General features: G+C 33.4%; 2 protein-coding genes, 1 long non-coding RNA gene and 1 pseudogene across 3 annotated transcripts; 2 read left to right on the top strand and 2 right to left on the bottom strand.

The window, feature by feature from the left end:
* Positions 1-38,987: 38,987 nt before the first annotated feature.
* Positions 38,988-41,658, bottom strand: LOC121174889 (uncharacterized). Its single transcript, XR_005891476.1, has 6 exons — positions 41,495-41,658; positions 41,329-41,384; positions 40,512-41,205; positions 40,189-40,273; positions 40,062-40,091; positions 38,988-39,399 (listed from the first exon to the last, which is right to left on the bottom strand). It is a non-coding gene; the product is annotated as an uncharacterized lncRNA (long non-coding RNA).
* A 6,518-nt stretch (positions 41,659-48,176) lies between these two features.
* On the bottom strand, positions 48,177-49,082 carry LOC121174858 (peptidyl-prolyl cis-trans isomerase A-like). Its single transcript, XM_041015283.1, has 3 exons — positions 48,903-49,082; positions 48,509-48,695; positions 48,177-48,328 (listed from the first exon to the last, which is right to left on the bottom strand). Exons 1-3 carry the CDS (start codon positions 49,080-49,082, stop codon positions 48,177-48,179), a joined length of 519 nt encoding a protein of 172 aa, XP_040871217.1.
* Positions 49,083-49,741: 659 nt separating this feature from the next.
* On the top strand, positions 49,742-50,827 carry LOC121174857 (lysosomal Pro-X carboxypeptidase-like; the record flags this gene model as incomplete). Its single annotated transcript, XM_041015282.1, has 2 exons — positions 49,742-50,368; positions 50,630-50,827. Coding segments are annotated over 2 exons (825 nt in total), but the record flags the coding sequence as incomplete, so codon positions are not given.
* A 188-nt stretch (positions 50,828-51,015) lies between these two features.
* LOC100792903 (lysosomal Pro-X carboxypeptidase-like) lies at positions 51,016-70,096 on the top strand (annotated as a pseudogene).
* The last annotated feature ends 1,993 nt before the right edge of the window (positions 70,097-72,089 follow it).

Here is a 72,089-nt window from a genome sequence, read left to right as displayed (position 1 = left end):
TTTCAAAAGACAAATTTTCAATCAATGAATATATCTTGTTTTGTTGATAGCTCAATAAATACACTCACTTTCATAGGATAAAAAAGAGTAATCATTAGGAGTAAAAGGGAAATATAGAAATAAAATAGTCTTATGTTTCTTATAATTATAATTAAGAACAAGAAAATGTTATCTTTTATTTCTTACATATAAGGCCAAAAATAGTATTTAACACAACTACAAATCCAGAATTTTGCTGAAATAATTCACGACAATTGATCCACGTACTTGGTGGTAATATATATTTATGGGTTAATTATTTTTAGTCCCTCAACTTTTTCATATTATAAATTTTAGTCCCTCAATATTTTTTTGGTAATTTTTAGTCCTTTATTAATTTCTCCTTATCATCAATTTTAGTCCCTCTAATTTTATTTTATTTTCATTTTTAGTCCTTTATTTGTTTTTATTGCTCAAAAGTAACCTCAAGTACAAAATAAATAAGGGACTAAAAATTGACAAAATAAGGTGTAATTTTGAATAATAAAAATAAAAAGGGACTAAAAATAGATTAAAACAATATAAATGGACTAAAATTATTGACAAAAAATTAACAAATAACTAAAAATTATATAAAATTTCTTGAAGGACTAAAAACTTAATTAATCCAATATTTATCTATACTCATCAATTAATATATGCTAGTTTTTAATTATTATTCATTCAGGCTATTGAGATATATATAATTAATTTATTCATCTAATTTTAAATTTGTCGTGAATATGTGCATTGATGCATGACTGCTGCTCAGCTAGCGGCTCTCTTCAATGCCAATAGGTTCAAATTAATTTCGTAGGATCGTGTTAGAATTTTTCACCACAAATAAATAAATAAATATTTATCCAAATAATAAATGGGAAAAGATATTTACATGGATGATACAAAATAGTGTATAAGGTGAGAAATTGATTCCCAAAAACTGATTTCTCACTTATACAACTTTTTTTTTAAATACACTTTAGAAATCGATTCCCAAGACCTCATTTCTAACGTGTGCTTTTTTTTTTTTTTTACTAATTTAGAAATCAGTTCCTAGGAACTTGATTTGGGAACTGATTTCTAAATTAGGTTTTTTTAAAATAAAATTCAGTTCAAAAAAAGAATTGAGTTTTTTTTTTCTTTCTGGTTTTTTATTTTTTAGTTATTTCTCTTAGTTTTTTTTGTTTTTTTTTTTAAAAAATTTTTTCCTTTTTAACCATCTATATGCCGGAATTGGAAAAAAACTCTCATAAGTTGTTAAATGAAATTTTGTATAATTTTTACATTTTTTTCTTAAGACTACACTATTATTTTATTACATTAAGATAATTCAAATCACATTTTTATTTTCACTAAATAAATCTAATTATTTTCATTAAATAACTTTTTTTTTACTATATTGTAATTATTCATTATATATAAAATTTAATTAGTTCTCTTTTTTTTTGTTTCATTTTGATCTTTTTATTATTTTTAGATTTACTTAATTTTAATATCATAGACATATATAGACACAAAAGATCAATAGAAATAAAAAAAAAAAGAAGTTAAAACAATATCACTCACCAAGTTTCTTTTAAGGAAAAAAGTGTAAGATTTATGAATTAAAAATATTAATTTCATTGTTATATTCATTCTATATAAAATAATGAGACTAAAGTTATCATATCCATATGGATAAAAAAAAAGTTATAATATGCATATTATACTAACAAAATATTTTTATATAATTAATTAAATATAAAATAAAACACACACACGATTTTTTTATATATAATTAAATATAAAATATATTATGATTATTTATTTTAAATATTAATTAAGGATATAAAATAATAGGTAAAGTATTTGAAACATTTACATAAATTATGCTGAACACATCAGTTTCATATATTTTATTTTAAAATATTTTACTAAAATAAAATAAAGTTGATTTAAAAACCATTTTAGTTAAAAAATAATAATATTTAGTGTTCAATTACTTTTAAATTTTTAAAATAAGAAAGATTGCACAACAGCTCACCTTAAGTACATTTCAATTCCTTTGTATTTTTATTTTATTTGATTATTAAAATACATATTTAAAACTTAAACCAAAAAAAAATATGAAACCAACAAGTTCAATTAAACATGTTTTATTTATTTAATTTGTTTAGGAGAAAAAAATAGATCACTTAAATATATGCATTTTTTTATAAATATTTAACTAAATTATATTTATACTGAGTATGTAAATATATACATTTTTCTTAAATAATATTTTAGATAAGATATGCATTTTTTATAAATATTTAACTAAATTATATTTATTTGAGTATTTAAATATATGTATTTTTTAAATAATATTCTAGATAAATTATATTTTTTATAAATTAATATATAAAAAATATTAAAATAAAAAAAATAAAACAAAAAACCAGTTAAATTTTTTTAAAAAAAATGTACAAAAACAAAAAAAAACTAAAAGAAATAAAAAAAAGAACTCATTTCATTTCTAAACTGATTTTAAAAAAAAAACTAATTTAGTAATTGGTTTCTCATAAATCAATTCCTAAGATGCGTTTTAAAAAAACTAAACACATTACACAGTATGTTGTATCATCGTAAATATTTTTTCACATGTATTATTTGAATAAATATTTTTTTGTTTTTTGGGTGATAAACTATCGTGTGTTATTCATCAGAGTAGCGCCAACTTATAGCGCTGCTACTTGACGTCAAAGTTAAAAGGCGAATTAGGTGTTCAAGGTTGAATTAGAAGTGATGGAAGTTTGAATAGATTTTCTTTTCTTTTTTCACACCAAATGTGTTTTTAGGTAAATTGGTTACAGATCACTCGAACAATGACGGTCTCTAGCAATATGACTAACCCACTGGGGTTATTGATATATTTTTCTTTAGTATAAAATTTACATCGTAACAATTGAAAAATTGGTTTGTGAATTTGAGGGAAGAAAAAACCCTCAAATTAATCTTTTAAAGATTATTAAGATGTTGATTTGGTTTCCCAAAGATTGTAAACACTAATTGTGTTTCTCAATTTTTCAAAATAGATATCAATTCAATCTTTCAATATATTTTTAAATACTTATTTATAGCCCATAAATTAATAGATTTTTCATAATACAGAGGACTAAAATAACATTTAAAATATTTGGAAATATATTTAATATCACATGAGCTTTTAGAGTATATATATTCAATAATTTTTCATCAAAATCAAATAAATATTTTTGAAAAGAAGAGAAACTGTAATTAAACTAATCAAATTTATTTATTTACTTTTGTTTATATCATCATATTCTTATTGAAGTTGATTTTGTTTTCTACAATTCAAAGATAATTTTGTATGAAACATAGTAGAATTAGTTTATTTCATTGTAAGAGACTAATGGTCCATTTGATAGAAGAAAAAGCGAAATGTAAGAAAATAAAAAAGAAAATAAAATATGACTTACAAACTATTTTCTTTTGCTTGGTTGGAGAAAAAAAATGAAAGGAAAAGTTGACTTTTAAAAACAAAAATTTAAATTTTTCATTCTTTTTTTTTTTCAATTCAAATTTTAAACTTTTCATTCTTTCCTTATTTTCCCTCCCTCCAAACCAAACGGACCATAAATGTGTGTTTGTAAAATAGTTGAATCTAACATCAACAAATTTGTCAAATGAAAAATACAATATATAGCTGCTTTGAAATTTTTATTTTAAATAAATAATTTTTCAGTTCAATGCGGATCCAACGCATATTCAAACCCTAACTCCTTCCGTTCTGAATTTGGTTTAAACAATATTATTATTCATTCATACCGACACATAACCTGAGTCAGCTTACATCAACGGAATAAGAATGTATAAAGTATTAACTAAGCAGTATAAGTACACGAAGGAACATCTTTTGTCTAACTTTAATGGGATGCATCGTTGATTATTTATACCTGAATTAAATTTCAATCTCATCATGGATCATATGGTCAAAAAGAAAGAGAAATACTATCTTTAAAATAATAATAACCATTTCTTTTTTTGTTGGGCTGAAACAAAATTGTATCTCACGCGTGTTTAGTGATTTTTGTACATAAACTCATTTATCTCGACATAGGTAGATACTTATGACATAAGATACTTCTAAATTTTTGTTTTTAAAAAATACATACTTTTTTTCTAGGTATATAAAATTTTAAGAAGAAAAAATAATTCCGATCTTAAAGTTATGTCACCCCTAATTTAAATTTTTAAATAAATAAATTAACTGAAAATGAATAAATGTTTTAAGAGTATAAAAAATTTATTCTTAAAAAGATATTCTAAATTGTGAAAATCCTCATAAAAAATACAGTTATCTCACCCAAAAAGACAAATACAAATAAAATTCGACTTTACGTCTTTTATTTATTCTTAAAAAGATATTCTAAATTGTGAAAATCCTCATAAAAAATACAGTTATCTCACCCAAAAAGACAAATACAAATAAAATTCGACTTTACGTCTTTTATTTATTTGCTACGCTAATAGATATATTCCACATATTAAAATACTATTAACGTCATGAATTACAATTTATATAATGATTGAGCAAATAAGATCAGATGTCATGTACCAAATACTTTAGAAGAGGATTATTCAGGGATTTTGTCAGTGAGTGGCTGAATACCAAAAAGAAAAACACACCATCAACCGTTGTTTTGTTTTGTTTTGTTTTGCGACTCCAACCCACCCAAAGTGAATGGAATTTGACGTTGACACAGTGAATTAATTGATAATTAAGGCCTAAAACCCAGAATTAAGCATGATATCATCAAGATTGGTATTGTTATTATAAGATTATGTGTCTACATGAGGTATTTATTCTCCCAATTTTCACCTTTATGGGATGATTGGCTATAATCATAATATTCATGCGAAATATACTATTGATCGAAGTGTTGGCTTTAATCAAATCAGTAAACAATCTGATTCCACGTCACATCCCCACAACAGAGTGACATGAAACCCAACAAAATCAGTGGCGGTGGTTATCATGTCATCTTCACTAAACAAATTTGTTTTGTTTACATATAAAAAGTTAAAAATGATCGACTAATATTAATATAATTTTAAATTATCTATATTATTTATTTTATAACTATATTATATTATATTTTTCATTAAAATTTTATATTAATATAAATTTATTTAATTATTAATATGCATAAAAAATAGTTTATTATATATTTTAAAATATATAAATAAAATATGTCATTATATTTTTATTGTTATTTAGTTTATAACATCTAACACAAATAATTATTTATTATAATTTAATATTTAAATTGATAAAAACAGATTCTTAAACACCACTCTTTCCATTCCAGATTATATGGACAAAATCATTCCAAAATAGATATCGTTTTATAAAATTAAAGTTACATTAAATACTTTTTCAAGACTATTATTAATCAATATTTAGTGAGAGTAGTATATATGAAGACTAAACGAGTCATTAATTAATTAGATAGATATATTAGAAAGTTATGTAATATTTTATTTAAAATTTTAAAAACTAGTATGTACATTAGTGCATTGTCCGGAAATTAGTTTATTATTATTATTTTTATTGATATGTAATATTAATATTTTAAAGGTAAATCAATCTTTTAATAATATGTAAATTTTAAAATGTATTTAATTTAATACTTATTATAAAAAATTATAATTTTTGATAATATTAATAGAATTAAGTATGATAATTGTTATTTTTTTAAAAAATAATTATGACTCTTTAATTTCATGTTAATATTGTAGTAATATTTGTATTTTTTTTAAAATGTATGTAATAATATTGAAGATCTCTGAACATCCCTATAGAAAATTCTATGAGTTGCTCATGAGTTAAAGGTTGGATTATGCTTGGTTAAATCTATTATCAACCTAATAAAAAATTCTATGAGTTGGATTGGATCGAATTTGGGTAATTTCATTTTCAAACTCAACCCAAACGAACCTCTTAAAAAATGGGTTATACCGGATTGGTCAATTGGTTAGAATTTTTTAGAACAATAATTTATTTGTATTTAAAACTTTGTAAATATATAATATATGACTAAATGTCCTCTAAAGAGATGAATTGTAATAATATTTCATTAATAAAATAAGTGATTTCAAAACTAATACAATATTTTATTTTAGATAACTACTATATTAACATAAGATCAAGACAAAAATTAAAAAAAAATAGAAAAAAAGTCGTGTGTGTTATAAATTAGCAAAAATTATAGTGTTTTGTATTTTTTAATTTAATAATAATAATAATAATAATAATTAAAAAATAATTACATGTCATGGGTAAATCACAGGTTCAACATCAACAAATTTGTCAAATGAAAAATACAATATATAGCTGCTTTGAAATTTTTATTTTAAATAAATAATTTTTCAGTTCAATGCGGATCCAACGCATATTCAAACCCTAACTCCTTCCGTTCTGAATTTGGTTTAAACAATATTATTATTCATTCATACCGACACATAACCTGAGTCAGCTTACATCAACGGAATAAGAATGTATAAAGTATTAACTAAGCAGTATAAGTACACGAAGGAACATCTTTTGTCTAACTTTAATGGGATGCATCGTTGATTATTTATACCTGAATTAAATTTCAATCTCATCATGGATCATATGGTCAAAAAGAAAGAGAAATACTATCTTTAAAATAATAATAACCATTTCTTTTTTTGTTGGGCTGAAACAAAATTGTATCTCACGCGTGTTTAGTGATTTTTGTACATAAACTCATTTATCTCGACATAGGTAGATACTTATGACATAAGATACTTCTAAATTTTTGTTTTTAAAAAATACATACTTTTTTTCTAGGTATATAAAATTTTAAGAAGAAAAAATAATTCCGATCTTAAAGTTATGTCACCCCTAATTTAAATTTTTAAATAAATAAATTAACTGAAAATGAATAAATGTTTTAAGAGTATAAAAATTTATTCTTAAAAAGATATTCTAAATTGTGAAAATCCTCATAAAAAATACAGTTATCTCACCCAAAAAGACAAATACAAATAAAATTCGACTTTACGTCTTTTATTTATTCTTAAAAAGATATTCTAAATTGTGAAAATCCTCATAAAAAATACAGTTATCTCACCCAAAAAGACAAATACAAATAAAATTCGACTTTACGTCTTTTATTTATTTGCTACGCTAATAGATATATTCCACATATTAAAATACTATTAACGTCATGAATTACAATTTATATAATGATTGAGCAAATAAGATCAGATGTCATGTACCAAATACTTTAGAAGAGGATTATTCAGGGATTTTGTCAGTGAGTGGCTGAATACCAAAAAGAAAAACACACCATCAACCGTTGTTTTGTTTTGTTTTGTTTTGCGACTCCAACCCACCCAAAGTGAATGGAATTTGACGTTGACACAGTGAATTAATTGATAATTAAGGCCTAAAACCCAGAATTAAGCATGATATCATCAAGATTGGTATTGTTATTATAAGATTATGTGTCTACATGAGGTATTTATTCTCCCAATTTTCACCTTTATGGGATGATTGGCTATAATCATAATATTCATGCGAAATATACTATTGATCGAAGTGTTGGCTTTAATCAAATCAGTAAACAATCTGATTCCACGTCACATCCCCACAACAGAGTGACATGAAACCCAACAAAATCAGTGGCGGTGGTTATCATGTCATCTTCACTAAACAAATTTGTTTTGTTTACATATAAAAAGTTAAAAATGATCGACTAATATTAATATAATTTTAAATTATCTATATTATTTATTTTATAACTATATTATATTATATTTTTCATTAAAATTTTATATTAATATAAATTTATTTAATTATTAATATGCATAAAAAATAGTTTATTATATATTTTAAAATATATAAATAAAATATGTCATTATATTTTTATTGTTATTTAGTTTATAACATCTAACACAAATAATTATTTATTATAATTTAATATTTAAATTGATAAAAACAGATTCTTAAACACCACTCTTTCCATTCCAGATTATATGGACAAAATCATTCCAAAATAGATATCGTTTTATAAAATTAAAGTTACATTAAATACTTTTTCAAGACTATTATTAATCAATATTTAGTGAGAGTAGTATATATGAAGACTAAACGAGTCATTAATTAATTAGATAGATATATTAGAAAGTTATGTAATATTTTATTTAAAATTTTAAAAACTAGTATGTACATTAGTGCATTGTCCGGAAATTAGTTATTATTATTATTTTTATTGATATGTAATATTAATATTTTAAAGGTAAATCAATCTTTTAATAATATGTAAATTTTAAAATGTATTTAATTTAATACTTATTATAAAAAATTATAATTTTTGATAATATTAATAGAATTAAGTATGATAATTGTTATTTTTTTAAAAAATAATTATGACTCTTTAATTTCATGTTAATATTGTAGTAATATTTGTATTTTTTTAAAATGTATGTAATAATATTGAAGATCTCTGAACATCCCTATAGAAAATTCTATGAGTTGCTCATGAGTTAAAGGTTGGATTATGCTTGGTTAAATCTATTATCAACCTAATAAAAAATTCTATGAGTTGGATTGGATCGAATTTGGGTAATTTCATTTTCAAACTCAACCCAAACGAACCTCTTAAAAAATGGGTTATACCGGATTGGTCAATTGGTTAGAATTTTTTAGAACAATAATTTATTTGTATTTAAAACTTTGTAAATATATAATATATGACTAAATGTCCTCTAAAGAGATGAATTGTAATAATATTTCATTAATAAAATAAGTGATTTCAAAACTAATACAATATTTTATTTTAGATAACTACTATATTAACATAAGATCAAGACAAAAATTAAAAAAAATAGAAAAAAAGTCGTGTGTGTTATAAATTAGCAAAAATTATAGTGTTTTGTATTTTTTAATTTAATAATAATAATAATAATAATAATTAAAAAATAATTACATGTCATGGGTAAATCACAGGTTCAAAAACATAAAACTTATTACTTGATATATATATATATATATATATATATATATATATATATATATATATATATATATATATATATATATATAAACCAATTTGAATGATCGGATTTAATCCAGACCCTCAAAAAATTCAAAGCAAAGTAATTGGGTGAATTTAGGTTGGTTAGGTTCACAAATTACCTGCACCTCAACACTCCTTATAATGATAATTATTTGTAATATATTATATCAAAACTTCATTTTAGCTTTACAATTTAATAAAAGAATCTTGTTATATTTTGCTTTTAGTAGTACTGGTGCAAATCTAATAAACTTTAACTATTGGAACTAAAGAATTTTTTTTTTCTGACTGATAATGGTAATAAAGAGATAAAAAAATAAAGAAAATTCCTATTATAAATCTCACAGTAAATAAGATTAATGTATTCATTTTTTTCTATAAATTTTACTTTTAACATACGATCATATTGTTTTTGTTAAATAATTATCATAAAATTATAATAGAAAAAGTAAAATAATATCTTACAATTGATGTAATTACTTTTTTCTTATAATTTAATATAACTATTGAGCAATAACGTGTATTTATACCTAATAATACGCAACGAATTTAATGATGTAATTAGAAAGCATAGAAATAATATACTCCAAATGAAATAAGGTTAAATCTTCTCATTCAATAAAAATAAATATTTTAAAATTAATTTTTCTTAAATTTTAATTATCAATACAATTCCAGTACATGTAAATTTAGGTAATAAATTTTAAGTTTAAAAATAATTAATTTTATTTTTAATTGATAAAAAGTAAAAGTAAAATTATTTAGAATAACAATCATTACTAAGTGGAATTTTAATTTAATATAGATGTAATAACTATTAATGCTTTGATAGGAAAATGATACACTATACTGCATTAACTTAAAATTAAATGCTTTTAATTGGTTTATTTAGATAATAAGTTTATTTTATTCAAACCAATAATAATAGCAGGCTCTTGATACTCAGGCCCCAAAAAAGACAAAGATAATTATAATTATAATCATAATAAATTTATTTTTAGGTCATATATTTCAATTGTAAAATTGTGAAGAAATAAAATAATATGAGCATGAAAATAGAAAAAAGATAAAAAAAAAAAAAAGAAATGAAACTATAAAACAAAACACAAATGAATTTAATAAAAAGATTATCTGCGTAAAATAAAATAAAAATGTCTAAAATTTTGAATATTATATATAGATGAATATCCTCAACATTAATATTTACAGTGGAATCAAAATTGGTAAACACGTTGGAGACTTGAATGCCATATTTACAATGAAATCAAAATTGATAAACACATTGGTATGCACATAAATATTTACATGAATCAAAATTAGTGATTTTGTTTCCAGGCACTATAGAATTGCACGCTCTCCGTTTCAACGTTCATTATCTAGAAACACATGAACAAAACTATTTTAAGGCTCGTTCTAGGCTCAAGGCTTTTGGCACAAATCAATTGTCGCCTGTACATTGCCTAATGAGTCCATGAAAACCACGCCTAAACCAATTTAGAGAGCATGCAAATGTCAAATATTAGTAAAAAATAAAAAATGGAATAGTTTTCCAAGAGAATTAAGAAAAAGTTAGGAACTTACCTTAAAGTTAGGAACAAATAAATTCAATAACAATAAAAAAAAATATATACGGTGAAAAGATTACGCGTGTAAAATGACAAAAAAAAAAAAAGTTGAAAGATCTAAAGTTTTAAAGATTACATACATGAATAACCCTCAACATTATGCAATGAAGTTAAAATGGAAGACACGTTGCAACAAAAATTAAAGGGCTACTTGTAAGTATAGTGGATTTCCAGTTGAATTTGACAGAAATTGTTGGCTTCTGCACAAAACGAAGATAAGAAATGATATAAAAGCAAGACTAAATTTAGTGTTAGAAGGCAGAAACAAGAACTTTCTTGGATGCTCTATGATAAGTAGCACATAGTCTTCCTGGAAATTGTGAATATTGAGCTTTACGCTGAGGAGAGAGAGATAGAGAGTGAGTTTGTGGAATTATTATATAAAATAATTGATCCAAAAATTTGAACTGATTTACTTATGATTGATTTAATTTTAATTTCAAAATTAATTAAAACCAATTATAATTTTTGTTGCAAATATATTATTTAATGAGACATAAATATATTGATTTTTTAAATTTGAATTTAGTTTATATTTGAACAGAACTATTCCAAAGCATGAAATAGTGCCATGTGTTATGCAAATCTCATTTTAGATTCTCAAATTTTATATTATATAGATTAATTACATTTTTAATACATGTATTAAACCCTTAAAACATCATATAATATGAAAATAAGAGAGTATCACACATTATATCTGTGTATTATTTTGTGTGTGTAGTTTTTTATAAAAAAAATGCAATAGGTGGGGAATGTAGACACGTGGGGAGATGAGAGCATGGACAATGATTTGGTATTGATGCATTTGATTCCGTGAGAAAAAGATGATTATCATGGAGGAGCGTACAAGTTGAAAGAAAATAGAGGAATGATAATTTGAGATAAGATTTCGGTGATGTTTGTCTGTTCCTCCCTTGCCCCTAAGATGGTGTGTCACCCGACCATGCTGTTTTCCCCGTGTTCTCCTCTTTCTTTTCTCACTCATTTCACTCTTCCTTTTTATTTGAGATTAATTAATTCTCATGCAATATGATAATTTTTATACTACTGAATAGTTTATAAAAAATATTTAAATCTAATTTTAAAATAATTAATCTAATTTTTTTATTTTTAATTATATAATTATTTATTTTAAAACATGATATTAAAGATGGTGATGGTATAATTGATTAAAATAATAATCATTAACAAAATTACCTCAAAACACGGAAATATGTGAGGAAAAAACAATAATTTTGACCACCGTATTTTAATCAATTAAATCGTGTATAGACTAATATCATATGTACTATGTAATAATTTTAAATGTATAATTAATTAATTCTTGTACGAACAATTATTTCTCATGAAAAGTGTGTTTATTTATATAAAGTATTGCAACACTCCATTGTGTATTGCTTATAAGAATATTCTTGGTGAATAGTCAAATTTCATGTTGATTAAAATTTGGTTGGTAGTTGTGTATGTAAAAAAAAATTAAAGAATCACAAAAAACAGAGCACAGATGACCACTCACCCTGAAAAATCTCAGTGAGCAAAGTTTCTCTTCTCCAAATAAATAACATCGTTGTTGTACATTAGCCAAAGAAGAAAAAAGCACATACACACACCCTTTCACAGGTGACATTACGTCACTTTTTCTGTTTGCCCTTTATTTTAACTTAATTTAAAGGCAAGACCTGCTGAGCTAACACTTGAGTAGAAAAAAAAAAGTTCCATAATTTTTTTCTTAGGCTTTGTTGGGAAAACTACTTCAACTAGTTTTTAATTTTTTTACTAATTAAAAAATTTGTTTGACTATTTAATAAATAAATTTTTTTAAATAGCTTCTAAAATTTTTCTCAGTAACTTTTAGTATTTTTTAAAATGTTACTTGAAGTAACATTTTCAAAATGTTAACTTTTAACTTCTACCTTTTTATATTTTATTTTATTTTTATCTTTAAAATACTTATTCAATTTCCTTATTATATATTTTAAATATATCATTTTATATTTTTCACCTACTTCAACAACTAATTTTATTTAATAATTATGATTTAATAAGATAGCTTAAAAGTTTTCAACTAACTTTTCAACTAGTTTTATTGAACATAGTCTTAGAATCGAGTGAAGACACAAACCAATTGTGCAATTAAGTAAAAGGACACAAACTATGTATGGAATTTTGATAGAAGATATTTTTTACAGTAGAAGAAATTTTTTTTATCAAAGTTGAACAACTTTTGTTAATGTTAGCCTCTAACAATTGATTTAACATTGCATTGTGAAATTAAAAAAAAAAAAAGTCAACAATCTTCATCTTGTGAACCAGTGCAAGAGCAGCATTGTGTGGGATAGTTGTTATGAGAGTAGTTTTCAAGAGCTTCAGAATTGGTTTAACATTAGCATGTATGTTAATCTTGTCTAATCTAGGTAAGCCCTTTGTAGTGTCTTGTGAAGTGTCTAAGATGATTTTAGGAGGAGTGTTTATGCAAAAAGGTCAGGTAATAGTCTGTGCATTTAAATGACTTAAGACGCATGAGAGGAATTGTCCCAGTTATGATTGGAGTTGCTAGCCATAGTATTTGTCCGTAAGCTTTGGAGGCATTACTTGAGCGATGTGTGTGTGTGTGTGTGTGTGTGTGTGTGTGTGTGTGTGTGTAACCAAATGGCCTAATCTTTAACGAGACATCCCCGTCAACCTTCCTCTATACGTGGATATTGGAGCTTTTCCACATAAATGCATTTATATCCCTAATACCCCGAAAGCCACTGACTTGAAATCAAAGTATCTTAACAAAAGTCTCGAAACCTAGGTAGCTAGGCATTAATGACATCAAGAGATGTTCCCTACATGTAGACCATGCTAAATAGAGCCATGCGTATTTCCTTCCACATGTATGGGTCACTACATTACCTTTCCAACATAGCTGCTAGGCTTACTTTGGGATTAATCTGTCATTGAGAAAATGTACTAGTATCATACCCCGATAGGTTCTTAAGCCAAAACCAAGTAAAAAGGATAATTTCTTGGATTGTATTCCACAAATCAAATTGGCTTTCCTTGAACAAACATTTGTTTCACGATTTCTAGATATTCCAAGTGATAGATGCCCACAAAGTCATTCTTATGATGCTCCATTTTTAGATGACAGAGCACCTCTGTGTTGCTGAAAGTGCATATGAGTTGTGCCTAGTATGCCAGTGCTCTCATTCGACCACTCCCACAAGAACTCCAGATTTGATGGTTGTAAGAACAATTAGAAATAACATGATCATTTAATTCTTCAACCAAATTACACCAGGGACATAGATTTGATGACAGTACTGTAGAAGCAAAGCTTCATGATGAATCAAGATTGATTCAAAGATGTTTTGATGATAACAAAGATGATGACAAAGGTGATGACAAAAAGCTCAAAGGTCAATCAAAGAATAAGTTCAAGATAGAATCAAGAACACTTCAAGATTCAAGAGGAAAGTTGATTTCAAGAATCAAGAATCAAGATTCAAGGATCAAGCTTCCAAGAATCAAGATCAAGATCCAAGAATCAAGATCAAGATTCAAGACTCAAGATTCAAGAATCAAGAGAAGACTTAATCAAGATAAGTATGAAAAGGTTTTTTCAAAAACTGAGTAGCACATGGATTTTTCTCAAAACATATTTACCAAAGAGTTTTTACTCTCTGGTAATCGATTACCAGATTGTTGTAATCGATTGCCAGTAGCAAAATGAATTTGAAAAGGTTTTCAAATGAATTTACAACGTTTCAATTGATTTCAAAAAGCTGTAATCGATTACAATGTTTTGGTAATCGATTACCAGTGCCTTTGAACGTTGAAATTCAAATTTAAATGTGAAGAGTCACATCCTTTCACATAAAAGCTTTGTGTAATTGATTACACTGATTTGGTAATCGATTACCAGTGATTGTTTCTGAGTAAATCAAAAGATGTAACTCTTCAAATGGTTTTTGACTTTTTCAAATTGGTTTTAAGTTTTTCTAAAAGTCATAACTCTTCTAAATGGTTCTCTTGACCATACATGAAGAGTCTATAAAAGCAAGACTTTGTTTTGCATTTTCAATTAATCTTTCTATCAATCCAATCAATCTTTCTAACAATCCAATCAATTCATTACAATCCTTTACAAGCCTTGAATCTCTTTGAACTTCTTCTTCTTCTTTGTGCCAAAAGCTTTCCAAAGTTTTCTGGTTTTCTAAACCTTGAAAACTTGTGCTATTCATTTTTTTCATCTCTTCTCCCTTTGCCAAAAAGAATTCGCCAAGGACTAACCGCCTAAATTCTTTTTGTGTCTCTCTTCTCCCTTTTCCAAAAGAACGAAGGACTAACCGCCTGGATTCTTTTGTGTCTCCCTTCTCCCTTGTCAAAGAATTCAAAATGACACAGTCTGAGAATTCTTTTGATTCTTCCCTTTCCCTTATACAAAAGTTTTCAAAGGACTAACCGCCTGAGAATTCTTTTGTATCCCCATTCACAAAGTATCAAAGGTTTAACCGTCTGAGATCTTTGTCTTAACACATTGGAGGGTACATCCTTTGTGATACAAGTAGAGGGTACATCTACTTGGGTTGTTGACTGAGAACAAGAGAGGGTACATCTCTTGTGGATCAGTTCTAGTGGAGGGTACATCCACTAGGTTCAAAGAGAACAAGGGAGGGTACATCCCTTGTGGATCTTTGCTTGTAAAAGGATTTTTACAAGGTTGAAAGAAATCTCAAGGACCGCAGGTCGCTTGGGGACTGGATGTAGGCACAGGTTGTTGCCGAACCAGTATAAAAACTCTTGTGTGTTTGTCTCCTTCTTCCCTACTCTTTTACTTTCCGCTATGCATTTTAATTTCCGCTTTTACTTTTGGTTAAGTTTCTCTTCTACTCCTTATTCTCTTAACAATGTAAGTAAAAGCCTTAGAAGAGTAATCTTTTTAATTAGTAAAGATTTAGGAATAATTAATTCAACCCCCCCTTCTTAATTATTCTGAGGCCACTTAATCCAACAAGTACAACTCCCATCTTAGATGAAAGTCCATTATGCAAGGCTTTCCATATGAAACAATAAACCTTTGGAGGGACTTTTAATTCCCGAATATCTAAGAACATTTTCTGAGGTTCACAATCCTCCTTAAGAGCCACTATATTTAGATAAACTGAGTTGACTGAGCATTGTTCAGTTTAATCATCTAGCCAAATCAACTCATCTTGCATACTTCTATTTAGGCATATGACAACTAGTTTTTGTTGCAAATCTTATTTCAACGCCTCCTCCCAAATGAAGCTAGGCCTCCTCCATTGTAGATTCCATGATCAGACTTCATTATCCCCCCCCCCCCCATCATATGTATTGAATGTTGTTGTTGTTGAGATAGAGAAAATAATCTTGGATATAAACATGCCAAATTATTTTCTCCTCCCATGTGTCTTTCCAAAACCTTGCCCTTCCCTCATCCCCTAACTTTCACTTACACCTAGATTCAAACCAAGATGAAGGTTGTCCACCACAAATAGAGCATAAATCACGCCACCAAATTGTTTTTTTTTTGAAATATTTACATCTACAAGCCCCTTCCACCCCCTATATTTTGATTCTAATATCTTAACCCATAGAGAATCCTCTTGTTTAAATAAATAGCATCTCCATTTTCCCAAAAATGTTTCATTAAAAAAAGCTTAAGTTCTTAACCCCTAGTCACCCATGTGTTTTTGGCCAACAAACTTTTTCCCATTTAACCCAACTAATTTTAACAAAGCCTTCTCACAAGAGAAAGAGAGAGAGAGAGTTCTATGATTCCAAGAGTTCAACCTTCTAGCTACTTTATCCACAATTGGTTTCCAAGTCTCTTCTAACCTTGGGTTACCTCCAATTGGGACCCCAAGGTATAGGAATGACAAGTTGGTTATTTTACAATTCAATAATGTAGTGAATCTTTCCAAGGTATGACCATCCACCCCCACAAGGTAGCTTTTATGGAAGTTCACTTTGAGGCCCGATGTAAGCTCAAAACATCACAACATACTTTTCATGGTAACTTCAACCTTTTGTTCCCCCACCAAGAAGCTTGAGAAGATGTTTCTCTCATTTGTTTTCCTCATTGTTCCACGTAGCCCCTCTGTAACCACATTGAACAAGAAAGGAGCAAGTAGGTCCCTTTGTCAAAGACCTCTTTGAACTATGAATTTTGAAGTCAAACTCCAGTTCACCAACACCAAATTGAGTTAACATTAGAGATGCTTTAATCCATCCCACTCATCTTTCACCAAAGCCCAACCTCCTAAACATACGAAGGAGGAATTCCCAATTGATGGAGTTGTAGTCTTTTTCATAATCAACTTTGAAAAAAAAGTCATTTCTTCTTTTTTTTTTTTTGCTTCCTTAATAATGGTTTCATTTGCAATCAAAGTGCTATGTAAAATATATCTATTACCCAAGAAGGCACTTAGACTTTGGTCAATTACTCCATGCAACACTTTTTTTTAATCTATTTGCATGCAATTTGGATAGGATCTTGTACATGCATTCCACCAACGAGATAGTTCTAAACTCTGCAAGTGATTGTGGCTCATCTATTTTAGGTACTAAGGCAGTAAATGAAGCATTACTACGTCTTGGAAGCATTCCATATGAATGGAATTCGACCACAAATCTCACCACATCTTTTTTCATGGCTTCCCAAAAACTAAGTCTTTAAGAAATGGAAATGAAGGTCGTCCATTCTGGGGCTTTTTTTACTATAACAATCCCAAATTGCATCTTTGATCTCTTGCTCTTCAAAATTTTCCACAAACATTTGATTATCTTCCAAAAAAAATTGCTTGAATGAAGCACCATCTAACAAAGGTTGAGGACAAGGATCTTCACAAAGCTTCTGCTTCAAGAAATTCCTCACCTCCTATTTCACAACCATAGGGTTCTCTTTTCATCTACACTGTACGTTTAGTCCTTTCAACGTATTTTTTTCTCCTCAATTTCACCAAAGAGTGAAAATATTGAGTTAAAGTCCCTTTTCTTCACCCATTTACACCTAGATATTTGTCTAAGTAAGGACCCACTATGCATGGACACCCTTAAAAACTCCTCTAGTAACTTTTTTTTTTTTGAAGAATCTCCTCCTTTGGTAGAATCTCTTCTTCTTCTGCAAGTTAAGCTCCCTCGATTTTTTTTACCTCTTTTTTTTTTTATTCTACTCCTTCATTTTTTTACACACTTTATTTTTTCTTTAATGACAAAAGCTCCCCACCCATGAATCTACATTCCTTCCCATTCCATCTCCAACATATTAGTAAATTCTTTTTATTTCAACCAACAATCAAGGACCCTAAAGGGTTTGGTCTCCTAATCAATGAAAGAGTTTTTTAGCACAAGGAGGAAATGATCAAGTAAACTTTCTCCCAAGTAGAGTTATCTCCTCAAGCTTTACGCACTCAATGAAACAATTGAGGTCCTCCTACTCCCTCCTACCATATTCTATTCCCCCTACACCTTCCCTATCATTTGCCTTTTTTATACTATTAAAATCCCCTAAAAGACACCAACTTTTTATACCACTACTTGCCCTTTTCAACTTTAACTCCTCCCACCCTCTTAACCTACTACCTCTCTCACAAGAAGAATACATATTAACGATTTTGACTTCATAATTTTTCTCTTTCCAAAAGCCCTCCATCCCCCACAAAACCTTCTCCATAAAAAGAAGATGTCAAAGAAAAGCTTTGTTGGTTCCAAATACACAACAAACCCCTCAAAACCCCATTAGATGGTGCATACAACCATTGAATATCATGCACACCCCATAATGCAAAACAAAGGTCTTTAGTGATTACCTCTTTTTTTGTTTTTTGTATATAAAACATTTGAGCACCTTTCAGCCCCACAATCTTCCTAATGGATTTCCACTTGATAGGATTTCCCGATCCTCGAGCATTAAATGTTATGATCTTCATAAGCCGCCTCCTTGTACCCCTTCATTTATCTCCCTCCTAAGTTCTTCTATCTCATTTTGATCCCTTTTCTCCCTCTCCTCCATCATATTTACCAATATTTCCTCATTTCCATCATAAGTCATACCCATATTTTGAGCACACTCTCACTCCTTCTAGGCCCCCTCATAATTATTCTTCAACCAAAACTTATGATTGCATGTCCTAACATTGGTATCGCCAATAGTGTTGGTAAGGGATACACTGCACTTTTCCCCCCCTTCTTCTTATTCTTCTTGAGAATCTTTCCCAACGAGGATTTCTTTATCTTACTTGGCCCTGTTGAGCTTTGTGAACTCCTTTCACCTATATTGTTCCCAATATGCCCCCTTTTAACTTCTTCTTCTTCTATACACCATTCTCTGGAGCAATCATTTTTTTTTTAATTTTCTTCCTTGCACTCCCACGTGGCTATTAGCTTCCTTTTAAGTATCTTTAGCTTTAACGTCTTTAGATTCAACAAATGGGCATACTCTAATTTGGCCTTCTTCGGATCCTATTAAATCTACTTTAGTCTCACCACTTCTTTACCTAGTATAGGTTGGGCCACAAAGTTTGGCCCAAAACTTACAATGCCACTTGCTTCTCCCCTTTCAAAATACACGCCTTGAATGTTGATTTTTCCACTTCTATCCCTCTTTGTCCGATTGTCTCATTACACTAGCCAATTCTCCCTTTTTCAATGACTACCTCTTTGTTTTGTTGATTAATCCCTAAAATTCCATCTTTCCTGCTGAACTTTTTTGAATTTTCTAGACCCACTTCTGACTTCTAGGTCTGATTCTTTGGTAGACAATGGCTTGACCCAATGCTCCCATAAATTTCTATTGGTTGTTTCTCTACCTTTTTAGCATAATCCTTTGTGTAATGTGATTTACTACCCTCTAAACAATACCCATGCCCTACCACTATGTCTTCCTTCCTCCTTGGGCCAATGTGGCCATGACCACCTTCCTCATAGTCTTCGTAGAAGCACTTTGACGAGGATGAGATCCCCTCTACCCTAAGCACACTATGATCAGAGTTGTCTTCACTATTTTTCTCTTGATTTCTCTGGTGCCAACACATGCACTAATTCACCTGGGTCTTCGCCTCCTCAACCACTCTTACACGATGTAGATTTCCATTTATTTTAACATTGTAACAAATTGCTATAGGTAAGGAGAATGTGACTTTCATGAGGATTTTGGCTCTGTCTAGTCTCTCCATCTTTTTCGTCTCTTCATCCATGGCAATATATGTTCCAAAGAGGCTAATCACTATTGAGAAGCATTTCTCTCCCCCATACTTGAATGGGTATCCCTTCACACTCCACCTAACATAGTCTATAACTAGAGAAAATATCTGGGTTCTAGAGTTAGATTGAGCTGAACAAGGACATAATCCCATCTTCCTCAGTCTCACCAAGATAAACCTCTAATGATTTATCTTTCCTCCAGCTGACCTCCTTCCTTTTTCTACCTCTAGTGTTTGTATTGTGGGTCGTTGATATGTCCCTTTTACCACCATAGCATAAGGTCTTCTCACGTCTATACCACTCCCTATCCTCTTTGCATCTTCCATTTTCCTGTTGTTATTTCCTGTGGTGCATGTACTACTAAAAAAAAGCTTTCAACATCGCCCAATTAACATCGGTTATAGCTAAAACCGATGTTAACGAAAGCGCGGTGGCATTTTTGTAAATAAGTAGACTTAGTTAACATCGGTTTTTCCAAAACCGATGTTAACTACTCCATAGTAACATTGGTTATTTTTAACATCGGTTATTTTAATAACCGATGTTACTATGGAGTAGTTAACATCGGTTTGGGAAAAATCGATGTTAGTATGCCTTTGTTAACATCGGTTTTGTAAAAACCGATGTTATCAAGTCGATGTTAACATCGGTTTTATTATAACCGATGTTACGTAGTTGATGTTAACATCGGTTATTTTTAAAAAAATCGATGTTGTTATCATTATATATTAAACTTCTGAAATTGCACAACCCGCGCGCTTGAACCCTATCGTTCTTCTTCTTTCTCCTTGCGCTTGAACCCTATCGTTCTTCTTCTTTCTCCTTGTGTCAAAGTCTCCTGTGCTTCCATGACTGCAACCACATTGTGGAGATCGTGTTTGTGGAGATCGCCTTATCCATTGAGGTACGTCCTTTCGTTTTAACATTAGGCGTTCGTCGTTTTAACATTTGCTCACTTTCACAGGTCGAAGAAAAGTAGGAAAGGAAAGAGTCCTGGAAAGGGTACTCCCTGGGCGTGTTTCTCCTTCTGCATGAGTTCGTGTTTGTCGCAAATTGGGCTGCGCTTCCGTCACTGCAACCACATTGTCGAGTTCGCGTTTGTGGAGTTCGTGTCTGCGCTTCCATCGAAGGTATGTCTCTGTTGTATGTTAATGATGAAAATCCATTGTTCAATGGTCTGTCTCTGTTGTGATGTTTTGAAACCCTAGTTAGGCACAAAGGGTTAATCGTAACTGAATCTGTAGTGATTTAGGACTATATGTAACTGCCTTAAGCAGTTATTGCAAAATAAATTATAGAGTAACAGCAGGGGGGGTTAGGCAGTTTTTAGTGGGTTTTCAGGAAGGGAGAGACGAGGCTGTCAAATTTACATAGAGGGTTTCAGGGACAAAGCTTTGATTTAGACAGAGGGTTTCAGGGACAAAGCTTTGATTTACATATTGAATTTCATCCAAATTTTTGACAAGTCATTGTTACTTCCATCAATATTGATATTGTATCATGCTTAATTATATGCATTTGCTTATTCTGATCATTGTGTGTTGTGTGATTATTTCTTCCATGCAGGTACATGATTCCTATTTGTTGTGAGAGTGAAATGATGGGCAGCAACACCAACTGAGGTAAGTGTATATTTCCTTTTTTTGTCTTTATCTTTGTTAGTTTGTTATATATTTTTTATTTTATATGTTTGAGTTTTAAATGTGTAAAAAATAGAAATAGAAAGGTTTGCTATCATTCTTTGAATGCCATCATCTACCTTTAATGATTCACATCTAAATTGGTCCCTGTTTAATTAAATTAATTAGTTATTGCTTTAGTTTGACTGGATAGAAGTATGATATGTTTTTTTTTTTGGAAGGCAAATTATATATATGTATTAATATAGTCAAAAACAGTACAAGAGGTACTGGAAAAAGATGTTACAAAGCACCTCTGGTGCTGCCCTCCAAAAACCCACCACAGGAAAATGATCCACTGGAGAAGCTGGGAGAGTTCCCTGAGCCTGTACCCATGTCATCGACTCCCATCACAGGCCTACTATCCTCTTACAGTTAAAAAATAGATGGCCCACCTCCTCCTGTTCTAGGCCACAGAGGGGACAAACAGTGTCCTGGATGATCACATTTCCTCTTATGAGATTAGCTTTAGTAGGGAGCTTGTCTTTAAGAAGCCTCCAAGTGAAAACTGCAGCTTTTGGGGGAATTTTCAATTCCCATAGTAATGTTGAGGATCTCGGTTCAGAGGCTGGAGTAGAGGGGGTTATCATTAATTTGTAGGCTGACTTTGTGGAATAAACACCACTAGGATCAGCTTTCCAAGTCATGATGTCCTTAACATGCCTCTGAATATGTATAGAGCTGATTTCTTCCATAAAATTGACAGCTAGATCACTTTCATGATCAAACAGATTCTTCCTCCATTTCAAGTCCCATCTCCAGTTATCTTGAGAGAAATTTCCCATCATTGAAATAAGGTCGGGTTGCTGTCTATTAATGAGAAACAGCTGATTGTATTTCTGTTGAAGAGTAGGACCTTCCCCTAACCACTTATCTTTCCAAAAGCTGACTTTATCCCCACACCCAACCTTCCAGCTCATGCATTGTTGAAAAATGCTTTGATCAGACTAGTGATAAAGCTTTCTTAGGTCCCTCCACCAGTATGAATGCCCCCCTTGAACACGAGCTGACTGAAAATCAGACCTGCCTCCATACTTGGAATTGATAATCCTGGCCCAAGGTTGTTGCAGATCAGAAGCTAAGGCCCATATCCACTTTCCCAGCAAAGCTATATTAAATTTAGAGATATCTTTAATCCCTAGACCCCCTCAGACTTGGGTAGGCATACAATCTCCCATTTTACCCAAGAAATTTTCCTATGGTCTTGGTCCCCCTCCCCCCCATAGAAAGTTCCTTTGCAAGGCTACCAGTTTATTTACTACCCTTTGTGGAATCTTGAAGAAGGATAATAAATAAATTGGTACAACATTGAGAACAGAATTGATTAGAGTTATCTTTCCTCCCATTGATATGTTTTTCTGGGCCCACTTAGATAGTTTAGACTCACATTTTTTGATTAAAGGCTCCCACACAACACTGCTGGAAGGTTTAGCCCCAATTGGAATACCCAAGTAGGTGAATGGGGTTTCCAATTGTCTACAATTCAGGGTTTGAGCTGCTTCATTGGTCCAAGTAACAACACCCCCTATAACACCAAACTGACTCTTAGCATAGTTAATCTTCAAGCCCGAGACCATTTCATAACCTCTTAGCATGGCCTTCAACACCAAGACATTGTCCCATGTAGCCTCACCCGCAAAAACAGTATCATCTGCATACTGCAGAATGTTTGTGGGTTCATTTTTCATTCCAACCCTGTAGCTACTATAAAAATTCTTCCGGACTGCTTCCCTCATTAGACCTGTGATGCCTTCCCCAACTATGTTAAAGAGTCAATGTATGATATGTATTCTTAAAAAATTGTCCATGAGCTATTTGATAGAATGGCTGAAAAAGGCTTTAAATACACACTCAGTATAATGTCTTTTGAGAGTCAATGTATCACCATGAAGTGAAAGTCATATTGTTGATAAAAGGCTTTAAATACACTGTGGCTAATTTCTGTATGGTTTTTTTTAGGGCTATCATTTACTACTGCTAATTGGCGTTGCTGTGGAAGCGCTTTGATTATATCTTTGAAGCCTCAAAGTCAGGTATTTATATCTTTGATTTGAAAACTAATTTGAAATTGTTGTTGTATGCATTACTGGTATATTTGTAACTTATGCTATGGCTGTCTGCATGACCTTTCTTTCATTGGACTGATATGTTCATGCCTCTCTACATGACCTTTCTTTCATTGGACTGATATCTTTGAAGTATTTACTGTGATTTAAACTCTCAGAACTTGTTCATTGTTAGTGTTGAATGTTTTTGTAATTTTATCTGTTGCCCTTCTCTATATATATGTTGTGACTGCCACTGCCCTTCTCTCTCTCTTGTATTATCTTTTTTTTTATCAGCAAAATTATAATTTGTATTAATAACTATGAGTACCAGAGGTACTAAATATACAAGGTAGAAACCAGCAGACTAGCAGAACCATAGGTCCTACGAATCACGTGCCAATCTAAATAGAATACAATAACCCTGCACTGCTACCCTAATAAAAAAATGTTGTTGATAAATAGAATTATGGTACACTTTGTTGATAAAACTGAATTAATGAGAGTGATTCTGCCCCCCATAGGATAGGCTTCTTTGTTTCCATTTTGCAAACTTGGCTTCAAACTTCCTTATAATAGGCTGCCAAACACTCCAGCTCTTAGAAGACACCCCTACCTTGCAAGTATTTTGTTAAATAATGTGATTGAAGTAAATTTTTTATTAGATTTAATTAAATAAATGTTTAGTATTTTGTTCTTTCCTATTAGTCTGTTGATAGCTAACTGGAATAAAAGAAAAGCTAAGGTCGGACCAGTTGATAGCTAACTGGAATAAAAGAAAAGCTAAATTGCAGGGAATAATTCTGATATCTTTTTATTTCATCATTACCCCTTTTTATAGCCATTTCATACAAGATATTTTGCTAAGTTGTTATAACAGAATTTTGAAATTGCATAACCACACAGGTATCAAGTAAAACGTGGAAAAAGCTTTAAGCGCAAAGTAGAAGGAATTCTAGAATCTGCTATCGGGCTTGCAGCTCCCCTGGTCCTTATACGAAGTCACTGAGGTACTTGGGCTTGTGTGTGTTGCGTTTTGGTCTGTTATTGCCTCTGCTATTTGTAGTCATGATTTCCTCTTGGTTGAAATTATTGTTTGATGCTATTATCTGTGTGATATTTGGTACTGCTGTTAGTGTGTTGCTATCATCTGCATGGTTTTTTTTTTATCGGCAAAAATATATAAATATTTCATTATGTAAATAGTGATGAAGTACCAGAGGTACTTTGTACATAGATAGGATCCCATACTTATGGTTCCTTAGAAAAAACTAATACAGTTTAATTAGGAACCATATTATGGCTAATACATCTGCTAAAGCCCAAGTAAAAATCTACCCTCTAGTGATACAAAAAGCCTTGTTCGTGTAGCATTCGATCTGCTATGATGCATGAAGTGGTCTTTCGGTTCTTTTGGGAAAGCACCCACTGATTTGACCCATGAGACTGTCTCCCACCACAAGGGAAGTACCTTGCTGCAGTTGAAGAAAAGGTGCGCTGCATCTTCATCCAAATTGTTCCAGAACGGGCACAATGGATTAGCTATCTCCACTTGTCTTCCTCTTAAATTCATGTTCGTTGGTAAACGGTCTTTGATGAGCCTCCATGTAAATACCTTCGCCTTAGGTGGTATTTTAAGTCTCCACAGAAGCGAGAAACTCCTATCCTCTGATTCCCCCCTTATTTCCCCCAGCAGAAACTTATATGCAGTTCTGGTCGAATAGATTCCACTCGAGTCTTGCTTCCAAACCCATCAGTCTGCTCCTTGTTGTTGTACTGCTAGCCCTACTATTTCCTCTAGGAATTCAGCAGCCATTGTAGCTTCATTATCAAATAAGTTTCCCCTCCATTTAAAGTTCCATTCCCATCGTTCCTCCTTATGACTTCCCAAGAGGCTGATAGGTTGCTGTTCTTGGTTAGAGATTTGATACAGCGTAGGGAAAATAATTTCGTATTGGAGAAAATAATGTTTTTCCTATGCTTCCAAATCGAGTAAGTAAGAGCAAACCACCACCACTGCCATCTTTTTCCCCGCAACCCTGCAGAAGCTCCACAAATATGCTGAATAAACTGCAAGTGACAATATTAGAAACACTATTAATAATTATAGCAATCATTGTTACTGCAAAATATTTTGGTCTACTTTGATGATATTATTTTTACAGGGAACTCTCCTATTTTAATTCAACAATTGATCACTCAATTGAAATCAGTCTTGGCCCTAAAACAGCTTGACCATCTTGATTACTTTTTAGGCATTGAAGTAAAGCATCTTTCTGATGGTTCTCTACTTGTGACTTAGAGCCAATATATTTACAATCTTCTTGCTAAATCCAATACGACTAATTCTAACGGCATCTCATCTCCCATGATTGGAGACAAAAAAAACTCCCAAGACAGGGTGCATAATATGTTTCTGATCCTACTCTGTATTGTTTAGCTATCAGCACCTTAGAATATTCAACCATCTTTCTGATGGTTTTGTTGTTTGTCTCCCCCCCCCTTTCCAATTCTATTCTGCCTTCCTCAGTTAGTCACATTCTTTGCCTTGCCTTGCTTACTAGTCCTATCCAGGCATTGGGGCTAAATAATAATAAAGATAAATCTAGGAGGAAAACTAAAACTGCAGAGAAAGGCTTATCCAAATGGTGAAGGGAAGTCGAAGTAATTTCTTTTCTTCTACATCAAAATTATCCACTTCTTTTCTTGAATGGATAATTTGCAATCATGTAAAAGGTACAATACATAGTGTAGGGGTTTCACAAATCCCTATGGGTAATTACAGAAATAAGACAAGAAAAAATAGCAGAAAAATTAAGAAATCCTAATCTAATAAAAACAAGAAATGATAATTAAGAAATCCTAATTAGTAGATAATTAAGAAATCCTAATTACAGAAATAAGACACACACACACAGCCACACACACACACACACACACCCACAGACCCCCCCCCCCACACACACACAGCCACACACACACACACACCCATAGACCCACACACACAACCACACACACATGCACACACCCACATACACATACACATACATAACCACACACACACACACACACAGCCACAGACACATACACATACATAACCACACACTCACACACACACATAGCCACACACACACACACACCCACAGACCCCCCACACACACACAGCCACAGACCCACACACACACACAACCACACACACACACACACACCCACAGACCCACACACAGCCACACACACCCACACACCCACACACCCACAGACACATACACATACATAACCACACACACACACACACACACACACACAGCCACAGATACATACACATACATAACCACACACACAAAACCACAAACACACACACACACACAATACTCCAACCACAAACAGACACACACACACACAACCACAAACAGCCACACACACACACACACACACAACATATACCCAACACAATAATAAAGCATAAGCACCCTTCAAACCCAGCATTTTAAATTAGATACATAAACAACTGTTGATGTCTATATTTGCTGTAATTGAATTTACCTTTTGTATGTTCTTGTATGTATCATGTAATTTGCTATATAAACAACTGTTGTTCATGCTGAGTGAACCTTAGATTCCGTTTGAGACTGAATGCAATGATCTTGCGGACAGTTTGCATTAGTCATTGTATTTAGTCTTGAATTGTCCGTTTGGACAGTTTGGGGAGACTGGTATTTTTATGTTAGATTCATTCGTAAGGTTATTATTATTTTGTTTAATTTGATGAAATTTCGGTAATGCATTTCTAGTTGTTCTCTGAGTGCATACTTGATTATCGGGAAATTAATTTCACCGATTTCATGTCGTGTACTTGGAGACCAATGCGAAATGCTGCCAAAATTTTGTCAAATTTAACAAAATAGAATTAACCCTGATGTATGAAGCTACCATAAAAGACGGTCTTCCTAATGGGATAGGGCCACACCTATAATAAAAAAGTGAGATTTTCATGCATCGAATAACTTTGGAGTATGACGAGTTATTACTTAGATGGATCGAAGTTGGATGAATGAAAGTCGCATGAGCCCAGAATATGAGGAAGGCGTCGAGCATTCTTGCAATTTGCTTCAGAAAGAGGTCAACCGGATGAAGATGGAAAATATTATTGTCCTTGCATCAATTGTTTGAACGGAAGACGACAAATACTGGATGACATACGAGAGCATCTGTTGTGTGATGGAATTAAGAAGAATTATACGACGTGGATATGGCATGGTGAAATGACAGACATGCAGAGTGGGCCAATCCGAACCGTTTGATGTAGAAATGGGAGATCGCTTGGAGGATATGATTCGTGACCTTGGACAAGAGTCTTTCCAGCAAGCACATGCCCCTGTGTATGAAGATTGCAGAGTGATTCAAAGAAGCCTTTGTATCCGGGGTGCAAGAATTCCTTGACGCTGTTGTCGCGGTGTTAAGTCTGGTTAATGTCAAGGCCAGATATGGGTGGAGTGACAAAAGCTTTACTTCATGCTTCAAGTAGTGCACGATCTGCTTCCAGAGGAAACACATTGCCTAAAAGCTACTATCAGAGCAAGAAGATATTGTGTCCGATGGGTATGGAGTATCAGAAGATTCATGCTTGCCCAATGATTGCATACTGTACAGACATGAATTTCAAGAAATGTCAAAATGCCCTAGGTGTGGGGCTCACGGTACAAAGTGAAGGATGATGAGGATGCAGTTCTGATGAAAACTCAAAGAAGGGCCCTCCAGCGAAGGTGTTGTGGTATCTTCCATCATTCCAAGGTTTAAGCGTTTTTTGCTAATGAGGACGACGCAAAAGACCTTACATGGCATGCAAATGGGAGAAATCTGATGGAATGGTCCGTCATCCGCTGATTGCTCCCAGTGGAAGAAGATTGATGTTTGTATCCGGATTTCGGCAAAGAGGCAAGAAATCTTAGACTTGGACTAGCCAGTGATGGAATGAATCCATATGGCATTTAAGCACTCAACACAGTTCATGGCCAGTTCTACTAGTAATTTACAATTTGCCTCCTTGGTTGTGCATGAAGCGAAAATACATGATGTTGTCTATGATGATATCGGCCCAAGACAACCAGGAAATGACATTGATGTTTATCTAAGTCCGTTGATTGAAGACCTGAGAAAGTTGTGGGATGAGGGGTTTTAGTGTTTGATGGGTTTCGCAAGGAGACTTTTGAAATGCGTGCAATGCTTTTTTGTACCATTAATGACTTTCCAGCATATGGGAATCTCAGCGGTTACAGTGTTAAGGGTCATCATGCATGCCCCATCTGTGAAGAAGACACAAGCTACATACAACTGAAACATGGTAGAAAAACAGTGTACACTAGACATCGCCGTTTTCTAAACTCATCATCCTTACAGACGATTGAAAAAAGCTTTTAATGGAAGTCAAGAGCATGAAATGCGCCGATACCGTTGACTGGTGAGCAGGTTTCCAGCGGGTTGAACACCTAATACTGTATTTGGAAAGACCCAAAAGAAGGATAAAAGTAAGAGTTGCATATGGAAGAAGAGGTCCATTTTCTTTGATCTTCCGTACTGGTCTGATCTAGATGTTAGACATTGTATTGATGTTATGCATGTGGAGAAAAATGTATGTGACAGTGTCATTGGGACCTCCTTAACATTCAGGCAAGACGAAAGATGGTTGAATACCCGTCAAGATCTAGCTGACATGGGCATACGATCGCAGTTGCATCCAAGGTCTGATGGTAAAAAATATACTTGCCTCCAGCTTGTCATACTTTGTCCAGAAAGGAGAAGATCAGTTTTTGTCAGTGTCTCGCGGGTAAAGTTCCACAAGGATACTCTTCAAATATTAAGAGCCTTGTGCAGTTGAAGGAGCTTAAGCTTGGTGGGTTAAAGTCTCATGATTGTCACGTGTTGATGCAACAATGTTAGCCGTGGCTATACGAGACATCTTGCCAAACAAAGTCAGGTTAACGATAACTCGCCTGTGCTTTTTCTTCCATTCTATATGTAGCAAAGTCATTGATCCAGTCATGTTTGATGAGTTGGAAAATGAGGCCGCAATTATACTGTGCCAGTTGGAGATGTATTTTCCCCCTGCTTTCTTTGACATCATGATTCACTTGATTGTGCATTTGGTCAGAGAAATCAAATGTTGTGGTCCTGTTTATCTACGGTGGATGTATCCGGTTGAGCGATACATGAAGATCTTAAAAGGGTATACAAAGAATCTATATCGTCCAGAAGCATCTATTGTTGAGAGGTACATTGCAGAAGAAGCCATTGAATTTTGTTCAGAATACTTAGAGAAGGCTAAACCTGTTGGGCTTCCTGAGTCTCGGCATGATGACAGAGTGGGTGGTAAGGGTTCAAGAGGACTGCAGGTGATCACTCCAAGTGTAGAAGATTTGTTACAAGCTCACTTGTATGTCTTGAACAACAGTAATGAAGTTTTGCCATACATAGTTAAGCATGAAGGTTTAGTCAAACAGAATAATCCGAAAATGTCAAAGAATTGGGTGTTGAAAAAGCATAACAAGACTTTCTGTGATTGGTTTAAAGATACAATCTTTGCAGATGAGAATGCTTCAGAAACATTAAGAAAGCTAGCAGATGGGCCTAAAAGAAATGTTATAACCTGGCAAGGATACGACATAAACAGGTATTCATTTTACACAAAAGCACAAGATGACAAAAGTACAATGCAGAACAACGGGGTCACCCTAAGGGCTGAATCTCAACACTTTGCAAGTGTCAATGATGCCAATCCCTGTGTAGCTTCCATCCCTTACTTTGGGTTCATTGATGAAATTTGGGAGCTTAATTATGTGAAATTTACAGTATGTGTTTTCAAATGTAAATGGGTTGACAACAACACCGGTGTGCGCACCGATGATATAGGATTTACCCTGGTAGATCTAAAGAAACTTGGTTACCACAATGACCCTTTCATCATGGCAGAACAAGCTAGACAAGTATTTTACGTTGAAGACCCTTGTGATGAAAGGTGGTGCGTGGTTCTGCAGGGCAAAATAGTTGGTGTTAATGTAGAAGATGATGATTCATACATGGGCACCTATGTTAGTCCTTTGACCGCTCAAATAACTGGTAACGTTGTCGGATAAGAAGAAGCTAACGACGTTCATGCTAATCGAAATGATCATGATGAAGGAGAATTGATTAACATCATCTAATGTAATTTTCTGCAGAGACAGAGGTCACCAAAGCTAGTAAGTGACAGCTACATTTTTCTCTGATTGAGGCATCGGTTTTTTGTTTCAATTTGCCTCCTTAGGACTTCATCCAGCTCATGTTTGTCGCCAGTTTCATCATCCACCACCCTTTTCTTCTCTGGCTTCTCACGTTCATTGTTGTTAAACCCATATTTATGCTCTCTTCCCTTCATGTCTTGTTTTATCACAACTTTAGCTGAATCTCCCATCTTCAGCATAGTTGAATCTCCTGTCTCATTCTCCAGTGACACACTTTGATGGCCTGTATCTCTTTTCTTCGTATGTTCTAGTGCTTCAGCTTCAGAATGCATAAAGCAATCAGAATTTTCCAGTGATCACCAAAGGCTTATGCATCATCATTGACACTCTCCACCCTCTTTGGTTTATGCTTCTATGTTTTCTTCCGTGCCTCCTCGTTATAAATCTCAGCTTTATTCGAGGTTGCACTAGAACGATCACCACCAATCTATGCTTCTTCCTCGTCTATCAGGTCAATATCTTTCCTTTCAACTTTTGTTTTGTAAATTACAGTGTAGTTTAATTAATATCCAAATTTCATTATGTATTTAGTGTAATAGACAAAAAGGAACTACTGAGTGCGGCTACTATGTCATGCACTGGATGTCCACCATCATTTTAGGAACTTTTAGAAATAATTGGGAAGCGGTAAGTTTATTTCAAACAAAATCGATTTATTTATAATTTGTATTACATTATTAACTTAATATGATTTATTTAATCATGCAGTATTTTAACGACCCTAGACCATTGGAGCCTGAGACATTAAAAGCATTGCGGATCCAGTGGGCGCAGTTTTATCTCCGAGTTAGAGATCAGGCCTAGGATTTAGGGACATTTTTTAACATTTTTGACATTTTCTATGTAACATGAACATTGAATTCATTTGTTGATTGTTCTTTATAATATATAAATAAATTATTTGATGTTTATTATTATTAAAACTGTTTGAAAGCAGAATAAAATGTTTATTTGCTATGAATTAGGCCTCCTGAAATTGCATTTGACAGGTACAATTTTGGGTTTACTGTAAAAATAGAAAGTATATATAAAAAAAAATATTTGAAAACAACATCGGTTATTAACAAAAACCGATGTCAATATCATAACCAACATCAGTTATAATAGAAAACCGATGTTAACGCTTGTATATTAACATTGGTTTTTTGTGTATAACCGATGTCAGCGTTTGTATTTTAACATCGGTTATCTGTAGATAACCGATGTCAACTAGTGTACATTAACATCGGTTAGTTATAAATAACCGATGTGAATATTTGAATATTAACATCGGTTATTTATAATTAACCGATGTTATACACAAAGAACTACACCAAATAAGTGTATGCATCATCAACGTTGACATCGGTTTTCTAGCAAAACCGATGTTAAGGGCATATATTAAGATCGGTTTTTCTAGAAAACCGATGTTAAATTAACATATTAACATCGGTTTTACTGGAAAACCGATGTCAACGTTCATCATGCGTACACTTTTTTTGCTGTTGTTCATTGTGTTTAACATCGGTTATTTAGAGAACCGATGTTGTTATATGTATGTTAACATCGGTTCTCCAAAACCGATGTTAACATTCATACATTCAACATCGTCACTTTCAACATTGGTTTTAGAACCGATGTAGAATGTTCTAAATAACCGATGTTGAAAGTGTATTTTCTAATAGTGATGTATCGTCCTTGTCGAAATGTGGAATTTTGACTTGTATTTTGTTGTTCCCTATAGTAATTTGGTCTAATTTCTTAACGAACTCCTAGATCATTGTGGATTCCTTTAAACTTACAAAACCAAACCTAACCCCATGCTTATCTCGCTTCCTTGAAATGAACAAATCACAAACTTTCCCCCACCAGTTGAACACTATCCACACATCTGATTGTAAGAAATCACCAGGGAAATGTGAAAAGGGGAATGTTGAAACTCTCTCAGATCCATACCACGTCTTTCTCCACTATTCTAGCCATTTTCCTCTGTCTTTGTCTCTCCACTCACCTTTCTCTCTATCTCTTTCTCTTTCCTTTCATTCTAAAATGGCTTTTTTTTATAAGATAGAGGAAGTGGTTTGAATACCTTTAAGGACTATAAGTTTAAGCTTAGTTAACAGGCCAGTAAAGCCAATGTGGTGATTGATGTCTTGAGTAGAAAATCTTTGCATATGTCTACATTGATGGTTTAAGGAGATGGACCTTATATAGAACAATTTAGAGACACGAGTTTGGTGTGTTAGGTTACCCCTAGGAGTGTGAGGTTGGGTATTTTGAAGGTGACTATAGTTTGATAAAGAAGATTAGAGAAGGTCAAAAGTCAAACCCATTCTTGTTAGCTCAATTAGAGACTGAGTCTTTAGCCCAAGGGAAAGAGAATACGTTTACGTTAGGGCTTAATGGAGTTTTGAGATTCCAAGATAAAAATTTTGTACCTAGTATTCATGAGCTTATAAGGTTGATCATTGAGAAAGGCCATCGAAGTAATTTGAGTATTCCTGTGGATCAAATTTGGAGTTTTAAAACATAAAGGACTAAAATGAAAAAGGCAAAAATGTAACATACCAAAATGATATTAGGATCCCCATATCTGAGTATTGTCCGTTTAAGTGTTCAGTCGATTGTCATAGTTTTATCCTTAGTAAAAGGTGCTTGGTGAGTTAAGAGGATATTATAAAAGTCCTTTGGTATTGACTTCTAAATAATGTAAGACTTTGTAGCTATTGAATCATTATTGTTATTCTTTTTCTTCTTCTTATTGTTATTATTATTTTCTATGACAACATTATTGTGATGGAAATTTTTGTATAACTTCATTTTTATATTTTTTAAATAATAAATGAAATAAATTTTATCATTTTTATTACAAATTTAATCTCGAAATTTTTGAAAAATGAAAATTAAACCAATATATCTGGTCTTGTTTTTCGTCTCAAAATCATGATAAAAAGAAAACTTCTTTCTAAAATATTTGCAATGAGCAAAATTGTGGTAAAAAATTATTACAAATTTTGTCGTATAATAAACTTTGAGACCATTTTTTTAATTAACATGCGAAGAGAATTTTCATACCAAATGATTTTTTTCTTGTAATATTAATATCTAAACAGGGGATCATCACTAGCTTTCTTTTTAGTTTTTATTTGTGGCATAGATGCTTAAAGTGGATATATAGAATTTCTCTTGCTAGATCGTGTCTTTGAGAAATAATATCTAAGTAAAAAACATTTAAGTATGAAAGTGTACCATGCCCTATTTTCTAAATCTAATATGGGTTATATAATATTGTCATATTTGGATTGGACCATTAGACATCATAGTTAATGAACCTTAGATTGGTTGATCCGCAAAAGGATATATAACTCCATCGTCTTACATGCGTAAATGCAAGAGACTTAGAATAGTGAAAACGGTTGGTATTCAACAAGAATATTAGCTTTAGTAAATATAAAAAAGTGCAAATATATGTTACCCTTATCCATGGTTGTCAAACTCGCGTGTTAAATCTTAGAATCATACGATTTTACAATTCCACTAAGCCTCGGCGAGTTAAATCGAAAGCAGAATAAAAAACGAAGTAGACTTGTCTGAGTTAGCACAGACTCAGGCAAGTTTGGGTAGACTCGCGAGTCTGATATGAGTTTGCGGGTTTATGAAAACCCAAAACGGCGTCATGCTACAACTGCTTATTTGATAGACTCAAGCTTCATTTTCTCTGTCTTCCTTGTTCGAGTTCTACAAAGTGCAAACTGAGCTGCTTATTTGGTTCGTGATTCCTGGCTTCTTGTTGTGATGTGGTTGGTGTCGGAGGGCAACAGTGGGGTGCGACAATGAAGGGAGGTTTTCGGTGTTGGAGTGCGACTATGCAAGTGTGCGACACGGTGGGTGAAGTCACTGAAGTGTTTTTCAATTTTTCCCCATTTTTGATTTTTCAATATAGTGACCCAATTTTTTTAAGTTAACCTTTTTTCTTTTGCGTTGGATTTGTAGTAATGCTCTTTTAGCTCAAAATTTCTGGAAAAAAAGTGCATTCCCACCGTAGTTGAGGATACCATACCTGGGTGCTATTGTTGACTACTGGCAGGTTCATCTTCAGGGTTGCAAGTTTTTGTATCATACCTTAGTCCATCTACAGTCAAAACTCATAAGTAAGCTTTGTTTCTTTTGTATAGAGACTAAACATTTCTACACAAAAGTGCTTTATAATTATTTTCAAACTAAGGCAGTAATGCTACACCCTTTATAATTGGCAAGACCCATTTAAGAACTTCAGAGTGAAGTGCTAGGTTGTGGATGCATTTAATAAAGCAATATAGGCAGAAGGAAAAGTATTCACATAGCTTAATCCTACTCAGTAGCTAGAGAACTAGGAATTCTTAGTTTAGTTTCTTACAGTTAAATGAAATCTTAAAGTCTTGGTACAATAACAACATCTAATCCTTTTCCTACAAGATGGAGTCAGTGACATGAATCAAGCAATGCCATAGAGTTTTATTAAGAATCATGTTCATGAAAAACCCTTTACCTCTAAATCCTTCTTAATAGTTTCAAGGTTTTGCCTAATCAATCTCCTTCTACATCCAAGCTACTCTCCTAATACCAGTCTTCTCTCTTTGCACCCATGTAAACAACTTATAGGCAAGATTCTACCATGTTAAAGCCTTAGTAGTTTCTAATACATAACAAATAAAATGTTTTTATTTTTCGTGTAATATTTTTGCTGCAACAATGTAATTCAACAAATTGAAGAAAAACAAGTATGCAATTATGGTTAGTTAGTTTCAAACTCAAAATATTAGTTTACAATATATCGTATTGTTGGTTCAAAGATCATTTTTAAGGGTAAATCCATATAACAGAGACACACAACTATGTCCTTGAAGTTTTATGATCATGAAGTTCAAGAAAGTTCTTTCTAACAAAAAATATGACAGACAATGCTTTTATGATCATGAAGTTCAAGTCATTGACTACCATAGGTGTACTACGCTGCATTTACTATTGATGTATAATTCAACAAACATTTGTTAAAAATTGAAACACTACTGCTCAAAATTTACCAATCATTAGAAAGAAGCCTTGAGTCTGATTTGTGCAAAGAATACATAGCTTTTAACATCAAAGGCATAGCTTTTATGATGAGTATATTTTTGGGATCTTCCATTGCCTATTTCTCAAAGTTTTGTAGGCAGACTGCAGGAATACTTGCTATCTATAGAGGAGATTAATAAGAAATTTAAGTGAAAAATAACAAAAATGATAATTGGTTAGTGTATTCTTGCATATTGCAATTTAAGAAGAAAAAAAATTGGGGCTACAACACTGCCATAGTTTTATATGTTAGAAGAAATTGGCTGAAATTTTATACTCCTTATATTAGTGACATCTCTCAACTGTTCTGATAATATTAATTATTTATATTTTCACTTATATATGTATGGCTGAATTTTTGTAATCCTTAAAGAGTATGCAAAACATCTTTTTTACATAATAATAAATTATTTTTAAGCAAATTACTTTTCAGATTGAAGATCTTCTCCATGCTTATCATTCAGTTTATTTTTTTATTTCAGGTAACCACTCTTATTCTTAAAGATTCTGAGCCTTGTGCTACGTGCCAGATGAGATCAAATTGCTAATGATGAAAATTATTGCTGAATCTAAAGCAACAAAAGAAAAGAAAAGAAGATTAAATAGTATTGATGAAGATGAAGAAAGTGTTGAGCGGGCAGAGGCAACCAACTTGCAGGGACAAAGAGGTTTTGGTTCAAAAGGAAAAAAAAGGTAGTGCAAGTAGTGGGAGTGGCAATGTTCAAGCAACTTTGAATCAATTGATGAAAAAAAAAAAGATAAACCTTTAGTTGATGCTCAAGTTGCTGAATTTTTTTACACAAGTGTCATTCCATTCAATGCTATCAAAAATCCTGCATTTTCAAAGATGTGTGAGATGATTGGGAAATATGGACCTGACTATAGACCTCTATCTTATCATGATATTAGAGAGAAGCTATTGAAACAAGCAATGCAGAAAACTGATGACAATTTGCAAGAGTTTAGGGATGAGTGGAAGAGAACTGATGGCTCAATAATGTCTAATGGGTGGACAAATAAAAAAAGGCGTTCAATTTGTAACTTTTTGGTGAACAGTCCAAAAGGAACAATATTCTTGTATTCCTTAGATACTTCTGACATCTCAAAAACAACTGACAAAGTTTTTAAGATGTTAGATGATGTCAAATTTGTTGGAGAAGAAAATGTAGTTCAGGTGATTATTGATAATGCTGCGAATTTCAAAGCAGTAGGAGAATTGTGGATGCATACTCGACCAAATTTGTGTTGGACTCCATGTGTTGCCCATTGCATTGATATGATACTTGAGGACTTGGAGAAACATTTGAAGGTTCATAAAGCTACTATAAAGAAGGGAAGAAAGATAACCACTTATATATATATGGTAGAACAATGCTTATTAGCATGCTCAAGAAGTACACAAATGGTAGGGACTTGGTTAGACTTGGTATGACTAGATTTGCAATTGCTTACTTAACTTTAGCTTGTCTCCATGAAATGAAAACATCTTTGATGAGGTTGTTTAGTTCTGGGGAGTGGAAAAAAATAAGTTTGGAACTTCACAAGAAGGGATAAAAGTAGAAAATTCAGTTTTGGATAGTAGATTTTGGAAGAATGTATCCATATGCCCCAAAGTTGCTGCCCCTCTTATGGTAGTCCTTCGATTGGTGTATTCTGATCAACAACCCGCCATGGGTTTCATAATGTTGAGATGGATCATGCAAAGGAAAGGATTAAAAGTAACTTCAATAATGTGAAGAAAAAGTAAGTTTTTCAAATTATAAAATATAGTTTACTTTATTTATCTATGTGACTATGCCTAATTCTAAATATATTTTATGTTATTTATTTGTGTAGTTATGAACCTATTTGGGAAATTATTGATAAGAGGTGGGAGAACCAACTTTATAGGCCTTTGCATGCAATTGCATATTATCTTAATCCTCAATTGCATTTTGAAGATGATTTTAAAAAAGATAATCGAGAAGTGAAAGAAGGATTGTTTATTTGTATGATGAGATTGGTAAAGGATGTTAGGGTAAGAAACAAAATTAATGGGCAACTTCTTGAATTTCATTTTGCCAAAGGTCTTTAATGGACAATAAACTCTAGGAAGACTATGCCACCTGCAAAATGGTGGGAAATGTTTGGGGATGGATGTCCTGAATTGAAGTGGTTTGTTATTCGTGTTTTGAGCTTAACTTGTAGTTCTTCTGGATGCACTACTACAAAAAAAGCTTTTTACGTCGGTTAAAATATGCATTCTACGTCAGTTATTAACCGTCATTGTAGGAGATGTTGTAAAAAATTTATATTTTCTATGACGGTTCTTAGCTAAAAACTGTCTTAGAAGGGTACACTTTCTAAGACGGTTTTTTAGAGAACCGTCTTAGAATGTATTTTTTTAAAAAAAGTTAAAAATATATAGAAGATTCTAATATGGTTTTTTGAGAAAACAATCTTAAACATTCTAAGACAGTTTTTTAAGATTTGTCTTATAATGTGTTTTTTTTAAAGAAAAATATTTTGATTTGTTGTAACTATCCCCATCATTCGCAGTATAATTTCTTGAATTTATGCCAACAGTGCCCCATTACGAAATGTACCTTACTCACTATTTTAAGTTTGGTTTATCATTTCAAAGCTCATTCACAAATGCATAGTATATTGCCAATTACTTTGAAGGAATGAACTCAAGACACTCAGAGTAGATCATATTCAAGTGTGTAATTAATTGAAGTATTTTACATCCATTTTCATGTGGAAGTTTTGTTTATGATTGTGTAGGTGAAAATGTTTTTTTTTAAACTTTCATGTAAGTTAACACTCCCAAAAAAGAAATTATGTCTGAGAAATATTTTTAATTTCAATTCTACCAAACGAAAGAAAATATTATTTTAATACCATATTCTAAAAAGTATTAAAATATTTTGTATACCAAATATTACTTAAGCTTTTTTCTTTTAATTATTTGAAATGGCACAAAACAAGGGAAAAAAGCAAAAATTTGTGGACCCTTATTGATATTTTTCACCACTTCACAGTTGAGGAGGCATGGAGAGATAATAGAAAATCAATGAAATTAGAAATGTGTTCTTGTTAATTAATATTTTTTATATTAAATTTGTTTGAATAGAATGTAACATAATTTTAGTTTCTTCACTCTACTTTTCTCTCTCTTTTGTTCTCTCTATTCATACAGAAGAAAAATAATTGTCTTTTTATTTTTTTTCTTATTTCCTTCTTTTTTTACTTCTAACATAAAATGAAGCAAATAAAGTGAATTTTGTTATGTATATTACGGTGTGTGTGCTACTTTTGGTAAAGGCCAAATTGGTTTCAGAGCTATTGAATGACTTTTTGAGCCTCACACAATCATCCTCATACAATGTAGTAACCTGAAATGTAATTAAGAGACCAGAGTTTAAACTATAGCATAAATAAATATACACCAATTTTTATACAACAATTTTTACATAAAGGAGAGATAGAGAAAAAAAAAACCCAAAAAATTTTATAAGAACAAATAAATATAAACAAAATACTTCTTCAAAAAATAACAGATAATTAAAACATAGTCTATATAATTTGATCACATATTTTTAATTACTTATATCATAAAAATATAATTCGTGGAAGTAAAAACATAAGAATCAGAAATCAAAATTATACCTCCTTAGATGTATTCCCTTAATGGCGTGAAATAATAATAATAATAATAATTAGTTAAAATCTAAATTAACATAAACTATCTAAACAACAATATAAACTATCTATAAGAAGTACATAAAAGTCATATATGAAAATAATCAATCCTATAGCAAGAGTCCTAAGTCCTATAAATAATAGTTAAATGTGAATTACTTTATACGTAATTCTAATTATAATGTGGACCTATAAATAATTGACACCTGTTTTGCAATAAAGTGAACCTGTAAATATTTGACACTTGCTTCCAATTGAAACTTGTTTCTTTTTCAAAAGGAATTTGTAGAAGCTAAAGCAAAATATATAGATGGATAATAGAAAAAAGAAAAGGCAACTCATCTCAATTCCTTACCGATTCACCACTGAGATTCACCAACAAAACCTGTAACAAACCACCACAGTGCCTGAGATTCACAAATTACAACAAGCATTGAAAGAGAAACAAAAAACAAGAATATCAAATGAGGCAGACAAAAAACCTTTTCCAAAAATAGCTTTGAAGTGGACAGTGTCCATAGGAATCCCCTGTGACTTCGCAAATGCATCAATCATCTCAAAGCCAACCTGATTAGGACAAAAAACATGTTCTCATATTTCATCACAAAATTGCTAATTCACACACCAACTATGCCCCCTATACACTACAAAACACTTTTTATGCAATTTGATGGTTGATAACTAAAGCCTGTAACCACCGAAACTAACTCCTAACAAACAAAGCGGTAACTGAAATGAACAACAAGACGCTAACATATGTTGAATAAGAAGAAGCAGAAATAAAAGTAAAAAGAAAGAAAGGTACATTGTGTTTGGTTCCTTTAAACTTGTCGCTAGGGTTGCCCAAGCCCATGAAAAGCCAAGGGCGTGGAGTAACGATGCAAAAGCAGCATCTGCTTAACCTATGAAGCATGTCTTCTGCTGCGAAAGTAGGAGAAAAAACTAAAATAAAAGAGTTTCATTCATTTATCAGAGACTATAAAATATCTAAGATATTTGGTTATTATGTTTGGCAAGCTTGGATAAGGACTTACTATTCCATGAACCAATATCTAAAACAAAATATCATGGTTCTGTTAATTTTTTTTTCTACAAAAATATTCTAGCACTCAGGTATATATGGATTGAGAAGGGAGTTGATAATCGCTACAACGTTGTTGCTTTGAAGGTGTCTATACGTCTACTCTATTCCTCCATTTTAGATTCATAATCTCAGAATCATATTATGTCCTCGTGAATAGCTGAGAGTGTTTGATGATTATTAGATATCAGAGTATACACCAAATTCAAAATTGACAAGGATATAGTTATACACTTACTCCCATCCATGAGATATTGATTCAAGGAAAAATTCATACTATATCTCAAAGAAGGGGAAAAAACACTAAAGCTGATAGAATTTTAGTCAACAATTAAAATAAAAAACAAAAACAAATAAAAAAGGGCGTTGGAACCTTTACCGACACAACACATCTCTTTAATAATTTTTGTCATTGTCGCTGCAAGAAATACCAATTTTATAAATAAATACAAAATATTTATCAAAATTCCCTAATTTATTCTTTAATTTAACATTGAAAAAATCACAAATCTAAAAAAAAAAAAAAGAGGAATACACATACCTTTAGGAAGAGAAGCGTCTTCCTTGGCCTTCCTAACAATGTCCATGGGCTCCATCCTGAGATCCAAAACAAACAAAAAAATCAACAAAACGATAAGGGGCGAAATGCAAAACTAAGATCTGAGGAAAAAGAATAAAAAAGAGAGAAAAGAGAAGAAAGAACACACCGAAAGGATAGAGGGAGGAACAAAGAGTCAATTGATTAAAGAAGATGATGAGGATGATGTGAAGAACAAGGTGGTGGTGGTAAACATGTAGTTGCAGAGACGCATATTTATGAAAGAAGGGGTAAGACGTGGGGGTGGTGATGGTGCTACTTTTCAATGCAATGGATAAGAACAAGAGACAGAGAGAGAGAGAGAGAGAGAGAGTAGAATTTCAGCTTCATGGCAAAAGAGGGACCCGCTGAGGGTCAACTCCGCTAGGGTTGTTGGTGGACTTCCGCCGGTGCTATTGCAGAAGAGGAACCCGCCGCAGTCATCGGTGGCGTAGCACTCGTGCTTGTTGATGTCGAAGGTGCAACCGTGGTGGCCCCAGAAGCACCCGGATTAGAGGGTGAGTAACTGGAGGGAGTAGGCTCGGTTTAAGGCGACCTTGAAGCCTCCGCGGGCCAGAACGGGCTTTCCTACACTAGGCTGGATCCCAGGCCACACTGGATAGGGGCACTTGTTCTAGAATAGCATTGATGATGATGTTGAAACCTTGAGCAATGTGAAGAGGAAAAAGATAGTGGTGTGAATATGAAGAAGTTGTTTCGCAAATGTGTGAATCTGTTGCTCACCTACTAGATTGGGTTTGGTTTCGGTGGTGAACGCGTCTTCTCGAGAGCCTAGGGAAGATGAGAGAAAACATTGGGAATAAGAGAGAGACATTGGAAAGAGGAGAGCCAGCGAAGCGAGGAGATGAAGAGTCACACGTTCAAATTTAAAATTACGCAAATTTAAAGACGGTTTTTGTGAAACCGTCTTTGAATAGTGTAAAACAAAGCGGTTTTGTGAAAACCACCTTTGTTTTATACCATTCAAAGACGATTTCATGAAAACCGTCTTTGAAATATTGTTAGTATTTACAAAAATAACATCGCCTTTAAATGCATGTCGTGGAATATGTTGTTTTTAGTAGTGATGTGAGCGTAATTGGAGCTCATTTGAAATGATAATTGAACTTCATGACTTTATTTGTGTTTCTTAATATTTGTTTTTGTTTAGTTTACACTATAGACTTTAGTTAAGTTATCAACTTTGAGTTTATATTATTTATAGGTTCATACAAAAAGGAGAAACTGTTTGCATCAAAAGAAAATGAATGACTTAGTTTATGTCATGTACAACTTGAAGCTCAAAAGTAGACAAACAAGAAAAAATGTTGCTCTTCCATTTGAAGATATGAAATCTGATGATGAATGGATAAACAGAAGAGGGATGTGATATTTTTTATGAAGACAATCTCCAAGTTGAGCAAGAGCAACCTTTAGGGGAAAGTGGTAGCGGAAGTAATATTGATTTGGTTGGAGGAAATTTAACCGATCCAACTTTGGATGCATTTGATATTGACAATTTGGTATTGAATGACAACGTGAAAGATCACTTCTCAATTGAGAAAGAGCTTGAAGATGATGGAGATGCAGATGATGGTGGTGGTGGTGATATTGGAGATGATTTTATTAGAGGATTGATGAACATTTGAATTATTTCTTTTTTTAAGTGTTTTTATTTTAAGAACTTATATTTTGTATGGTATGAATTTATGTTAGATTAAGTATGGATTGTGGACTATGTTAGTTTATTGAATTATTGTTAAAATTTATTATTTTCATTTATTTTAGGGTTAAAATATTTATTTATGATTTTATATAAAGGAATATTAATATATTTTTTTATTTGAGTAAACTTTTAAGAATTTACTATTCGATTCTACGAGTCGAGTTTATAGAACTTCCACCAATCTACGCAAAATTACGAGTATGATAATCTTACCCTTATCTACAAACCAGGTAGATGAAAAGTTCATAGTATGGTCATAAGAGAGAGTGGATGGCTAGCTCAGCAAGTAGCTAGAAACCGTCAAAGTGAGAATCATTCGTGGGGAAAGGACAGCCAAAGCCTAGTCAGAATATTACATACTATGAATGAATTTTGCTTGTTTCATATTATTTCAAGCCGTGAGTGAGGGATAGAACATCCATCCAACAAACGCACCGACTAATCTATGAATGAATAAAGCGAAAGCTTTTCGCTTGCCCCACTTGAACTCTCTTTTCTAAGACTTACTGGCTGAAGATTTCACACATAACCATCATGCTTGCGTTTAAAAGTAGTGAAAGCACGGAACAGCAATGTCACCCCACTAATGTGTGACTTTCCCCGAAGCAGTGAGTGTCAAAAACTCAATACCACGGGTACCAGGTCCCACATATATATCAATACTAATTACTATGGGATACTTGTAGATAGAGCAGAGATGATCCTATATAAAAAAAACATTATTTCAACACCTTTGGAGTAAAAAATAAAGTAAATAATCTCAGTATTTAATAAAAACAAAATCAATAGTATATTTTTTTATTATCATATTATTTATACAAAATATTTATCAAATTAATTAATGATTAATCATCTGTCAAAAAATCTTGATGATCTTCTTTGATGAGATTGAGATCTTTTCTCCCAATTTTATTTTTCTATCTACAAGAGTTAAATTTAAGATTTTAGTTAAGATCGAGAATAAACAGTAATTCTAAAGAATAGTATATTAAAGTATTAGTAATTCTAATATATCCAAATCGATCAAATATATAAACATAACCCACAAAGAGATTGACTTCTTAATGATATTAGATATATGGTGATGAGGAGCAATTCAAATAAGCATATAATCTATTTCACAAAAAAAAAAACATATAACCTAAAACTAAAAAGATATTGCCTTCTTAATGATACTAGATACGGTGGTAAGGGATAGAAAGTAGAAACAGTACTTGGAAGGGCTTTGGCTCTTACGTTGGCACAAAGTTAAGGCAAGAAGGACCCGAGGCACTTACGCAGATGAAAAGGAGACATATCCTCTTGGGGTACAAATGTAGTGTTGTCAGTGGAGGAGATAGCACAGTTCGAGGATGAGTGTGAACATCATAGGACCTAGGCACATGCGTAGCCTCTCCATGATCATGAGCCTATATATATATATATATATATACATATGGGTCTGGGGTACCCCATAGTATTAATAATATTAATAAATACATTGCATGCATTAACTCCATATATTGATAATCAATAATAACGAGGGATTTGCTCCATGCGTACGTTGCCCAGCACAAGTGGATCACCATGATGAATTGGTGGATGTATATATTTGGGACACTATAAATCTTTCATCATTCAGGAGCAGACCGCCAGACCCCAGGTCGATCAAGGCATGAAATTATTGCCACCTAATTTCTAAAATTAGGGACCATAATTCCTCCTCTTTTAATCTAGCTAGTTTCCATTAACATATACTGTATTGATCATTTTCTGATGTGGACTTTAATATATTGGATCTAAGGGTGCAATATGCGCACTAATAATCCTCATAGTAAAATACCTCTCCTAACCATAAGTCCATAACTATGCAAATTGCAAAGGTTCATAGGCTATGATAACAGGTTCGTTCGACTCTACAAGTACTCTAGTGTATATATATATATCAGCTTACAATGTTGAAGTCAAGCCTAATAAAAGAGTCTAGGTGTGTATTTGGAAACTCCTTAAGAAGAAAGAAATCACATTTAGATGTGAAAAGTATAAAGATTAATTTCTTTAAATCATATCCTAAATATTAAAATCGCATTCGAAACGTAAAACCAAATTCGCTATTTGGTTGGCTATAGTCCTGCAACCAAATTTCTAAAATTAGGGACCATAATTCCTCCTATTTTAATCTAGCTAGTTTCATTGACATATTGATCATTTTCTAAGGTGGAGTTTAATATATGATTTCTAATTTAAGAATTTTCCAAATGCTTATATCACATAATAGTGATAATACAACATAGGCCATAATCAATTAGTCATGATGAGGTAAATTATCAACCAATTCCATGCGTAAAAAAAAACTGTCTTGTCTTGATATATTGAGGGTCGATGAAAGGTCAATCACGGGGGAGGTGGAATCGTTGAAATTATGGTTTCTGAGATGGACTCATTCAAAAAAGTCAGAGCTAGATGATGTAGCTGAAGACCCTGGGTCTGTGTTGAATAATGGTATTCAGGCTGAAAACACCATGGACCCTAGTAGATGTGCCAAATCAATGGACAGGAACTAGTGAGAACACAGTCTAAAATTAGACCAGACAGTTTGAGAAACATTGCTTTTGGTAGTTGAATAATGGTATTCAGGCTGAGAATTTAAGAACATGCCGCCAGGAAGCAATTTCAATAATTAATGACCCCTCTATTAATTTCTATTCTGCCGTCACGCAATGAACTCCATGGAATTTCTAAATTTCAAGTCATGACTATACTATTCCTTTTTTTTTTGCGGGTTATATTTTTTTAATTATGAAAATATTGATATGAAATATTTGTTGATTTTATTAATGATTAGTCTCCATCAAAAAATTTAATTAATCAGTGATCATCGATTGAATTTTTTTTTAATTATATTTTTTTATTCATATGATTTAAATTTAAAATTTTACTTAAGAAGATCAAATACTACTTGAAAAAATGACCTGTTGGTTGCTAACCATGATTTGATCGCGCATGTTTTGAATGATTAGCAAAGTTTGTGCAGCACCTCAAGTTAGTTGGCAGTTAGCACCTTGAATCCGTGAATGTAGAGCAAACTATGTTGAAAAACTGATGATCAGTGACGACCCTATAAATTGAAAGTTGCACGGAATTAACACCAAGATTCTTTGTGGTTGACACTTACCGTATTAGGATTTTATAAATTGCCAGTGTCTTAAAAGTATTATTTTAAAATTAAGACGCAAAATTCTTGGAAGATCTCATCATTATCATCTTTATTCGGAGGTTACTCTTGTTTACACACATAGTGTGAACTACACAAGGAATTCCAATGCATGCTTGAAAAACAATAATAGGACAAATTTAATCAATATATAGTTGTATTAGTTAGTTTTGTTTTGATAACTCAACATGCTTTAGTCTGAAACATCGTTCTCCAAATGATTTCATCGAACGCAGAATATCAACGCCTTTTGTAAATTAAATTGTCTTATATAGGTATAAATTGAACTTATTCGCGATATGAAAAGAATATTATCCCTCGATAATCTTCTCAAATTTAAAGGTTGAGCTTTCAGAATTTATTCTATTTTATTTTATTTTTTCTAAGAAAAACTAATACAAACTTGCGCTTAATTACCATGCATATGTAGAATCAAGGCATCTAATTGCTCCATTTATTTAATATGTTGAGATTTTCTCTTTACATTTGAGTATTTGACATTGCATCGTGAGAACGTGTTAGTAAAGCATGGGTTGTTAGGGTTTATAGGGCACAAAGAACCGTGTTTAGATGATCCAAAGGGTGATTGTGTGCCCCTAATGGAGTGCAAAATGTACAAAAGAATATAATTCCAATTCTTATAAAATCCAGCTGTCGTGGATTTCATTATTATAAGAATTATTTTTGAAAGCCAGTAATTTCGTATGTCAAACGGCATAAGCATCTTTAATATCGTATAATCCTGATTCTGATTCCGATGAAGGTAATGCAAATGTGAAAAGTTCAGGTTGACCTATGATTATTCTTGCGTCCTACACTGAGCAAAGAATATATGTAAATTCCGAATTAGAAGGTTCTAATTAACTACCAGAGCATATATTCCAAGCATAAACCCATTTTTAGGACAGACTTTAACAATAGTGCATGCACAGTAGTCACTAGTTGATTCTTCTAGTCAGTCCTCTAGATTAAGGTAAACTTTTGCCAGGCAAAGCGTTATGTAAATGCTTCAAATCTGCCGAGTTGCTGAAATTGTCTAGGACAAAAAATTGGGCAAACTAATTTCCAAATTTGTGGGAGAGAAAAATAGGATTTTTGCTGAGTAAGTGACAGTATATATTGAAGAAATGAAATTATTTATTTAGTTATGTAGTAAATGAGAATTACAAAAGTGGTAATGATACATTAAAATAAAGTCATTAGTACGATTACGCATTAAGTTTTCTTCCCAACCATATAATATTTGATGATGAAAATTTAATAAATATTTTGTCTCTATAAAATAAAAATATTCATATAAGAAATTTGAAAGCCATATTGCCCAAAGGGAGAGTAGGCCCTAAAAGATGCAGATACCAGCTTACCTTCATGACTATGCTTGATTCGCAGTTAGCATATTCCTTGCTCTTATCTTGTCGGCAAACCATTACAACCACTTAGTATATTCCTATAATTTTGTTATTAGGATATTTTCATTCTGTTATTATCTTGTCTCCTTTGTTGAGGCTATTAGTGTCAATATCCCATGTAGCTGCAATTATAAATACCATGATATATGAAATAACAAGCAAAGAAAATTATCACTCAGTTTTATCTTTTACTTATAATAGATTAGATATTAGGAGGTTACCTTGTCCTCGAATACAAGACAAAATCCCTCTGCTCGTAACAATTGGTCTAACTTGTCGCTACCCTACCTCCCATGGCTGCTCCCCACCTTTATCTGTGGCAGCCTATTCGCACATCCATCCACCACCATCCACATCTGCACTTATTCTACCCCCCCCCCCCCAGTTCACATTTTTCTTATGAACACCCAACTCAATTCCTTGGGACTAATTTTGAGAGTACTCAAAACCACTTGCTAGCCTTGTGCGGTACTGTGAAAACTCTTCAACCTTCATCTCCCACCTTCATGACGACCACCGAAACCATAAAATGTCTTGCCCTGCTTCTTGAGAATATAAATGCCTCCCTTCCACAACCACCGTATTTGTCGCCACCACCCCCACTGCCATATCCACCGTTTCGTTCACAAGTTAACACTGCTACATGTAAACACAACCTAACAAATGCAACAATCAGGACAACATCAACAGTCATTAAGCCTCCCCGTCAACACACTTCTTCATAGGAGCGCAGAAAAGCCAATTTCCCACGCGCCCCCCATAGCACGTGTCTTCATCTTTCGCCAAATCGCACTACGCAACTGCCTCAGTGCTCACCGCCTTTGATATCATTCCTTCCAACATCCTCCGTCTCCAAGCACCAAACGTCTCTGTTCACTCCCGCCTTCGTTGGTGTAGCAGAGCCATCAACAAGGTCAGTGACAAGAATGGTGACGCACAAACCACTGCCTCCTCCACCTCCATGGTTGGCGCGGTCCTGCTCCTCCCTTCCAAGTTTCCCCCTCTTTCACCAGAGCCATTCTCCTTCTAAAAAACTTCGCACCAACATTCAACATCATCCATCATCTCTCGATTTCGTCAAGCTAGTCTGTCTTCTCTGTGCAAATGAAGAACTGTCATCTGTTGGTTCCTGGATTGGCGTTCACCATGGAAAGGATATTGGGACCGATGTGTTTCTTCAAGGAAAACTTGGCGCCATAGATCGACTCACCGTCAATTCCTTTCCGGCGGTGAAGTGGCCACCCTGACACATGAAGCTCGAGATCACGCGGTGGAAGGACGAGCCCTTGTAGTGAAGGGGCTTGCCACTCTGCCTTATGCCCTTCTCGTCGATGTAGAGTGCGTGAAAGTTCCCAACAATGCAGGAAGTCATGTTGGCATATAGCTCCATCACGATGTGGCTAGCAGGTTAATCGTTGATGGTCATGTAGAAACCTTAGGGTTAGGCATAGTTTCTATAGTAAAGAGAATTAAAAAAATAACACTATTGAGAATGAAAAAGAAGGATTAGGTTTTGCTTTCCCACATGACACCATTTTGGTCCTTTGCTTTCCAACATTCTCAAGGCCCAAACAAGCCCACCAATAAAGCAACTTCCATCATGTTTTTTATTTTTTTTTCTAAACCCACCCCTGTTTCAATTTTGTTTTTGTTGCCCAACTTTGAGGACAAGGTTGTTTTCCAGTGGTGGGTAATGATAGCAATACAGCCCAAAGGAAGAGTAGACTCAAAAGGATGCAAATACCAGCATACCTTTGTGACTATGCTTGATTCACATACAACATATTCCTTGCTCTTATCCTGACAAGCGTTATAACCACTTAGGATATTTACATTCTGTTATTATCTTATCTCCTTTGTTGAGGCCATTAGTGTCAATATTCCATGTAGTTGCAATTATAAATACCATAATATATGAAATAACAACGAGCAAGGAAAATTATCACTTAATTTTTATCTTTTACTTAAATTAGATTAGATACTAGGAGGTTATCTTATCCTCGAATACAAAATCCCTATCCTGGTAACAAAATTTCATGAAATCATATCATATTCTACGGATCTACATGTAGTCGGTTTCTATCAACCGATTATCACTACTCACATAATACTGGGGCAATTAGCAACTCGATAACCATCGTCACCATAAAACAGATACTGACTTTATCAATAAAACAGATAGTGACTTTATCGTTGAATTTCCTTTTTAGGTACACACCTCTCACCAGAGACAGAGCTCAAACTAAGGGGAATGTATCATTTGACAGATCAGAGGGAGAACGGGTAATAACACAATTAGTTACTGGTTGCACGCTTGTCTTCACTCTTTCCGTCATCATCGTACTCTCTTACTCAGCACAACCACTCGCGTTGAAGCATTGGCCGAAATTCCTAGGAAAATTCGCAGCAACAGCACGAACCCATTCCGAGCCACCGCCGCAATTCCACTACGAAACTAGGTGCATCCAACAGAGCCTCGACCACTTCAGCTTCTCGGAGCTACCCACTTTCCCGCAGCGCTACCTTATCAGCACCGAACACTGGGTGGGCCCACGGCGCCTGGGCCCAGTTTTCTTCTACTCTGGCAACGAAGACGACATCGAATGGTTCGCCCAAAACACCGGCGTCGTCTGGGAAATCGCCCCTCGCTTCGGAGCCATGGTGGTTTTCCCCGAAGTAAACCCAAGCCTCGTTAAGCTCAAGTTAACTTATGCACGAACTAATTTATAGAAGTTTTCTCATCTTTTTTAGAGGAATTATACCATAACTTTTACAAATTAACTTGTGCATAAATTAAAATTAGCTTGCAGAGAATTTTCTTTTCTTTTTTCTAATTTTCTTCTCCTAAAAGTCCTTTTGCCTAAGCTTATCCAAACCGGTCTTTCCACCTTCGCTTAACGAAATTCTCAATTTCACAACTCTTTTCTAATGTGGCAGCATCAATATTACGGCGAGTCCGTGCCTTACGGAAGTGCAGAGGAAGCGTATAAGAATGTCACTACATTGTCGTATCTCACCTCTGAACAAGCGCTCGCTGATTTTTCCGTTCTCATCGCTGATCTCAAGCATAATTTCTCCACTAAGGATTGCCCGTTTTCTTGTTTGGAGGATCATATGGTGGAAGTAAGCAATTAAGTGACGCCAACCCTCTATTCAAAAACTAACCTTTGGGGTTGAGTTATACCAAATTTCTAATGTAGTATCATAGTACAGTGGTTGTTAGGAGATATAAGATTAACTCGGTAGAAAAGGAAGAAGGGAGAGAAGAAGATTTCATGGTTCAAATCCTTCCGTTGACACAAATTAACAATTAACATTTGTCGATGGTTGTTATTGGAGGGGCAATTATTGGATCATTCACAAATGTCCAGTCCCTCAAACACGATTTAGTTGTCCAACCCTTGGGATGTGTTGGAGATTCCATATTGACGAGTGATATGGTGTATATAAGTAAATATAAGTAAGGGGGAATCATGACCCTAGGGCTAGCTTTTTGTGTGTGTACAATGACGGCAAATTTACCGTACAGGGCTTGTTTTACAAACAATTTATCAAAGGGGTTCGTTTCTAAACAAATAACATGCAGGGTCTCTTCCGACGTGGGTGCCGCCATTAACACTGGCGGGAAGCTTGAACCGCAGTGCCAATGGCGGTAAGGAGGGTACCGCTAGTCCACTTGCGGGACATGTGCTGAGTAGGAGAGAGGGGTGAGGGTGTGTCGCTGATGACATCTGCGGGACAGGTGAGAGAGGGTGGGTAGGGAGGGTGCCGTCAATGCTGTTTGTGGCACAGGTGAGAGAGGGTGGTGCCGCCAGTACTGCCTGCGGGAACCTTCAACTCCCTTGATGGGACGCGTGAGAAGCCTGCACACCTAGGGTTCACATGCACTGCACCTAGGGTTCAGTTTACGTTGAAGGCTTTGCAGACTTGCATTCTGAAAAGCATGTGAACGTTAAAAATTTTGAACGTTGGGTTTAAGTTTTCAGCTATAAAAAAATGTTAGAACTCATTCTTTACTTACGTTTTTTCCTTACTGAGTTTGCTTTGTCTTTCTTTCTTCTTCACTTGAGAGATTATTGTACTGTGTTGTGATTGTTGTGCTGTGTTCGTCGTGGTTCAAATTTCTCTAAAATTTAGTGCTTCTTGTTGTGCTTTCATCCTTCCTTGAAGTGCCCTTAGCCTTATCTTGGACATAAATTCCTGGTAAGTAAATATGTTAATATATATTCCAAACAAGCCCACCAATAAAGCAACTTCCATCATGTTTTTTATTTTTTTTTCTAAACCCACCCCTGTTTCAATTTTGTTTTTGTTGCCCAACTTTGAGGACAAGGTTGTTTTCCAGTGGTGGGTAATGATAGCAATACAGCCCAAAGGAAGAGTAGACTCAAAAGGATGCAAATACCAGCATACCTTTGTGACTATGCTTGATTCACATACAACATATTCCTTGCTCTTATCCTGACAAGCGTTATAACCACTTAGGATATTTACATTCTGTTATTATCTTATCTCCTTTGTTGAGGCCATTAGTGTCAATATTCCATGTAGTTGCAATTATAAATACCATAATATATGAAATAACAACGAGCAAGGAAAATTATCACTTAATTTTTATCTTTTACTTAAATTAGATTAGATACTAGGAGGTTATCTTATCCTCGAATACAAAATCCCTATCCTGGTAACAAAATTTCATGAAATCATATCATATTCTACGGATCTACATGTAGTCGGTTTCTATCAACCGATTATCACTACTCACATAATACTGGGGCAATTAGCAACTCGATAACCATCGTCACCATAAACAGATACTGACTTTATCAATAAAACAGATAGTGACTTTATCGTTGAATTTCCTTTTTAGGTACACACCTCTCACCAGAGACAGAGCTCAAACTAAGGGGAATGTATCATTTGACAGATCAGAGGGAGAACGGGTAATAACACAATTAGTTACTGGTTGCACGCTTGTCTTCACTCTTTCCGTCATCATCGTACTCTCTTACTCAGCACAACCACTCGCGTTGAAGCATTGGCCGAAATTCCTAGGAAAATTCGCAGCAACAGCACGAACCCATTCCGAGCCACCGCCGCAATTCCACTACGAAACTAGGTGCATCCAACAGAGCCTCGACCACTTCAGCTTCTCGGAGCTACCCACTTTCCCGCAGCGCTACCTTATCAGCACCGAACACTGGGTGGGCCCACGGCGCCTGGGCCCAGTTTTCTTCTACTCTGGCAACGAAGACGACATCGAATGGTTCGCCCAAAACACCGGCGTCGTCTGGGAAATCGCCCCTCGCTTCGGAGCCATGGTGGTTTTCCCCGAAGTAAACCCAAGCCTCGTTAAGCTCAAGTTAACTTATGCACGAACTAATTTATAGAAGTTTTCTCATCTTTTTTAGAGGAATTATACCATAACTTTTACAAATTAACTTGTGCATAAATTAAAATTAGCTTGCAGAGAATTTTTCTTTTCTTTTTTCTAATTTTCTTCTCCTAAAAGTCCTTTTGCCTAAGCTTATCCAAACCGGTCTTTCCACCTTCGCTTAACGAAATTCTCAATTTCACAACTCTTTTCTAATGTGGCAGCATCAATATTACGGCGAGTCCGTGCCTTACGGAAGTGCAGAGGAAGCGTATAAGAATGTCACTACATTGTCGTATCTCACCTCTGAACAAGCGCTCGCTGATTTTTCCGTTCTCATCGCTGATCTCAAGCATAATTTCTCCACTAAGGATTGCCCCGTTTTCTTGTTTGGAGGATCATATGGTGGAAGTAAGCAATTAAGTGACGCCAACCCTCTATTCAAAAACTAACCTTTGGGGTTGAGTTATACCAAATTTCTAATGTAGTATCATAGTACAGTGGTTGTTAGGAGATATAAGATTAACTCGGTAGAAAAGGAAGAAGGGAGAGAAGAAGATTTCATGGTTCAAATCCTTCCGTTGACACAAATTAACAATTAACATTTGTCGATGGTTGTTATTGGAGGGGCAATTATTGGATCATTCACAAATGTCCAGTCCCTCAAACACGATTTAGTTGTCCAACCCTTGGGATGTGTTGGAGATTCCATATTGACGAGTGATATGGTGTATATAAGTAAATATAAGTAAGGGGGAATCATGACCCCTAGGGCTAGCTTTTTGTGTGTGTACAATGACGGCAAATTTACCGTACAGGGCTTGTTTTACAAACAATTTATCAAAGGGGGTTCGTTTCTAAACAAATAACATGCAGGGTCTCTTTCCGACGTGGGTGCCGCCATTAACACTGGCGGGAAGCTTGAACCGCCAGTGCCAATGGCGGTAAGGAGGGTACCGCTAGTCCCACTTGCGGGACATGTGCTGAGTAGGAGAGAGGGGTGAGGGTGTGTCGCTGATGACATCTGCGGGACAGGTGAGAGAGGGTGGGTAGGGAGGGTGCCGTCAATGCTGTTTGTGGCACAGGTGAGAGAGGGTGGTGCCGCCAGTACTGCCTGCGGGACACCTTCAACTCCCTTGATGGGACGCGTGAGAAGCCTGCACACCTAGGGTTCACATGCACTGCACCTAGGGTTCAGTTTACGTTGAAGGCTTTGCAGACTTGCATTCTGAAAAGCATGTGAACGTTAAAAAATTTTGAACGTTGGGTTTAAGTTTTCAGCTATAAAAAAAATGTTAGAACTCATTCTTTACTTACGTTTTTCCTTACTGAGTTTGCTTTGTCTTTCTTTCTTCTTCACTTGAGAGATTATTGTACTGTGTTGTGATTGTTGTGCTGTGTTCGTCGTGGTTCAATTTCTCTAAAATTTAGTGCTTCTTGTTGTGCTTTCATCCTTCCTTGAAGTGCCCTTAGCCTATCTTGGACATAAATTCCTGGTAAGTAAATATGTTAATATATATTATAAGTTTAAGTTAGTTAGTATTAGTATTAACAAATATTCTAAGTTAGTTAGTATGTAAATAGTAGGTTAGTTATTATTAACAAAAGTTCTAAGTTTAAATTAGTTGTATGAGTAGCTATTGTGTTATTTTTTTTACTATTAATAGATATTCCAATGTTAGGTTAGTTAGTATGAAAATATTATTTGGTTAGGTTAGTTAGTATGAAAATTTATTTGGTTAGTTAGATTAAAATTTTATTTAGTTATTGTTATTGTATATATTGTTAGATGTTATTTGGTTATTGTATATAATATTTTAGTATTAGTAGTAATTACAGCATAGCATAGAATATTATTATTAATTTTTTTTATCAAAGAATGAGAATTTTATTATGAATTCTAGAAATATCTGTAAAATAAAATATATTCTAACTCAAGAAATATAAAGTTTTCTAAAATAATTATTCTTTCTTATCAACTTGTTTCAATTATTTTTCTAAATTTATTTTATTTGTATACTACATATGTTGTATAGAATCTAAATTAATTGTATTCTTAATTATTGGTAGAATTAAAATATATGATGTACTTTTGCATGGGGTTGACAAACTAATTATTCTTATGAGTTTTAAATAAGAAATTATTTTATAACTTAATCTCTCGTAAAAAAATTGTATAGTAAGTATAATTGAAAAGAATATTATATATTTGTTTAGTTAGTATAAAAATATTACGTGTATATATATTTAGTTGTTGTGTATATTCTTAAATTTTATATATGTGATATTAGCTTTGTAGTATTAGGTATATATTTAGACGGATGATAGTTTAGTCTAATAAATATATATACATGCATGATACAGATACGTAATATTAGATTTTTTAGTATTAGGCACAAGTTAATATTAACTTTAGGTATATATTTATAAATTTAGACACACGTAAATTTTTAGTTTTTGTAATATTAAATATTTGACACTTAAATAAATAATTGTAATATTAGACACTTGACACACGTAAATTTATCTTTTTAGTATTATAATTTTGTATTTTAAATAAATGAGTTGATAATTTAATATTATTTAAGTTAATTATTTTTTATTTAGAATGGTATATATATTATTTGTTAGTTTTAATTTGTACGTTAATATTATTTGTTTTAGAAAATTTAAGTGATTGAATATATGATACATTGTATATTATTATTATTTTTGTATATATATTATTGAAATGATTTTTTGCATTTCAATATTTGTTTGTATTATAAATAATTTGTTAGTCCATATTTTATTCAATTATTTATTTGTTAATTGTAGAAAAAAAATTACTAATAAATTAAAGTTTTCTTCACATGTATTTTAATTTATGTATAGAATATATTAAAAATTGACCAGTTTGATTTTTTACAAATTTATTGTTATATATTTAAAGTTTACTAATAAATTAAACTTTTCTTCACATGTATTATATTTTATTTTGCAGTAGCAATGGCATCTTCATCATCATCTTCATCACATATTAACATTAAATCTGGCCCATCGATACTGATGTATTATGGATGCAACCTAAGCATGTTTCAGAACATGTTTGGAATGGGAAGAAGAAAGGAAATTATATATTAGACGAGCTGTCCCCACGTATCAAGGGGAAGAACAAATTCCAGAACAAATTTTTTCTTTTCTTCAACAATCTGGTTTCGGGTGGATTATGAAGATGGGTTTCTTAAAAATAAATGCCTCACTAATTAGTGCTCTGATAGAAAGATGGAGGCCGGAAACACATACGTTTCACATGAGATGCGGAGAGTGTACTATCACTCTACAAGACGTCTCTGTGTTGTTAGGTATAAGTGTGGATGGTTTACCATTAATCGGCCCAACAAATCTTGATTGGGCTGATTTATGTGAGGAATTATTGGGAGTCAGACCACAAGAAGGTGAAATTAAAGGTAGTGTAGTTAAATTAAGTTGGCTGGCTCACCATTTTGATCAAATTAATAATGACGACGACGAAGAACAAGTACGAAGGTTTGCCCGTGCATGGATACTGAGATTTATTGGAGGTGTCTTGTTCGTTGACAAAACCAGTAACAAAGTTTCGGTAAGGTACCTTCAATTTTTACGTGACTTTGAAGAATGTGGCAGATATGCATGGGGAGCTGCCGTACTTAGTTTTCTATACAGAGAGATGTGCAGTGCCACCGATTATAAAACTAAATCAATCGGAGGTATGTGCATCTTACTACAATTGTGGGCATGGGAACGATGTCCCACGTTGGCTCCAAAGAGGACTCCTTCCCACATAGAAAATACACCACTAGGGCACAGGTCAGTCATTTTTAACAGCGTCTTTCATTTAATAGAATAAATGGTTTTAGGGTATATTAAATTTTATTCTTTGTAGGTGGCTGCGACGTGGAAACCAACATATCGGCAATGATGATGTGAAAGTTTTTCGTCGCAAGTTCGATATTATGAAACGTCATGAGGTAAGAACCATGCTATTGTATTTGTAAAATAAAAAATTATATGTCTTATTTTACTACAATGTTCACAACTATGTTGTTATATGCAGTTTGTGTGGGAGCCTTACCCATCAACCGTTATGTCATTCTTGCCTCCCGTTTGTTTAGTCGAAGTCTCGCCTGGTACGCGGTGGTGCCACTAATTTGTTTCCAAGTTATTGAGTAGCACCAATCGGACAGAGTCTTGAGACAATTTGGGATGCAGCAACCAGTTCCAGAGTCTCCTTCACAACCCCTAAACATTCATGGCATAACATTAAAGGGGAAACATGACGAAAATTGGGGGCAATTGTTCGCCCCAATGATTCAGCAGTGGAATAATCGCCATGCATTTAGGGTCGACGCTTATCCCGACAAGAAGGCCTATTGAGTTTTAACTCGGACTACATGGTCTGGTATAGGCGAAAGACAAAGATGTTTGTTGACCCAGAAAATGCAAAGACGGCTACATTGGTATTTTTTAATTTTTTTTCAAATTTTAACTTGAACTTTTATTTAATGATGGCCATTAATTTTGTTACCGTTACAAATGCAGGGTGAAGTTGCCGAGGCATTACAATACATGGTGTCTCCTCAAGGGAGGAAAACATGCACATTTGATGATCTCGTGCCTTATGTGGAAAAAATTACAATTTTATCCGAAGAGCAAGAGAGAGTCACTGAGCCAGTGTCACATGGTCCCGCATCAGAGCGTCAATTTCCCGCACAACAGTTTCACATGCTTCAGTCAAGTATTGAAACTCAGGGGATAGCCAGAAGAAGGGACACTGTTGAAGCGGAAGAATATTCCCAACAAATGGCGGAGCGTGGCCATGGAATGTATTACACGCCACAAACATTTGCTGAGTATCCGACACAGATGTATCAGTATCCTTTTCAGGGTCATGACACTGATACTTCTGCAACCCAGCAATCGTTCGGTGGTTTTGCGGAAACACAAGCTCAATTTTCATGGCCCACAATGACCCCTTTACAACAATATCATGGGCCAATTCCAACACCTAATGCCCTGTTAGGAACACAATGGAATGTACCGGGACAAATACCTAATACGGGTGACTTATTCGGTGTTGATTTGCGTAACGCATTTTCTGCGGAGACTGACGAAGAAAAAGCGGGGAGGCATCGGGGCAGAAGAAATCCTGATCGCCAAGCACGAAGATGGAATCGACCATGTGGCACATCCTCACGGCATCACGGACACCAAAATGAATGATTTGAATGTCTCCGTTGATTAAGACTTTGTTGTATATTTGTAATTTGACATTCATGGCGTAATGTATGATATTCAGTTTATTAAGGCTTACTTATGGATAGAATTTATGTCGCGTATGAAACTATAATAATCAATGAACCCTAAAGCAAATAACAAAGGTAGCCAAAGGGAAAAAACTAATGTTTCTAAGTAACGATGAACTTCAATGTGAACTAAACCCTAACCCATAAAACATAAAAAGTATCACATAACCCTTAAAGATGAAACACTAACCCTAACCTATAAAATATAAGCACTTAGCCCTTAACTGTTCCGAAATAAACCCTAATCCTAAAATAAAAACCTAACCCTAACCCCTAAAAATTAGCCCTAACCCAAAAATGTTCAGCACTAAACCCTAACCCAAAAATAAAAAACCTAACCCTAACCCCCTAAACATTAGTCATAACCCTAAAATGTTCATAACTAAACCCTAACACTAAAATAACAAACCTAACCCTAACCACCTAAACATTAGTCATAACCCTAAAATGTTCATAACTAAACCCTAACACTAAAATACCAAACCTAACCCTAACCCCCTAAACATTAGTCATAACCCAAAAATGTTCATAACTAAACCCTAACCCAAAAATAAAAAACCTAACCCTAACCCCCTAAACATTAGTCATAACCCAAAAATGTTCATAACTAACCCCTAACACTAAAATAACAAACCTAACCCTAACCCCCTAAACATTAGTCATAACCCAAAAATGTTCATAACTAACCCCTAACACTAAAATAACAAACCTAACCCTAACCCCCTAAACATTAGTCATAACCCTAAAATGTTCATAACTAAACCCTAACACTAAAATACCAAACCTAACCCTAACCCCCTAAACATTAGTCATAACCCAAAAATGTTCATAACTAAACCCTAACCCAAAATAAAAAACATAACCCTAACCCCCTAAACATTAGTCATAACCCAAAAATGTTCATAACTAAACCCTAACCCAAAAATAAAAAACCTAACCCTAACCCCCTAAACATTAGTCATAACCCAAAAATGTTCATAACTAACCCCTAACACTAAAATAACAAACCTAACCCTAACCCCCTAAACATTAGTCATAACCCTAAAATGTTCATAACTAAACCCTAACACTAAAATAACAAACCTAACCCTAACCACCTAAACATTAGTCATAACCCTAAAATGTTCATAACTAAACCCTAACACTAAAATACCAAACCTAACCCTAACCCCTAAACATTAGTCATAACCCTAAAATGTTCATAACTAAACCCTAACACTAAAATAACAAACCTAACCCTAACCACCTAAACATTAGTCATAACCCTAAAATGTTCATAACTAAACCCTAACACTAAAATACCAAACCTAACCCTAACCCCTAAAAATTAGTCCTAGCTCCAAAATTTTCATAACTAAACCCTACCCCTAAAATAAAAAAACTAAGCCTAACCCTAAAAAATAAGAACTAAACCCTTACCCTTAAAAAAAAGAAATTTTATTTCAACTTCTAAATGTAATTGTATTTCCCTAAAAAAATAAGAACTAAACCCTTACCCTTAAAAAAAAGTAATTTTATTTCAACTTCTAAATGTAATTGTATTTCCCTAAAAAAAAGAACTAAACCCTTACCCTTAAAAAAAAAGAAATTTTATTTCAACTTCTAAATGTAATTGTATTTCCCTAAAAAAAAGAACTAAACCCTTACCCTTAAAAAAAAAGAAATTTGATTTCAACTTCTAAATGTAATTGTATTTCCCTAAAAAAAAGAACTAAACCCTTACCCTTAAAAAAAAGAAATTTGATTTCAACTTCTAAATGTAATTGTATTTCCCTAAAAAAAAAGAACTAAACCCTTACCCTTAAAAAAAAGTAATTTTATTTCAACTTCTAAATGTAATTGTATTTCCCTAAAAAAAAAGAACTAAACCCTTACCCTTAAAAAAAAGAAATTTTATTTCAACTTCTAAATGTAATTGTATTTCCCTAAAAAAAAAGAACTAAACCCTTACCCTTAAAAAAAAAGAAATTTGATTTCAACTTCTAAATGTAATTGTATTTCCCTAAAAAATAAGAACTAAACCCTTACCCTTAAAAAAAAGAAATTTTATTTCAACTTCTAAATGTAATTGTATTTCCCTAAAAAACAAGAACTAAACCCTAACCCTTCAAATAAAAAACCTAACCCTAAAATGTTCAGAACTAAACCCTAACCCTAACCCCTAAAAATTAGTCCTAACTCTAACATTTTCACAACTAAATCCTAACCCTAAAATAAAAAACTAAACCCTAACCGTTATACATGAGTTAGCCCTAACCACTAAAATAAATAAAAAAGTAACCCTAAAACCTAACATAAAAAGAACTTAACATGAACCCCTAAACAATACGCACTAAACCCTAAAATAAAAAAAAGAACTAAACCCTAACCCCTAAAATATAAGAACTAAACCCTAACGCTTAAACCAAAAAACTAACCCTATCCATAAAATATTAGAACTAAACCCTAACCCCTAACAAATAAGAAGTAACCCCTAACCCCTAAAAAAATAAGACGTAACCCTAACCCTTCAAATTCAAAAACATAACCCTAGACCTAAACTCAAAAAATTAGCCCTAACCCATAACATATAAGAAGTAACCCCTAACCCCTAAAAATAAATAAGAACTAACCCTAACCCTTCAATTTTAAAAAACTTAGCCGTAATCCATAGTTCTAAACACTAAAACCTAAGGCTTAGACCCTAAACACTAAACCAAAATACTTAGACACTAAACCATAATGACTAAGTCCATAGTTTGTCATTGTAGATAGTTAAAAAAACTAAGGTAGACAAAATACTTACACACTAATGTTTCTAACTAACGATCAACACCAATGTCACTCAACCTCGATTGATCCACTCCATTTATTTCAACTTCTAAATGTAATTTTATTTCATTAGAAGCACACATTCAACAAAAAGTAACTGACGATTTCATTGAAGACCAACAAGTAAATACATTGAACAAAACCTAAAGCAATACAAGATCGTCATGTAACATACATAAATCAATTAAATGAATTACTCCCACGGTCAGATTGCATTGGACATCGACGCCTATTGTGCCCTTCAACTCCACATCTACTACATTTTTGTCGGTGGTCAGATGGTTCGACCCAATCCATCTCATTCCTTATCCTTGTTGATTTTGGCCGACCTTTCGCACGAATTGTAGTTGGGTCAGGGATTAGTGTCCATGCCTCATCAGAAGGAGGAATTGCCGCTTCATTCCCAAGAGGCCACCACTGTGCGGAGTATGCTTTTAAGATGTGTTCATTGGTGTAAACAACATCTATATATTGGTAGTAGTTCATGCTCACGTAACCACAAGCTGCTATAATGTGTGAACATGGATAGTGAAGCGCAGAATACCTTCCGCATTGACAATAATGGCCATTCAAGTTAACTGCCCATTTTTGTCCGCCACGTTGCGTGATAGGATTGAAGGTCTCCTCTACTTCAAACCTTGTCGAGTGGATATCGTACACACGAACGATGTGCGAACAAGCTTGTTCTTGATTTTTCCTAAGTTCTGTAACAAGCTTAGAACAATAAACTTGGCCTTCTCTTAATTGTCTTTGGGCTTGGCGACCACGATCAACAAAGTACTTTCGGCACCTACTATATGTTGACTTGACCAACGCTGTTATTGGAATGCTGCGACAATCTTTCAACACCTTATTGACACATTCTGATAGGTTGGTTGTCATGTGACCATATCGTCGTCCAGATGTATCGTAAGCCATGCTCCATTTTTCCTTTGAAATGCGATCAATCCATCTTGCTATGGCTGGACTCAGTTGACGAAATTTTTCTAAGTTTTGATCAAACACATGCTTGCAAGGAGTGTACGCTGCATCAAATTTGTTATCATCAAAAGTTGTACGTAGACATCAAACTCAAATTAAATTAATGTATAAAATCAACCTTACCCAATTTCTTGAACATCTCTTTTTGTTTCGCGTTGTTGAATTTGCGATTGAAATTGCTGGCTATGTGTCGGACGCAGTACACATGATAACCGTGGGGAGGTTGCCAACCAAGATGTTCGTTAGCGACAGCAGACTTTATACTCGCGTGACGATCAGATATTAGACAAATTCCATTCTTATCTGTGACGTGTTCACGCAAGTGGGCCAAAAACCATGACCATGCTGTTAGCGTCTCGCCTTCGACCACGGCGAATGCTAGAGGAAGAACACCACCATTTCCATCTTGCGATGTGGCCATTAACAGGGTCCCACGGTATTTGCCGTATAAATGTGTGCCGTCAACTTGTATGATTGGCTTACAGTACTTAAAAGCCTCTTTGCATTGACCAAATGTCCAAAATACTCGATGAAACTGACGATGTTCGTGACTTACCCTATTACCAATAATAAAATCGTCATGTAGTATTTGAAAGTAAGAGCCAGGAGAATGATTTTGCATGTGTGTTAGCCATGACGAGAGTTTCGCATACGACTCTTCCCAATCGCCATATTCAATTGCAATCGCCTTTTGTTTGGCCATCCATGCTTTTCTGTATGAAACCTTATAGGAAAATTCACTATTTATCCTTTCTTGAATCAAAGAAATTTTTATTGATGGATCTTCTCTGATCATGCCTGTAATTCAAATACTAAAATAAAATTACAAATTAAAATAACAAATAACACAAAAGTAGGATAATATGAACATAAAAAAACATACCTACTACGCAAGTCGCAATTAAATTTGAATCAAGCTTCTCATGGTCTTGTGTCATAGTCATATTTAGACATGTGTGCGGTCCACCCCATTGTGTCACTTTCCATGCATCAGTTTTTTTGGATAAAATTGCCCTCATATAAAAAGGGCAAGGAGACTCTTCGGTGTTGTTGGGACAACAAACGATATATTTGTGTGATTTCGTTTCAACAACCTTAAAAGTTTGATGCACCATCATCACATATTGTTTCAGTGCATTTTTTACCGCATCTTTACTGTCAAAATCCATGCCAACATACAATTCTTGTCCAACATTAAAAGTCGTTGGCATGTCCAGACCACAAATGTCCTCCTCGTCCGGATGACTCCAATTGATATTATTATAATGCATAGCATCATTCCAAAATGGATTTTGAATTTGTGGTACACCTAATAATTTTTAAAAAAAATCATGTCAACAAACTACTCCTATTTAGTTACCATTAAATACAATTCTCATAAAAAGATAGATGTATTCAACTAATTTTGTATTTCACAAACATTTACCTTCGGTTGGGTGAACAATTGAAACTGGTTCAACGATGTCAGTGACTTCATCGTCTGTATCAGATATTCCATCATCACTATCATCTTCATTGAAAGACTCTTCAACGTATGAGTTAGATGCAAGGTAATCGTCATCATCATCATCTTCATCATCATGTAAATTACTTATATTTCTTGGCAGTTCCGATTCATGATGAGATACATTACGTCCACATGACGTAACAGAATTTGCAGCTTGAAACATCGAACCACCAGCAACATCCTTTTCTACGTACAATTCTAGAACTGACATTTGTTGTTGTTGTTGAAAACTTTCGATCATAGTTTCAACATCTTCGTCATCACAAATTTGCAATGCAACATATTTTCCTGAAACTAAAAATCTACAACTTATAGTAGAAATAATTTCATTATTTTCTAACTTTACCTTATCTCCAATTTTTTTTTTCAAAGCATTGAAACTAATTCCGCGTTTAATCTGAATGGCCTTTTTACTGCCTTCAAATATTACACCATCATTGTCTTCATATACTCTTCCATTGAAATACAACACTGTAATAATTGAATTCATGATATACCTACATCATCAAAATTAATAATAATTAATCATAACAATAGGAGTTTTAAAATAAATAATTACTCATACTAATTTTATAATAAAAATTCTAATTAAAAAAATTAATTCACTTAAACTTTGCCTTCAAATATTAGTCTAACAAATAAAATCATTACTTCAATTAAATATCAAATATTTATTTGCTTCCTTTATTAAACTTAAACTTCACATTCATACTTTATTCTAAAAAAAAGTACTCTAATTAAATAATTTATGAAAAATTCCTACTTCAAAAAAATTCCAGACAAACACAAAATGGAAGGATTATAAATGAAAGGATTACACTTAAAAAAATTTCAGACGGAACATGGCCAACACGCCTAGGCGCCCCCATATTTGTATCTTCCAAGTCGTTTTTCAGTACTAATTAACGAGAATAACTTACTTAACTCAAATGACATATATTCGGTAATGAAGGATATATCATATATATATATACATATGACAAAATTAGTAGGAAAGTATACTATCTATATATAGGAATGGAGGACACAGACAAATAAGGCATAATTTTTCCTCCATCTCTACTTAATAGTCTCAATGGTTAATTAATTAAATTACATGCACGTATATGTAAGGCAAAAAATACTCGGTGAACAACTAATTTGAAAGTTAGTGAGACAAGGAGATAAAAGAAATACATACAATCCAACTAAACTTCTTTTATGATTACTAAAAATCAATAAATTACTAATAAATATAGTAACAAAAAATTGTTATTCCCATGTTAGTAAATTTAAATGACGGGACTTTTAAAATTGGTAATATTTTTCTTATTGTTTTTATAATTAAAATTAAAATTTCTTTTTGTTAACTTATACTAAATTTTATTACAAGTAAAATAAAACTTCGTACTCAGAACAAACAACAAAATACTTAAGAAATAGCATGTAATTATTTTTTGTCTTAAATTAAATTATGTCAAATAATAATTCAAACGCAAAAACCATTAACAAAAAGGCTTACAAATAATTACTACTAATATTTTTAATATTTAAAATGTAATTTACAAAATTAATACACTTAAAGTTGAGCTTCAAATTTCATTCTAACCATAATATTTGTTACTTCAAAATAAAAAATTTGTACATCATAAATAAACAAAATGAAAGAAAACTTTAATTAAATAAATATAAAACATCCTTACTTACTATAGAATCAAACTTCAAAACTCTTTCTTCCTCTTTCACAATACTCTGGTCTCAAATTTATGCAAGTGTGCAGAGTGTGATTGAAATTTGCTCTATTTAAAGAATTTTTTTAGCAAAGAGCAACGTACGCAAATTTATACACCATTATTAAAGTAACTCTATATAGAAGTCACCTCCTACATGCCTAGCTCTTTAAGCTGTCATACATGCATGTGATTTCTGATTTCCCTATCCAATACAGTGCCCTATTCTCCTCCCTAGCCTGCATAAAAAAAATTTCAATGCATGTGAACCGTAGCTGCATCAGGCTTGAGTCTCGTCATTCAAGATCACTCTCCAAGCTTCAGTCCCATCAAACCTATCACGTGGAGTGGTTTAAAATTATTATTATTATATACAAAACTGTATGGTTGATTTATGGGAAAAAAGTGTAAGAAAAGAAAAATAAGGAAGGAAAAGGAATAGAAAATATATAAATGATATTTTTTTTTCAAATTGTATGATAAAAAAGAAATAAAAGATAACAAAATTAATAAAAACTGTGTTTAAAATTATAAAAAAATTTAAAACAAAAAAGATAAAAAAAAATTAGAAAAAATTTGTGCCTTGAACCCTAGCTTCAGTGCCATGTGCATGAGAATAATTTGTAATTAAATCACATGCATGACTCGGAAATCGGAAATTATATGCGTTGCTTAAACACACAAATGAGATAAGGTTTTAAAAATCTAGCAAATTAAAACGCACCAGGTGGATATAAGCGGCTGAAATCTTCCATGACCTTGATGAATATTCTATTGTGAGAGACAAAAATCAGAAGATGATGTCTGATGATATAGTATAAGCTGTTATAACTCACAATATGCTGAAGGTGTCCCGCAGGCAGTACTGGCGGCACCAAGGTGTCCCGCAGGCAGTACTGGCGGCACCACCCTCTCTCACCTGTGCCGCAAACAGCATTGGCGGCACCCACCCTACCCACCCTCTCTCACCTGTCCCGCAGATGCCATCAGCGGCACACCCTCACCCCTCTCTCCTACTCAGCACATGTCCCGCAAGTGGGACTAGCGGTACCCTCCTTACCGCCATTGGCACTGGCGGTTCAAGCTTCCCGCCAGTGTTAATGGCGGCACCCACGTCGGAAAGAGACCCTGCATGTTATTTGTTTAGAAACGAACCCCCTTTGGTAAATTGTTTGTAAAACAAGCCCTGTACGGTAAATTTGCCGTACAATGACATCAATTAAAATAGAACCTAAGACTGCGTTAAAACGATCCAAATCCTCACCATTAGGCTGACCCCAGTGAGTTTAAATCCAAATTCTAAGAACTATGTATATAATTTAAGCAAATCCGAGAACATGTCATAGTGAGTTATGAATAGTTAGTTTTATAACTTTTTTTTAACATTTTTTTACAGTGTTGGCAGCATGGATGAGACTCAAGTATCCTCATGTTGCTGTTGGGGCACTTGCTTCTTCTGCTCCGATTCTTCAATTTGAAGACATTGTGCCACCTGAAACTTTCTATGACCTTGTTTCCAATGCTTTTAAGGTAAGTCAGTGAGTCGTCGCAAGTTGTTCAGGTATTTGCCAGTGTTGTGATCAGTATATTATACTAACGGTTTTACTCTATTGTTTGTGTACATACTCCATAGCGTGAAAGTTTCATTTGCTTTAACTATATAAAACAGTCATGGAATGAGATGGCATCTGCAGGCCAAACAAATAATGGGCTTGAGCTTCTGACCAAAACTTTCAACTTATGTCAGTAAGGCATTTAGAAATATGTGTCTGTTTCTGTGTCACATGATTGTGAATGGTGATATCCATGTTTTGTTATTTCTCTTGTGCTGATTTAGTTAAATTAATGGAAGGAAATTGAATAGGACTAAAGATCTGTATGACTGGGTGGAGGCTGCTTATAGTTATTTGGCAATGGTGAACTACCCATATCCTGCTGAATTCATGATGACTCTGCCTGAACATCCCATCAGGGAGGTTAGTATGGTATCGAATTCGTAGTATATGATGATGGAATATCTTATTATTTGTACACACTTGTATATAAGGTGCTTTTGTTTTCCCAATTTAGTCCTGTTGTCTTTCATATGTTCAAATGTTCCTTGACTGATTTTTGTAATGCAACCTGGAAATTGAGTTAACTTCTGATTGTTTCCAGGAACTAGTATTCTGGAGCGCATATATGAAGGAGTGAATGTCTACTACAATTATACTGGAGAAGCTAAATGTTTTGAACTGGATGATGATCCCCATGGCATGAGTGGTTGGGACTGGCAGGTTTACAAAAGTTAAACGTTGTTTCTCCTTTTTATTTTCATTAGTTGCTGGATAAGTATTTAGACCTAATGGCACGAAATGCCTTGACTTATATGTTCCTTTGTTAATCTTGGTTTATTCCATTTTTTCTTATCTTTGGTATAGGCTTGCACTGAAATGATTATGCCAATGTCTAGCAGCCAGGAGTCCAGCATGTTTCTGCCGTATGAGTATAATACACTTCTATCCAAGAGGAATGCTTAAAGAAATTTGGAGTGAAGCCAAGGCCAAAATGGATTACTACAGAATTTGGCGGGCACGTAAGGGAATAACTACAGTTAAATCTTACTTCATAATTTGATAACTTGAACCGATGGAATCAATGTATTCTTCGAGTAGAGGTGTCAAACATATTACTTATGCGTGTAAATAACCTCTAGGTTAAATGCATAATTTAGTCTTCACGTGTGTTCTAGATTCTCAATTTGGCCCCTGTATGTAAAAGGTTATTAATTTGGTCCCTATATCTGCAAACATTATCGATTTGGTCCCTTCCGTTGTGACACCATTTATGCATTCTTAATTCTTACAGGAACCAAACTGAGAATGCACTACACATGGAGCGACTAAATTAAGAATGCACTGCACATGTAGGAAATAAATTAAGAGTGTGTAAACGACATCGTAACGATAAGAACCAAATTGATAATGTTTGCACGTACAGGGACCAATTTAATAAGTGTTTACGTATAAGGACTAAAGGTGTCTGCGACTCGTACAAGGACTAAATTATGTGTTTAACCTAAGCTATATTAGGGAGTAGGAAAAGGTAAAGATAGCTATTTCCTTTTTCTAGTTGTGAAAGGGTTTTGTGATTTGATATGCAATTTGACTTGGAGGAATATTTGAGTGAGGAAATGAGGAAAAATGTTATATATATGCAATTATAGTAAATTGTGTGCAAATATAAATTATAGAAAAATAACTTATTTTTTAGCTTCAGCTGTTGAAGCTATCTATATCAAGTATATGCTATAACATGCCTTTTCTGCAGGGTTGTTACTCTGTAATAATGAGATTTCCTTCTCTATAGAAATGTTCTGTGATGAGTATTAAGGCACATGCTGAAGTGTTAAACTGTAATATGATTAATGAGGTGACTACCACACTTTTTCTATTCTTGCTTGACAACGTTACATGTGTGGATTTGCCAACATCAATTTTGTCAGAAGTCTCTTACTGCTTGCAACACAAATTTATTCTTCCAGAAAACAAATGAAAGATAGTTGATACTTTGAAATATATGGTACCATCCCTTGGTGATGCCATTGGGATAGATTGTATGAAACATGCTCAATTAAAACTTAAAGCAGTACGCTGATAGTATGATGTTTTAACCTGGTGTTTCTATGTCTGGCATCTTGTTTGAAGGATATCCATGCCACCTTGAAGAAATTTGGAAGCAATATAATTTTCTCAAATGGCCTCTTGGATCCATGGAGTGGTGGCAGGTGATATATATTTATTCTTTAAATATCTTGGCTATTATGTTTTATATTTTTCCAACAATGATTACCTTGGACAGTTTCTAATATGCAAATTGTTTCCGTTACAGCATTTTGCAGAATATATCTGAAAGTGTGGTTTCACTTGTCACTGAAGAAGGTAAAGCATTTGATTATTTTGAATTTGTTAGGATTCTGCTGTAAAGAGCTTAGTCTATTCTCTTGTCTAAAATTATTGCTATTATTCTCCTATATGTGCCATTGGTATAAGCTACATTTGTTTTGGTTTATTGAGTATAACTACATGCAACTTCTTTACATAACTTTTAAACCAGAGTGAATAGTGAGTCCCTAAAACTCTCGAGCATGTTGCTAACATTGATTGATGAAAGAAGTTAATTCATTTTTTTCTTGAACCATTCCTCGGGTGCACACCACATAGATTTACGTTCTTCAACAAAAAATGATCCTGATTGGTTGGTAGAGCAGAGGGAGACTGAGATAAAGCTAATAGAAGGTTGGATCAGTGACTACCACCAGAAAAATAAAGCTATGTTTGATATGTAACATAATCTTTCTACTGTTTGCTTCACCACTGTTATGTATAGCTCAGTAAAACACGTTTGTTCAGTCTGAGAAACCTTTGTTCTTGTTTGGTTTTGTAATTGTTCAGGACAATATACACAGAGACACAACACACGTGTGTGTCCACGCGTGTGAACATCAAGTTTTCGGATTGAAATCACCTGTCCCAAGAAGCTGGCTTCTTTCGTGTCCCACCAATTAAATTAAGCCGTGTCAATTAAAAAAAGTCACCTCAAATTTTCTTCTTTTAAAACATTTTAATTTCGTTACCAAATTATAACCAATTTCTTTGTTTCTCCATTATCGGTGCTGCATTAACTCTTCCTTCATCCTTTAAATACACAATTTCTAGCATCAATTTTGCAATTTTACAGGTATCATAGGACTGCAGATCTGATTCCTCCCAACCCAAACGTTTCCAAAACCAAATTCCGAAATGTTACACTTTCAATGGTCCAATTTTGAAGGTATCACAAGATTGCAGATCCGATTCCCATATCTCTGGCTATGCAGTGCATGGGCGGTGACTGATGAGAAAGATGTAACATTTTTCCATTTGCTTAAAGGGACATTTTTTTCCAGCCTCTACACTACAGTTATACACTATGAAGCCTAGATACGACACAGATATGGAGATACGGCAAATTTTTAAAATTAAAGATACGATACGTCTTGAATACGTTAATAAAATATATAAAAAGTTATATATAGTTTTGGATTTTTTGTCTAGAACAGTTAGATTTTTCATTGGAATAGCTTCAAATTAATATTAAAAAATAAAACATGAAAAATCAGGACATAATATTAATGTTGCCTAGACTAGAAAATGCTATCACACATGTTTGATATAGGAGAGGTTTTATTACCTGTCTGCAAATTGGACAAATCCACATCGCTTGTGAGCTGGAATCTTCACATGAATTAATTCACCATACTGGATGAAAACTTGTCTCAGGTGATCATCAATGACATTAGGGTCCAAATCGCCAACAAAAATTTGCAATTAAGATTCATGTCACAAACAAGTTGGAAAGCAAACATTTCTATATTGCAAAGAAATGCGCACAGTTGTATTATTTGGATCATTCTTGTTCTGTGAGCCTTGAGATTTATAATTCTGATATGAAGCTGCATGTTCAAAACAGAAGTAAAAATATGAAAAATGTGAACACAAAAGGAAGCAATTCATGAAAAAAAAGCAAAAATAAAGTAAAACAAAACAGAGGATACACAACAGAAAAACTTATTTCAGAGATAGAATTTAGAAACCAAATCATTATCATGACATGATTTTGAATTGCATTTCATAACACTGATAACAGCAATTGTGCCTCCATTCCATTACAGCATAGTAGTATACATAATATATAGTTAATCAAGTAATCTAATATAAATTTGCCAAATTCATGGCAGGATAGCCAATTTACCCACTTGATTCATTCCACCTTGTAGCTCAATTCAGCAGCAAGTCATTACTTGATACATATTCAATTCACGATTAATTCAGTCCCATATGGTAGCAATGAAATTGCCACTGCGACCCAAATTTAAAACTCTGGTGTTAATTTAGTTGCATCTATAAGAACTGTAACACAGACACCCTCTAACCATCTACCATAAACCAATTGAAGATCAAGAAAAACAAGACAGAACTAGGCTCTTTGATTAATACCATATGCGAGCCGGTTTCATTGCGTATTCCAGCTCCACTTGAATCAGGAAGCCTAGATACGAGTTTATATGTCCACTAAATGAAATCAAAACAAGTTTATCTGTCCATTAAGATAAATTAGTGTAAATTCAACAAAGTTAGTTGCCATAGAGTGACAATGGCAGGCACATATTATCCATTTAGATAAATCCAAAATAAAAAAAAAATCCTTATTCAGCTTCGTAAAACAACAAATAACATAAATCATCATCAAATCAAGAAAACCTAAGATTTATAACATGAGCAATAGCTGCACCATTAACACCCAAATGGAAAACAAACATGAATAAAGGATCCAATGCTATGTTGGTTTCATCTCCTGTCACTAGACAAAGCCAGAGAAAGAATCATTAGAATCAAAAAATGACACGATATTACAGACTCAATGAGTACCAACTAAATTTGATTTTTGACAGGACATTTTCACCTATGTCTGACCAGAAAATGATACCTTCATGTGGTATTAATTATTTTAATTTAGAATTCATAGTTGGACCTGCTTCCAAGCAATCACTCTTCTCTTCTGTAGGACAGGCTCCATTAAGGGCGTCTTCCTCAGCCACAAAAGAGATAGTGACACTGACAAATTGTGAGACTATAATACCATATCAATTAGTCAACAAAAACAAACAAAT

The sequence above is a fragment of the Glycine max genome, chromosome 5, assembly GCF_000004515.6.
Source record: "Glycine max cultivar Williams 82 chromosome 5, Glycine_max_v4.0, whole genome shotgun sequence".
Taxonomy (NCBI): domain Eukaryota; kingdom Viridiplantae; phylum Streptophyta; class Magnoliopsida; order Fabales; family Fabaceae; genus Glycine; species Glycine max.
Note: the sequence above shows the minus strand (reverse complement) of the source record. Positions and strands in the feature narration are given on the sequence as shown.

What these genes read in the sequence shown, in the direction of transcription:
- LOC121174858 (XM_041015283.1), bottom strand. Translation starts at nt 49,082, where the DNA reads ATGGAGCTATATGCCAACATGACTTCCTGCATTGTTGGGAACTTTCAC. An exon ending in CCGCCGGAAAGGAATTGACG is followed by an intron (nt 48,696 to 48,902) that starts GTGAGTCGATCT and finishes CTCTGGTGAAAG; the next exon opens with AGGGGGAAACTTGGAAGGGA. An exon ending in AAGGAATGATATCAAAGGCG is followed by an intron (nt 48,329 to 48,508) that starts GTGAGCACTGAG and finishes TACATGTAGCAG; the next exon opens with TGTTAACTTGTGAACGAAAC.